A 72,089-nucleotide genomic window follows, 5' to 3' on the forward strand; every position below is an offset into this window, starting at 1 on the left:
TCTGTCCTAAGAGAGGAATCGTCGTCTTGGTCCTAACTCACAAACTCACACTATTCTTCATAGCCCAGGGGCCTTCACACCACCCACTTTTTGAGAGAATGGAAAGGCTGCATAGAACTTTTTATGCTTTGCATGCTAGAACACTGGCATACAAGGCATAGTAAATCTAGACCATAAGATCTATGTATGCATATGCCACCATGTATGTTTATGACAACTATCAATGGCGTATCTATAGCAGCTGTGGTATCCAAATTCTGCAGAAAAAGAATAGATAATAATAAGTATGAGCGCATAATTGGTTTACTAAAGTTTATGTACAAAACCGCAGAACCCACATTAATCACATGCCTTTAATGTGCTGCCACTTAAACATATAATTGTATTCCCTCTATGTATCCCAGAAACTTAGCACAAGCATTAGAGCTGTCATTGTCAGTGTGTGCAGCTTATGAGCATGTACTATACTCCCAGGTTTTTCCTGCATTCCTATGTAATGTAGCAAGTAGTGCCTGTGTTCTACTTAGCTTTCTGGGTGTGTTTCCAGCTTCTTATCTAGATTTCAGATTGTTCTCATTTCAGGGTGGAGAGTTGTTGTTGGGCACCTCCTGATAAAACAATGATGCCAGAGATATGCTCTAAGGAGTGGTCCTGTTGATGAGTCTTGTAGATTTACCCGTTGCTGAGAACTACTTTGCGTCATTTGTTTCTGGGTTCACCTTGGCCGAAGGTAAAAACTAAAAGAAAACAATTAAGATATCTTATATGTTATGTTCCAAAAGAGGTATATAGGCAGGAAACTTTAGTAGTGACTATAATGCTGTACACACATGAAGATCTGTAGCAAAGTTCATAGAGAGATGTTTTTGACAAACATCAAAGAATGTGTTATATCAAAAGATCTTTAACCCCCTAGGGACAAAACCTATTATGTTTTTTTAGGATGTAGCACTTTTTTTTAACAAATAACATTTTGTAATTTTATTGTGCTTTCCCTTGGCACAGTGGCGTGTGGGTTTGTTTCCTGCAGTACCCGTTATACTTTTTCTTGGTACCATTTTCAATTGTCATCAAAGAATTGATACAAAGTAGCATAATGTCCTCTCCTCCCCCCCATCCCCAACTCTCCTTGCTACTGGTAACCCTTTTATCTGTGATTGACAGCTGGCTGTTATGATGGCTTATTTTTTTGTGGGACACGTCATCATTTTCAATGGCTCCATTTGAGATGTATGTAATTCATTAATCAGCTTTTATTAAATATGTTAAAGAAGACATTTCACCACCTCCATGTTCTATAAAGACAGAAAGTTGGAACCTCAGAATCATTTCTACTGGTTGGTCAAGAGAACCCCAGCCTGTTAATGAAAAAGTTGGTGCTAGAAAGTTTTCAGTAAATTGTTTTAAGGGTAGTGGCACTACATGGTGTATTCCTAGCAGCATTAAGGGTTAAAGACAAATGACAGACAGGGCTCTTCTTCACATTCTTCTCAAATATTCAGGGGCGGATCCAGGGCCGGGCAAGCCGGGCAACCGCCCGGGGCCCCGCATTTAGCGGGGCCCCGCGGCCCGGCCCTAACAAAATGGTCCCGGTCAGCTCGGCAGTCGGGCAAGTGCCGGGGCCCACAGAGCCTCTGGGGGGCCCCCGGCACTTGCCTGTCACGATTTCAGCTCATCGGCGTCCGTCCGCCGATGAGCTGAATACATACGCGATTAAAGCAGGAACCGTGACCTCAGCTCCTGCTTTAAAGCTCCGGCCCGGCTTGCGTGTGTAGGCGCGATGACGTCATCACATCGCGCCTACACACGCAAGCCGGGCCGTAGCTAAGCAGGAGCTGAGGTCACAGCTCCTGCTTTAATCACGTATATGACTGGAGTAGGAGAGAGGAGCGTCGGGGGAACGATGGAAGGTGAGTGATAGAAGGTGAGTGTAAGTGTTTGTTTTGTATTAAATATTAAGGTGGAACATAATGAAGGGGGCCCATGAAAGTGGGGGGCAAATGAAGGGGAGGGGGGGAACGGCATGGCACTGGGGAAGATGAAGGGGGTGGGGAGAGAACGGCATGAACCTGGGGACAGAGATGGAGGGGGCCCAATGAAACTGGGGGGCAAATGAAGAGGAGGGGGGGAACGGCATGACACTGGGGAAGATGAAGGGGGTGGGGAGAGAATGGCATGAAACTGGGGACAGAGATGGAGGGGGCCCAATGAAACTGGGGGGCAAATATAGGGGAGGGGGGAACGGCATGACACTGGGGCAGAGACGGGGGACATTAAACTGTGGGCAGATGAAGGGGGAGAATGTGATGAAACTGGGGACAGAGATGGAGGGGGGACATGAAACTGGGGACAGAGGAAGGGTGTATATGAAACTGGGGGAGAGATGGAGGGGGGGCATATAATTTACGGGTGACTGTAGGAGCATTATACTGTGTGGGAGCACATGATAAATGAATGAGAATGGGTGGAATCAACATAAAAGTGGGTGGAGCCAAATTTGCCGCGGCACGCAGAGCGCGCCGCACATTTTACCCCTCTTTCTACTCATTAAAAATTAGGAGGTATGGCGTTGGTGACGCCACACTCCTGCATGACGTCACTCGCTTCATCTGCGACGCACAGTGTCTCGACTCCCCCGCCTCCTTTACAAGGGGGCCCACTGAGGCTCTGTCGCCCAAGGGCCCATAAAAATCTGGAGCCGGCACTGGGTCAGCATGTCCCGATTTCAACTCATCGGCGTCCTACGGACGCCGATGAGCTGAATACATAGGCGTTTAAAGCAGGAGGTGTCACAGCTCAGCTCCTGCTTTAACGCTGAGCTCCGGCATTTGTAGTCGCGATGTGATGATGTCACATCGCGCCTACAATATGTGTATGAGGGAGAGAGCTGCGGGGGAACGAGGGAAGGTGAGTGTGTGTGAGAACAGTATGACTCTGGGGCAGATGAACGGAGGGAGAACGGCATGACACTGGGGCAGATAGAGGGGGGGAGAACGGCATGACACTGGGGCAGAGACGGGGGGGGGACATGAAACTGTGGGCAGATAAAGGGGGAGAATGGCATGAAACTGGGGACAGAGATAGAGGGGGGGGACATGAAACTAGGGGTAGATAAAGGGTGTATATGAAAATGGGGAGAGATGGAGGGGGGGACATATAATTTACGGGTTACTGTAGGAGGATTATACTGTGTGGAATCACATGAAAAATGAATGAGAATGGGCGGAGTCAACATAAAAGTGGGCGGGGCCTAATTTGCTGCGGCGCGCTGCGCGTAGGGCCCCGCCAAAGTCAATTGCCCAGGGCCCCGCAAACCCTGGATCCGCCACTGCAAATATTTCTCTTTAGCTGGTGTCTGAGAATCTATTTACCCTGTTCTGTTTTTAGAGTTATATTTGGGCTATTAGATTATATTTCACACTACTCAGTAAAAGCTGGTATATACAGTATAATAGATACATTTTGATTGGATAGTCGATCTGTTTTTCCGGTTTGAGCTCATTTACAGTCACTTACCACAGAAAGATATTATTTCAATAACAGCAGACAGTGCTTTCCTTGTCTTTGACATTATGTACATTGCCCATAATATAGGAAGTGATCTTGCTGGCGACATTCTGCTCTAACTAAACATACCTTTCACAAAAGATCAGTAGTGCATGCATGGTTTGTCATGTAAAGGTTCCATTCATTGCGCTCCAGCCTATTCCAGTTAGAGCAAGTAACTTCTTGATTGATGGGGGTCCCACCACTGGGGCTTCCACCGATCTTGAGAGCCAGGGTGTTTCCAACCTGGTCGTCCAGGGCATGTTTCTCCATTTATTTGAAAGGGGGACCACAGAAGCAGTGAAAGAACTACTGCTACAGCAGCCGTAGTGACTGCTATGGGGTTCACAACCTTAGAGGGGTCAGTGGGGTCCCTGCTGATTTTTTTTTTTTTTTTTTAAGCCATTACCTGCTGGATTACTCCAGCAGGTAATGGCCCCTATTTACTTATTTACTTCAGCCCTCAAGGGGACTCTGTGTGTCTCACATCACATTTCTGGTGATGGTGAGGCGCACGGGCCATCCTGTAGGCTGAAGGGAGAAGCAGCCATGGGAAGGAGCACGAATTGGTAAGTAGGACCATGACATAATATATAAGTATAATAAACAGAGGCCCATGGGAGGTGATTAAACGTGAAAAAAGTGTTACTCACCTCTCCTGGATTCCAGCACGGGTCTTGAGGCCTCTTCAATTATGTTACAGATTACAGTTACAGGCCTCACAACAGCATGAACCCACATGACCACTGATGCCCAATTATAGGCCTCAATGGTCCATGATGTCATTGAAGAGGCCCGAAGACCCACACCAGGCCCAGGAGAGCTGAGTAACACTGTTCCTTTTTTTGTTATCTTTGATCACCTGGGCCAACTCTCATTATGGAGTCTGAAGAGACCCCAGAGTATAATAATAGTTTGTGGGTGTTGAACTCTAAAAATGTCAAAAGTCAGAACACTTTAGGGGCTATTATGGAACATTATACTGTATGGATGCCACTATGGGACATTACCATGTGAAGGGGTCACTTTTGGACATGCCATGTAGGGGCCCCAAGTCAAAAGTTTGCTATGGGCTATGGTCCAGATGTTGCTAGTTGCACTCCTGTGCCAAAGATAGCTGAATGCTTAATTATGTGAGAAGCAAACAAGAGAAGAGCACCTAAGGAGAATTTTTGACGATCAGAAATTAGCTATGGGGAGTTATCAGGAGTGGACAGGTTGTGTACAGTCTTTTATGTGTTTGCTAATGTTCTAACCTGGATTCGCTGGTGATGGGAAGGGCAGTGAAGAGACTATAGGATACAGAGGTGGAGGAGATGAGGAGAGAGATACATTATCCAGGCAGCAGAGTTGAGAGTAAATTGGAGTGTTGTAAGATGGGAGGCCATACAGACAGATAAAGAGGCATCATGTGGTGATATTCCATCGCATTGCACAGCACATGTTGCAGTGTAACCCAAGATAGAAGAATGCGTAACAAAATAGATATAAATATACATAAGTATGTAAACATAACTTGCAATGTAGCATGACCTGTCTATTATGTTTGCATTTTTGTTATTACAAAGAAAATAGAGGAATGTCATACACATTGGACAACTACTGCCAAACGTTTGTTTGTCTGACAGCTATTATTTCATACCTCTCATGTAGCTGCTCCACATTTGAGTGTGCATGTTTTTGCAAGGTTGAAAGGAAATAAGCAATCACCAGAAAACTCAGCTAGAATTGTATCTCAAGTTAGACCTAAGGTTTTGAAATGTTGGACTTTATCATGCCCATCAGTTTTTTTCCTCTGACATTGGCAATTCAGAGAAAGTCAGGACATCGCCATACATGGTCTCAGCACTATACATTGAAGTCCACAGTAAATGCTGTATGATCTTGCTAGTGGGGAAAAAAAGCTAGCAGAACCCATTGAAATCAATGGGAGGCTTTTTTTTTCAGCGTGGAAAATTCCACACCAATTTCCTCAACATTTTCCTCCATGTGAATGGGGGAACGGAGGAAAATTGTGAGGCATTTGGTGTGGAATTTTAGCGCTGAAAAAAAAGCCTCCCATTGACTTCAATGGGTTCCATTAGCAGAAAAAGGAACCCATTGAAATCAATGGGAGGTTGTTTTTTTTCAGTGCTGAAATTCCATACCAGATTCCTCACCATTTTCCTCTGTGTGAATGGACCCAAAGGCAGGAATTCTTTGAGTAAAAGGTAGAAGTATAAATATAGTACTTCCTATATATTTCCCATTCTTTTTATAGCCATTCCTGGCTTTGGCTATATAGGGGGCTTTCCTGACTATAACTAAATTCTTAAAAATTGTCGACCCCCTAAGCCTAAACTTAGAAAACCCCTCTAAGCTAAGGCCCAACATAGTCGACAGCAGCAATAAAGTGATGCAGGGAAAACCTTAGTAGGAACACATCAGAGTTTTTCCCACAGCGCTTTTAACAAAAAATCTACAGAGGAAACCTCTGCATATTTTCTACTTCCATTATACCTATAGGGAAACCACCAGTGTTTTCATAGGTATAATTGACATGCTGGGATTTCCAAAACCGCAACGTGTCCACTGCACATATTTTTTCAGAGTGTGTGGATGGGGTTCGCTAGACTCTGGAAACTCTGATCTGTTTAATAATAGAATGCGTTGTAAATGGTGAACAGAACCAATTGCCTTGTTAGTAGGTTCAGAATATCTCAGTGTTTTATTTTACAGCAATTGGAATACTGCATTCAATAAAACCATTTCCATTCTTAAAAATATGAACAGTATAAGAAATTTAAGATTGGAGAGGTTTATCAATAGGATAAGAAAGTTCACTATACAGCATTAAGTCCAGTCTCTCACTGGGAGGCCATTCATTCTATCACAGATGACTGATGAAGACTCCCATTTACACAGTGAACACCACAATTTAGCCCTTCCTGACAACACAAATTTTTAACACATAGGATCAATTTCAATTATAAACTACCAGACAGGAACACTTAGATAAATGCAAGCTTTTCTTGAAAATGCATCTATAATACATAACGTCCCTGCTAGGTAGTGTTATTTCCAAGTGTCTGCATTGATTGATATTGTGCTTAGGTGTGGTGACAAACCTCACAGTGTCACGTACAAAGAATTCATATCTCTTGATCAAATATCATATTTCACATCAATTGCCTCTGTAAGTATCTGTTTTCTTTTACTTTTAAGCAGTGAAGTCATTGTCACAGCTACACCTTAAATTATAGTGTTCATAAGAATAAGTGAAAAAAGGGAAGTTCAGTGGAAAGATTTCAGGAGCCCAAAGATCTTATTTTGATCCTCCTCTGAGCATCCATCTCTGTTGGAGATAAAATTAAAGTCTAAGAAATTATTTTTTTTCTGTAATGTATATTTTACTATATTGCATAAAAAACTATAAAACAGCAACAGTTTGGTAATCTCAGTTGAGCAGGTTCTCGGGTTGGATTCATCCAGATACTCACACCAGAATGGGAACTTTGGGGGTTTCTGAAATCAGAAACCATGTCTTTCGTAACTTCTATTCTGAAGTGACCCATTCCTGCTTTAAACAGTAAACTTTTCAATAATATATATGAACCAATAGCAATTTATAATGCCAATATCAAGATTGCAATCTGCATTTTTATAGTTTCTGAATGTGACAATCCCGTACTGAGAACATTGTGATTTACCCTAATACATGTAAGCCAATCTCCATCCCTCAGCTACACACAAGCTGTATCAGGATCATACCTAAAAGAAAAACGTCTAACATAAAGAGCATCACAGCCAGACTAGTAGCACTGGAACCCAGAAGCGCAACTAGCAAAGTCTGACCCCCCCCCCCCCCCACGGTATAGTGTCCCCTTTCCTGGCCCCCGTACAGTATAAAGCCCCATTTACATACACCATAATGCCCCACAGTGGCCTCCACACAGTATAAAATCCCATAGTGGCCTTTCCACACAGTATAATGTCCAATAGTGGCCCCTATACACAGTATAATGTCCCAAAGTGGCCCCTCAACACAGTATAATGTCCCATAGGGGTCTCTGCACACATTATAATGTTCCATAACAGCTTCCATACAGTATAATGTCCCACAGCAGCCCCTTCACACAGTGTAATGTCCAGCAGCAGCCCCTTCACACAGTATAATGTTCCATAGCAGCCTCCAGACAGTATGAAATCCCATAGTGGCCCTTCCACACAGTATAATGTCCCATAGTGACCCCTGCACACAGCATTTTGTCTAAATGTGTCCCCTTCACATAGTATTATGGCCCATTGTGGCCCCAACTGTGCGTTGTTGCAGACATTGCAAAAATTTCGGGTGCAGTAGAACTCTTTTGAGTCCCCAGAGGTTCAGGGGATGTGGCAAACATAAAAAACAGTGTTGCTTACCTCTCCTGCACTCCAGTGAGACTCCTTGATGTTTTTCGGCCCTCTTCAATGACGTCACAGATGTCGGCATGCCAGCCTGATCATGTAACGTCACAGACGTTACTACAGAGGCCCAAAAACAGGGGAAATCGCATCAGAGAGGTGAGTAACACTAGTTTTTATGTTCTCTTACCTACTCTGGGCCTCCTATCATTATACTCTTTTACTGAAGAGACCCCAGAGTATAATGATAGTATTTCTTGGGGTTTCTCCAACAAATACTCTTGCCACGGGTCCACTGTATTACTTACAAATTCCTGTTCCTGCTCACAGTCACCTCCGCTTTCCCTTCTTCCTTCCCGGGATCCCAGCACAGTGATATGAGATGTCTGGGCCACCTGGAGGGCAGAAGGGGAAGTGGAGGCGGCCATGAGCGGGGATCAGTAAGTAAATAGGGCTCATTACCTGTTGGGATTACTCCAGCAGTTAATGGCCTATTCAAAAAAGAAAAGCAGGGGCCCATCGGGCCCTGTAGCAGCCACTACAGTTGCAATGGTGGTACTTACATCACTGCTGGAACCTAAAACCGCTCGAGTTGGAGACTGGTACACATGCTGAACTGTATGTAGTTAGAGATCGGGTAGAAACAGTCATGTATCATGTTATACATGATCACTAGAAGAATGAACAGAACAGCAAAGCTTTTCAGAAGACATCAATCAAAAGAACCATGCTGCTCAGACACTATGACAATATACTGGATACATATTTAAAGAATGCTTGATAGATCTTCACACCATGGATTTTTTCAGAATGTATTGCATACATGCCGCAGTGTAGCAACCTTCCTCATTGACCTACAGGGGTATAAACAGGAACTAATGCCTTTGAAAATTCCCTTTATATTCATTAGTGTGAATATTTTTATTCTTGATCAGACTGATACAGAATGAAATGTACTGTGCAATATCATAACAAATTATCTGTATTATCTTCAGCAGTCTCCATATTATTTGCATATAGAAGGCTATACTTCATGATGAGTCATTGTATCTCTCTTGCATACTAGTAAGATATCTGTGATTACAATCTTCATTGGCAATACATATTGAAAATAGGACACATATTCTTTTGATGGGAAACATACTGCTACATGCTACCTGCTCCCTCCCTGCTACCTCTTGTGTCACCCCCTCTACCTCATAGATTGTAAGCTCTTGCGAGCAGGGACCTCAGTCCCATTGTGTGAAATGACGTTCTTTGTTATGTATCTGTCTGTATTTGAACCCTACAAATTGTACAGCGCTGCGGAATATGTTGGCGCTATATAAATAAAATTTATTATTATTATTACATGCTCTTCCCATCATATATGGCAGAATCTACTATGGAGCATCAAACACAGAAGTGCACATAGAATTACTAATTATTTTGTGAAAATTCAATAGTGACAAATAGTAACTAGAGATGGTTGAACAAAGATTCGGTTTGGGCTTGAGTGGTTCAGTCCAAAGATCTGCTTCGGTTGCACAAACTTCACGTGCAATTTATATGCTCTAGGATCTCTTCAGACCCCATAGTAAGGGGAAGTCCAAGGAATAAATATAAATAGTTTTACTCACCTACTCTCACCTATCTTGGGTATCCACGTTGTCCTTCTCTTTCAGTCTCCTGGGTGATATCACATACCCAAGGGTCACCACTGAAGCCTGAGATTAGCCCTGAGCAGTCACATGGGTCACACCGAGGTCATGATGTTTGGGTTAAAAACGGTATGACTTCAGTAGGCCCCATGTGATTGGACCTTAGTGGTGACCCTGGGTCATGTGAGGTTACCCAGATGGCCTGAAGGGGACACTAGTGGTAGCACTAGATGCAACTCGAATATCCCAGAGAGGTAAGGGATATTGAGTATAACTTTTTATTATGTTTCCAGACCTGCATTATTATACCCCAGAGTATAATAATGGACTGTGAGTGATTGAACCTGAAATTTTTGGAAAATTCAGGTTGCATCCAATTTGATCCAAACCAGTTTACACTATTTTTGTAATAATGACCTGGAATACTGATTTGCTAGTTTAGGACATACAGTTACATGGAAAAGAACAAGGTAATCACTTAGGGAGCAAAATGGTGTGAAGGACAAACACAAAAACTAAACCATGGGAAAGTGCAAAAGAAGTAGAGTAAGCTACAGCCATGGTATTAACATACAGAGTATACTTAATTCAGGAATACTAAATAAGCTATGGAGGCCATAATAAACAACCAGTATGACAGCATCTCAATTTGTCTGAAATTCAGATTAAAAGGTAATGGTGATTAAAGTTAGCCAGAAGGAGGACATTCCCATTGGGTCCAAAACGTTGCTGCTAGAAACCTCACATGGGTGTTTGAAAGCTCAACATGTCATGACCTCAGACAATGCTATGGCTTCTACAGTGAAATGAGAATTGGGATGGGTAACTCTTCTAATAAGTCTCTATGGTGTTAGCCACTTTTATCTGTTAAATACACTGTACTGGGAGCATTCTGCAGCATACTATGTACTTGGAGGAGTGACTGAGCTCTTTTTATACGCTCAGCTTTTTCTGTACACTGTACTGAAAGGATTTTGAAGCATTTCATAATCTACTATGTACTTGTATCTACTTCTGGCTGAGAGTTGCAGAAAGTTTTAACCTTTTCTCAATATCTGCCGTAAAAGTACAATAGATGTTGGGTATTTAAATATGGTAGTCGCTCAGTAGCTTAATAGTCACCACAGTCACCGGGTCTCCGCAGTATTATACAGTAGAGACTGATTGCGGGCAGTAACCCCCTGACACCATGGTCAAAACTGACCAAGGCGCCATATATCTAGTGGCACATGCCTCCATTTTGGAGTGTATCACCAACCTGAATCTTGAAACCAGCAATCCATTGTCATGACAGCTGGGAACCTATTTGGAATACAATTATATTATAGGTTGCTTTATGCAGCTTCCAATACAAATGCCATGATTTTACAATGCATTGCAATGCATTAACATTGTATTAGTGACAGACCTCCTGGGGTTCAAAACTCTTAGTCGGTCTAAAAACATACAGTAAAAAGAAAAAAAATCGAACACTATAGTGGGAAAAAAAATCAAATGAGATGAACCACCTTTCGCTGTTTCGCTTTTAGAAGACAGGGAGTCAGAAAGGAAAATCAAAAATCAAAAAATGCCTGCAGTGGGTTTAAAGATTTTCTCTAACCATCTTTATGGTAATAGTTTTTATTGGTTGTTAATGAATACGACTATGAATGTAGGAACTATGTGTTCTGAGCTTTGTCAGGAACCTATCCATGATTTCCTTTAAATTCTTTAAAATTCTGCTAAATTTTGAATTACTTATATTTGCAAAAATGTCTGCATTTATTGTGTACAATGATTATGTTGTTTTACAGTGCAAGATTTCTTGTATTCACCTCCAGCCAAGGGTATTATCGTCATGGAGTTAATACGCTCTTCCCATGATTGTGTGGTTTTCCTCTGAGTATTCCAGTACTCTATAAATTTTGTGGTGATGATCAATTATTTTCCATAGATATGCTTTATCTATACATTTGCACGTGAACACTGCTGAGTAAAATACTTGTATGTATATGTTATGAGAGAATGGAGAGGTATTATTCCTTCCTTTTGGAGCACCCCTAGATGATCTATCGATCTCCAATTTGGGCCTGGAGATTACAAATTATGACCCATATTATGCGACTTGGTGTGTAGCTGACAGAATGGGCTCAAACATGGAAGGTGCTTGGTTTCCTCTACTTAAGGGAACAGAATCTATGATTTGTAATTTAAGATGATTTCATAATTAGACACCATTAGGGTAATTATCCCTAGCGGAGCAGGAATGACTTGTAAGTCTCCGTACTGCCTATGTAGGCAAACACTCTCCCTAATGTGGACGAGTGTCCCCAAACCCTGGTCTATAGTCTCTCACTCTGCTAAATCAGTATTCCTACACTATGCTGAGGATGGCCCAATAGGCCGAAACAGCGCTGTCCATAGCTGGGAATCTGTTCCTTTTGGGACAGAAATACTGATTTAGCAATTAAATCCACATTATGATTAAAAGACTTTATAACTGAGTCGTTCATGATGTTAAGGACACTGCCCTCTATAGGGTGGTGTACAGAGTGCACTCTGTTCTCCTAATTCCATCCAGGAGAATAGATTTGCATATTTTTTACCCATAATCCCTAGCGGAGCAGGAATGACTTGTAAGTCTCCGTACTGCCTATGTAGGCAAACACTCTCCCTAATGTGGACGAGTGCCCCCATACCCTGGTAATTATTTAAGCAGACTGTTTCATAGTCTACCAAAGATGGATTTCCAGTCAATATACCAAATGAAAAATTGCACAAATTATTCTTTTCTATTAACCTAAAATTCTATTTCTTATTCTCTACGTAGAGGCCTGATTTTAAAAGTTATACAGTGAGTGCAAACACAACCCAGAACATTAATAAAAAAAAAATTCCATTACGTTCAATGAGAAAAGTGCCAGCGCACCAGCTTTATCTGGGCATAAATACTGATAAATCTGCCCCAACTGTTCCCGAGCCGCTGACTTAAGAAATATACACTCTTTCTGCACAATAAAAGCGCAGTTGTGTTATGGCCTAAAAGTCATAATTATCTATGTCTGTCAGTTGCTGCATTATACTTCTGGACAGTTTTCCCTGGTGAAAATCACTGAAGGACCCATCCAAAGTGTGAGGTGCTAATTCATACAGACATTTTAATTTTCGCCGCTTCTCTTAATTTGCTTTCCCTTCTATGAGAAAACTTTCTTAGAGATGGAAGACTGTGTACAGACATGGCTGTGAATTTAGAAGAGGCTTGTAAAGTTTGACAGCTCTGCCTATAAAACTGTCATACTACCTATATCAGTCACTACCCTCTCTGAGTCGGTAGGAAAGACTACTGCACATGAATTTATACTGTTTGATTGATCCCGTTGGCACTTTCATGAGTGCATATTAGTGATACATGTTTTAATGTACAACAACATTTGCATAAAATAAAACAGGAGAACACAAAACATTCGTAAAAGTAAGATTCAAGTAAGTCTTGAGACCGTTGTGTGAGGTTGGGAACACAGTAGCACTGAAAGGGTTGAAGAACAAGACAGCAATACTATATTACATGAATTTTACACTAGATTGCATTCTCTAATCCAGTAAGGCCGGACGTAGAGACAGTTGGGTCTATCATGAATTACCATCTAAGGGTGGGTTCGCACTAGCGTTCTTATAGTCCATTGGTTCCATCCATGGACTTTAACGGCAATAGACTAATTGAGGCAGACAAAGCACCATCTGCATTAACTCTAAGGTAAAAAAAAAACATGACAGAAAAAAAGTCCTGCATGCAGAATAATGTTAGTGTGCAAGCCAGGCAAATGACAAGATTATGTGCACAAAAGACAATGAAGTCTGCCGGGTGCATTATGGATGAACATTTTCTTACGAGATGACTAGTAAACAGCGATAACCAGCAAAGACCCCTAACAACATTACTTATCAGATGACCAGCAGAGACCCCTAACAATATTACTTATCAGATGACCAGCAGAGACCCCTAACAATATTACACACAAAATAAATTAAGTGACCACATGCCAAGGCTGCCCCATGCATCCAAATATCAAATGGACCAAGATAATTTCTCCAAATTACTTTCAGGCAACAGATTCCATAAGCAATTAGCTCTCCTTTCACTGAATGAGAAAATACATATATGTTATTTGCATATGGGGAAAATGTCATAGAAAGTGAACTCGCCTATTAGTATGTTAAAGTGTTAATAGAAACTGAGCATCCAGGGAAAACCTGTCCAAATATAAGGGGAACATACAAACCCTATGCCTTTTTTTATGGTTTAAACTCTTGACTGTAACAGAGCTCAGTACCTACTCTTACCTCTACCCACCCAAGGACATTTTAACACATAGGTGGGCCCTGTACAAAGATTTCATAAGTGGGCCTCCGAATCACCACCACCTAGAAATGCCTGACCTGCACAAATTATAATGCTCCCTTAATGTCCTCCGCATAGTATAACACCCCTGAGTGGCTCTCATACAGTATAATGGCTCCCTAGTGGCCCCTACAATATGCCCTTATAATTTCCATCTCCAGGTTGCCCCCACAGATTCAAGTCACCCTCCAGGTTCCCACCACAACTTCATGTCCCTCCTACTCCTTGGCTGCCCCCACCGTATCACCCTCCCAAGTTGCCTCCACTGTGTCATGCCCCCCTCAGGTTGCCCCCACAGTATCATGTCCTCCCACACTGACATGTTCCACTCACGTTGTCCCCAAGGTATCATGTTTCCTCACACTGACATGCCCCACAGGTTGTCCCCACAGTATCATGTCCTCATAACAGGTTGCCCCTACAATATCATATCCCCCCACCCCTCATGTTGTCCCCACAGTATCATGTCATCCTCCCCAGTTGCCCCCATAGTGTCATGCTCCCCCCTCCCCCCAGATTGCCTCCACAGTTTTGTGTTACTTATTACTCACCTTTCCCCATTTCCCTGTTTACTCCTCTCTGGCTCCAGAGTCTTTAAGGAATAACAGGCGCGATGTAAGTGACGTCATTACATCGCACCTTCTGCTTCCAGGACATCAGAATCAAAGAGAGTGGCCGGGTGGTGAAGCAGGATAGCTTGGATCCACTGCCTTGGACAACAGGACAGCAAATGTAGGAGTGTCCCACTGTCCAAAAGGGGCCCCCAATACCATAGGACCCGGTGCAAGTGCACCAAGGGCCCTATGGTCAAAGTGGCCCTGTGGCCATTCAATATTTATTCCCACCAAATTTGACTAAGGGGTAGGCCTTTGACAGCTGTCTTTCTTTCCCTCAACATCAGGAGAAATTCAGGATGTCCCCAATACACAAGATGGTTAACCATACACACCAAAGTCAGCACGTTCAGCTGCCTATATGCTTGTTCTTGTTAAGGCCCGGCCTGTTCTATATAGACGCGGGCAGACACAACGTCCAGTGTCAGTCTTTAAGTAGCGGGGCCAACCACCGTGGTCCCGCGAACTGCGGTTTTTACTGCACAACAGATGCACGATCCAACTATTGATTCCCCCTGATGAACTGAATAGGGAAACGCGTAGGGGACGGCGTTAGGTTAGGAATGGACACAGATAGGATCTGTAGGGGGATCTATCAGTAATCAAGTGGTGGGAGATATATAAGGGGTGGAATGACTGACTGCTATATGCCCACCTATCTCAATAGGATCTCTCACCTACTAACCCCCAGTACTGTTATACCTATATACATCAGTGTCTTTCTAACATTGTATCAGATATGCATCTATTAGGCACTAGTAACTGTGCATATAGGGTGGTGACACCTCCAAAAAAGATGGTTGTGGAGGCTATGTAAAACAGATTGGGGTGGTGTGTACTGAGGGGTTGATTAGCTAGTTGATTAGTCAGCCACCAACACTCACCTAGTAAGACTTACCTCCTGATCAGGGTGTCTACCTAGAATTTTTGTTATACCCGATTTGTTATCAGGAAGAGGGTAGTGTTTTTTTATTGAAAAGGACTGAGGAAGGACGAGTTTTATCAGTGTACTTAGTAAAAGTTATGTTTTATTATTCTTTTTGACAAGTGGGGACCCTTCAAGTATTGGTGTTCTTGTTAAGATCCTTTGAACTGCCCTCTTAAAATGTGATGCTTTATAGATGAGTATTTGCATTTACATATAAATGTAGTCATAGCTATATATAGCACATGAGGCTTGAGGGATCAAATGTAGCCTTGTTTCAGGTAACCTGAAGTCATTGCATACCCAAACAATAGAAACGTATAGAGGACATATTAAGCAGCAATGCTAGCATATTTAGAACTGCAAAATAACCTAGAGAGTTGGAAAAAGTGTATCTTCAGTTATAAAACAAGTTTTCATAAATGAATAGCACAGGTGAGTATAAGAAACTTTGTAAAATATCTTATTAAGTTTCTTCTTTTTTTGTAATATATCTTATTAAGAAATCTGTTTCCTCCTCCTTATGTTCAATGAGATGGTTTGTCTACATAAGATTCTGTCTTCATACAAACCTCACAAGCAGAGCTCTGTAGAGAGGGGAAGGGGAGCAGAAGGTTGCTGGCTAATTGATTTATTGCCTCATATTGTGAGTGATAAAAGTCAGTAAAATTCAGAAAAATTCCCTGACATGCAGTGTAGCAGAGAGAAGCATTAGCAGTCATTTATACAGTCCTATGAAAAAGTTTGGGCACCCCTATTAATCTTAATCATTTTTAGTTCTAAATATTTTGGTGTTTGCAACAGCCATTTCAGTTTGATATATCTAATAACTGATGGACACAGTAATATTTCAGGATTGAAATGAGGTTTATTGTACTAACAGAAAATGCGCAAAATATGCATTAAACCAAAATTTGACCGGTGCAAAAATATGGGCACCTCAACAGAAAAGTGACATTAATATTTAGTAGATCCTCCTTTTGCAAAGATAACAGCCTCTAGTCGCTTCCTGTAGCTTTTAATCAGTTCCTGGATCCTGAATGAAGGGATTTTGGACCATTTCTTTCTACAAAACAATTCAAGTTCAGTTAAGTTTGATGGTCGCCGAACATGGACAGCCCGCTCTAAAATGATCTGAAAACAAAGATTGTTCAACATAGTTGTTCAGGGGAAGGATACAAAACGTTGTCTCAGAGATTTAACCTGTCAGTTTCCACTGTGAGGAACATAGTAAGGAAATGGAAGACCACAGGGACAGTTCTTGTTAAGCCCAGAAGTGGCAGGCCAAGAAAAATATCAGAAAGGCAGAGAAGAAGAATGGTGAGAACAGTCAAGGACAATCCACAGACCACCTCCAAAGAGCTGCAGCATCATCTTGCTGCAGATGGTGTCACTGTGCATTGGTCAACTATACAGCGCACTTTGCACAAATAGAAGCTGTATGGGAGAGTGATGAGAAAGAAGCCGTTTCTGCACGTACGCCACAAATAGAGTTGCCTGAGGTATGAAAAAGCACATTTGGACAAGGCAGCTTCATTTTGGAAACAAAAATTGAGTTGTTTGGTTATAAAAAAAGGCGTTATGCATGGCGTCCAAAAAGAAACAGCATTCCAAGAAAAACACATGCTACCCACTGTAAAATTTGGTGGAGGTTCCATCATGCTTTGGGGCTGTGTGGCCAATGCTGGCACCGGGAATCTTGTTAAAGTTGAGAGTCGCATGGATTCCACTCAGTATCAGCAGATTCTTGAGAATAATGTTCAAGAATCAGTGACGAAGTTGAAGTTACGCCGGGGATGGATATTTCAGCAAGACAATGATCCAAAACACCGCTCCAAATCCTCAGGCATTCATGCAGAGGAACAATTACAATGTTCTGGAATGGCCATCCCAGTCCCCAGACCTGAATATCATTGAACATCTGTGGGATGATTTGAAGCGGGCTGTCCATGCTCGGCGACCATCTAACTTAACTGAACTTGAATTGTTTGTCCAAAATACCTTTATCCAGGATCCAGGAACTGATTAAAAGCTACAGGAAGCGACTAGAGGCTGTTATCTTTGCAAAAGGAGGATCTACTAAATATTAATGTCACTTTTCTGTTGAGGTGCCTATACTTTTGCACCGGTCAAATTTTGGTTTAATGCATATTGCACATTTTCTGTTAGTACAATAAACCTCATTTCAATCCTGAAATATTACTGTGTCCATCAGTTATTAGATATATCAAACTGAAATGGCTGTTGCAAATACCAAAATATTTAGGACTAAAAATGATTAAGATTAATAGGGGTGCCCAAACTTTTTCATAGGACTGTATGTGTTCCAGCAGCCTCCTCCTCCCCTTCCCTCTCCATAGACTAATATGTAAAAAGTAGTTCAATATGATAGAAGGAAAAAGCAGCACATGGCTTCAATAAGATATATTACAATCCCTTTTATTTACCTGTGCTATTTATTTATAAAATGTTGTTTTTTTAACAGGTGATCGGCATTAAGCAAGCTTACAAATTTTCTTAAATTTCCTTTAAAGTAACACTCAGCACAAAATTTTTTATTCTCTGTCTCATTAGAAAGGCACATGATGTAAACTGTAATAAAGGTAATCTTCTTATCAGTGGCTGTATTTTTTATCCAATCCATTCTGGTCCAATCCATTCATGTGTCATGTGACTAACTTTCCAACAGGCACACGCACACACACACACACACACACGCACACACCATCATATGTGCAATCGGGTCAATTTTCTCTATTCATTCATATGAGAGCATCAGTGTAACTGGGGAAAACAACCTCCTGTGCAAAAGCAGCGATGGGATATGAAACAACAGCAGCTTACACTGGCATTGGCAGACACCCTTATATCTTGTGACTGCTGGATCCAATAGAAGCTGCAGCTTTGCCACTTCCTATATTCACTACATAGCACTGATTCAGCGCTATGGAAAGTGTAACACATTTCTATCTTCTTCCCTGGGTCTCTGGCTGTCTGCCAGAAACTCGACCCGATCCTGCCGAATTGTAGGAGATTGCTGCAAAATCAGGAGCTGCACTAGCTGATGTCTAGTCAGCAGATGGTCTTCTATCAGGTTAATGTTGAATAGAACTCTCACTTCACATGTACTATGTACTAGTGCAGTGATCTCCAAACTTTTTGATAGATGGACTCCTTTTAGGTAAAACTTTTGTTCAGGACCCCCCAATAATGCACTTAGTCCCAATAAAAAAAAATCACCTATTTCGATTTTTCTATTATGCTTTTCACCTTCCTCCCCCACACTCAGCACAGCTACTTCCACTTTTCCTCTAACGCACTCAGAGCAACTACTTCCTTCCTTCTACATTTAGCACACCAACCTCCATGTTTTTCCTCTATAGGCATTCGTAAACAGCTTCCAGTTTCTAGAAACATGGCTGCATTTCTGTGTGTGATATCATCAAAGGACTGCAAAAAAACAGTAATTAGTATTAACAGCAGTTTGCAGTCTTTCAGTGTGGAAGAAAATGCTCAGCTTGGCTTGCGACCCCCTGGAGGAGCATACACCGCCCCCTCCATCCAAGGGGTTGCCACCTACAGTTTAGGAAACAGTGTACTAGGGGAGCAACAGATAGCAGTTACCAGTATCTATAATAGATGTTCATAGCCCAGTAATAGAAAAATGAGGCGTTCTCCTAATGCCTGTAAAACTGAGTAATGTGAGCGACAACATTTCTTTGCTTGGCATAGTAGCATAATCTACATTGGTCCTTCAAGTTATAATACGAGTATTAAAAACATACAGTGGTATTTCCTGAGTCAGAATAACTCGAAATCACATTCATCTTAGGGTGCATTCACACTGATTAAACGCTAGCTTATTCTGAACGTAAAACACGTTCAGAATAAGCGGCGTATAAAGCAGCTCCATTCATTTCTATGGGAGGGGGGATACAAGCGCTCCGCATAGAAATGAATGGGCTGCTTCTTTCACTCCGTGCAGTCCCATTGAAGTGAATGGGGAGTGCCGGCGTGTACGCTCCGGCATGAGCAGAGCTTGCCGTATACGCCGGCACTCCCCATTCACTTCAATGGGACTGCACGGAGTGAAAGAAGCAGCCCATTCATTTCTATGCGGAGCGCTCGTATCCCCGCTCCCATAGAAAAGAATGGAGCTGCTTTAGACGCTGCTTATTCTGAACGTGTTTTACGTTCAGAATGAGCTAGCGTTTACTCAGTGTGAATTCACCCTTACAATGTCATTCACTGCCAATCTGTGGTGATTTAGTATTAGTGACGTGCATGCACTGGATTGGCTGTTGAGTAGCGCCATTCTACTGAAGAATGCGGTTCTATACGGGAGCCTAGTTGTACTTCTTTGTACACAAGGCAGGGCGGCTGCATTAGTACACGTGTTCCTGTTTTCAACACAGAGAGTAATTTACAACTTCCAGGCGCTGCTTATAAAGTTTAGCTGTAACACCATGCTTTGACTTTATTAGTTATTTGCTTACTTTTGTTTCATCTTTATTTTTCCTTATTTAGGGTTGACATTTATAGGACTTTGGACCCAGTTACTACCGGTAGTTTTTCACAGAGTTACCATCTCAAGTTACAATGTTTTCAAAAATGGTAGTTCCTGAACTTATTGTTCCCGTAACTTGAGGCAGCAATAAAGCTTACGCCCATTACCTAGAGAAGCATATCACTTCTTACCTAAAGATTACAGGATGTAATACGTAATAGTAACCTCTAGAAATTGTTTTTGCCTATTAAAAAAGTACAGTAAAAAATTAGCTATGGCCATCTTGTTTTTTTAAATGTCCACAGTTTTATAGTTCTGACGTGCACATTATTGTAGGAAAGTTTACCTTTTGTTAAAAGTTGATATATTTCCTTGTTTGCTAAGTGCAAAAACATACAAAACATGCAACCCAACCTATCGTACCAGTATGACCTGCTATAATATTACTCAGGTTTGTTCTCATACGCAGCAATGCTTGGCTAGCCAGACCATTCCCTGGCAATAACAGCTGATCTGTTTTAGGAAGCTTGTCTTGTGGCGATCAACTGATCATCGGATCAGCATTAGTATAAAATTATGAAATTAATAAAAACATATAAACTTTATCTCTTTTATGCCACCCTCACTGGTTTCCTATAAAGGGGACAGGGCATGGGCAGGTCCACCAGCCTCCCATCAGATTTATGATAATTGGCATAAATGATGGCTGAAATCTAGTGTATCTGTATCATAGAGCAAACTTGTCCCACTCATCCGTTTCAAGCCAACCACCCTGTAGTGACAAGAACAGAATAAGTAACAAAATAAGACTGCGCTCACACTGCTATCAGAGCTTCTGTTTGGAGCCTCCATAGGTAGTTTGTTCAGATATCAAAGGACAAGTAGTGAAGCATGCAGTGCCATTTTCTTGTTCATATGGCCATTGGTGTCAATCCAGCACTTTATTCCACTCTGAAGAGGGGGAAAAGAAGTGACCTGCTATATGCATTGTAGATATGTTCCTTATACCCTTACCCATTTATCCAGGCCAATATCCATCACTTGAATCATACATGGTACATACAACCTCCTTCAGTAGAACCCAGACTGAATACAGACCTAAGACTAGGCCTGTTTGTAAAAAAAAAACACAGACCAACCATCCTCCTCATATATACAAACCCAATATATATACAAACTAGCTGGTACCCGCGACTTCGTCTACGGTGATTGTAGCAGTGGGTATATACAGGCGTGGGTAAGGTTTTCGTACTGTGTATAAGGTATGGGATATGAAATGTAAGTTTGTATCTTGTTTTTGCTGTAATTCAGAGAATACGTGAGACTTTTGTGTTGAAGTTAATTTGTATTTGAGCTGCTATATATACGGTGTTGTGAGAAACTTTACATAGTGACTTTGGGACAGAGGGATTTGAAGTTAACCCTTTCCTGCCGATGGCATTTTTTGATTTTGGTTTTTCGTTTTTGACTCCCCTCCTTCTAAACCCCATAACTTTTATATTTCTCCGCTCCCAGAGTCATATGAGGTGTTAATTTTTCTGGGACAAATTTTTCTTCATGATGCCACCATTATTTATTCTATATAATGTACTGGGAAGCAGGGAAAAAATTCAGAATGGGGTGGATTTGAAGAAAAAATGCATTTCTGCGACTTTCTTACGGGCTTTGGTTTTACGGCGTTCACTGTGCAATCAAATTGACATGTCCCCTGTATTCTGTGTTTCGTTACGATTCCGGGGATACTAAATTTATATGGTTTTATTTACATTTTGACCCCTTTAAAAAATCCAAAACTATGTTAAAAAATTATTTTTTGAAAAGTCGCCATATTCCGACAGCCGTAACTTTTTTATATGTCCGTGTACAGGGATGCGTAAGGCGTCTTTTTTTGCGGGACTGGGTGTACTTTGTATTTCTACCATTTTCGGGAAATGTTATTGCTTTGATCACTTTTTATTCAAATTTTTATCAGAATCAAAACAGTGAAAAAGCGGCGGTTAGGCACTTTTAACCATGTTTCCCGCTACGGCGTTTACCGAACAGGAAAAATATTTGTATAGCTTTGTAGAGCGGGCGATTTCGGACGCAGGGATACCTAACATGTATGTGTTTCACAGTTTTTAACTACTTTTATATGTGTTCTAGGGAAAGGGGGGTGATTTGAATTTTTAATCCTTTTTATTTGTTTTTATTTTTTTTTTTTGCTTTTTTTTTTAACCTTTTTTTTTTGCATTTATTAGACCGCCTAGGGGTATTGACATGGGTGGGCGGTGTCGCGGATTGTCAGAGCGGTGGGGGTCGGCAAACATGGCTGCTCCGGAGCGTTATAGAGCGCCTCCTGGAGTATTGTTAAGGTGAGGGGCAAAGTGGTAAAGTATATGTATATGTGATTGTGTGGGGTTAGGGGCTAGGCTGTAGAGGTTAATATGAATTTTGGGGCTTGCTATGGTCCAAAGTGTGTGAGATTGCAGAGATGGTGGTGTGAGTTTGGGTTTTGTGGGGTTCCTGGCACAAACGTATGTGCGCTATTGTGACGAAAAGTAGCCTATTGCGCAATCGGGTGTATTAACTATGTTTGTGGAAAATTTCAGCCAAATCGGTCGAGCGGGTTTTGCGTGATGGAACAAACATCCGAACATCCAAACACACACAAACTCACAAACCCACAAACTTTCACATTTATAATATTAATAGGATAACAGACTCCAAATTAGACATCCTCCCCTGGATTTACAGAAAACAGACTCCATGCAGAAGGACAGTGATGATGATACAGGCGTACAGACCCTCACAAACTATAAGTTATTGCTTGTAGAACCACTTGTTACATCAATAATTTGAAGAAATGTTTTTTTTTATTCTATGACTGTATCAGTCTCTAGAATCCTCTGGTCCACTCGCCTTTACTGCTTTACATTGAGGTTTGTGGAGGTGGCCGTCTTGTCTTGATTGGTTGCCAATGACCATAAATGCAGAGACTTTTTAAGGTCTGGGACTTGTCAGAAACTCAGCCATGACTTCCTTATTGTTGCCAGGTTATCAGGCAGGGACAGTAGATATACAAGAAAATAATGTGGTCACAATAAGGAAATCATGGTCAGGTTTTAGAGTATAGGAGGTTCCTTTATTCATGGTAATAACTACTAGAAGCCGATTAAGACAACAGGGTGCCACCAATGAACATGTTTAGAAAAAATGTTTAAATCTCTGCAAATTTATTAATTTGTTATATTTTCAAAAATCTTTTAATTGACTACAAAGTAAATATGGCTATGTTTGTGGGAATACCCCTTTAGGCTAAGGCCCCATTTAGCGAGACGCAGACGAAAAGCGCTGTGAGAAAACAACGTATCAAAGTTTTTCTCACACTTTTCGTGTAATGTCCACAGAGTTTTCCTCTATATATACATACATGGAAAAAATCAGCATTTCCATAGGTATAATTGACAAGCTGTGATTTACAAAAACACAAAAAAAAATTTAATTGCAGCATGTCCGCTGTGGATATTTTTCTGCAATGTGTGGATGGGATTAGCCAGAATCTCATCCATTTTGCAGGTTTTGTAAACCACCCAGGGTTCATGGTACCTTAAGCTGTGCTGCCCTGTACTTTTTATAAGTAAGAGGTTCACATCCGAAAATGGGCATAGAGAAAAGTCCAGCACGGAGGATTTTTCTCTCCGCTGCTTTCAGTTTTGAAATGAAAACCCGTTTTGTTTTTTATTAGTATGCGCTTATACATAAAACCAGAAAATTCTAAGTGGGTGCACTTTGGTTTTCTCGTGACTGTATAATAAACTCTAATATTTCAATGGATGATAGAAAATAAAGGAAAGACAAAATTCTTGCCACAAACCATAACCCTAAATTTTTGTGAAAAGTTTTTTTTTTTTTTTTTTTTTTTTTTTTAATGCAAACTGATCCCTTTGTGGTTTAACCACATTGAGGTTATCTGATCACGTCTTGTACACAGGTTTTGTGTTTTCATGTATTGACAGGCCATAATCATATGTTTTCAGACATGTCATTTCCTTCATTTGGAATTCAGTAGTGAGAGCCAAGTGACTTTTCCCACTGATTACATGTACGCTCATGGCAGACATGTGATTTTCCAAGTAGCCTGTGACATTTTGTTTTTCTCTGCCTTTATAACATAGGATTAAACTGATTACAAACACACTGAGATCTTAGGTTATTGCTATGGAGAATGTTAGGTTATCCTACAACATGAAATTACCCTGATTACAGATCTAGATCAGTTTCTTGACCACCAAGAAAACCCTTACATTGAGGATTTCAGAAAACTGTGCAAAATATGGTCGCCCTCATAGATTTTAGCTGTGCTTAGGAGGTCCTATTGGTGACTGGTGATTTTGGTAGTGTAATTGCTTGGCTGATGATCACTAGTATAACCTAGCCGTCACATAGCAATGTTAGTTGATATACACTATATGGACCTGGATGACAAACATACCACTCATTGGTACAGTTCTTACCACTTATTACCAAGTACAATGCACATTTGTACAGCGTACATGCTTGGTATTGCATTTCAGCACATTCACCTGAATGGGACTGAGCTGTGATTAGGTCATGTGAGCGATGAACGTGATGTCACAATGCCTGTGAAGGTGGAAGTGGCATCAGGGAGGACCGTTGTCACGTCTAACAGCTGATTTGCCCCATCCCAGAAAACCCCTTTAAGGCCCTCTTTAAAGTAATGGACTGCCATACTGATGAAGATAAAAATCAAGTATGGACAATGATCACAACCCATTACTGTACACATTTCTGTGATTTCAGAATCTATGGTGTATGTACACACATACATTTTTTTCACACAAAAGAGCTGATTTACATAATCTAATAGGTAGACCGTGTAAGCTTAGACTAGACAGTGTAAAATTGGAGCTGATTCATCCTAGGGGTTGATACTGTATCTTTCATTAATATAAGTTTATTAATACACTGCACATACAGAACATGAGAGATCACAGACAATCATATGTAACCAACTACTCGTAAGACGTCGTGCCCCACCTCGAACACCAGCACAGCCGAACTCAAGCCCCCATTATAATATGTCCATCTCAACCTTATACACTAATATTCCAGGTATACTTAAGTGTGTGTCCTCTCCATATCACAGACCACAGAGCATATCAGGTACATGGCCATGTTAAATAATCTACTCCTAAGAAGCTCGGGTGATGCTAGGCCTGGGTATTCCAGCCATATTCCCCATTGTTTATTGAATTTTGCTATTGCCCCTCTCTTAAAATACTATTTGTGCCTCTAATAAGTTTCTTCCCTTTCTGGAAGCCATGACTTTTTTTCCACTAAACCAGACAAGGCAAAACAAGTATACAAAACACCTGATAAATATGCAAGGCATGTTGAGCCAATTTTTTGTTGCAAATTGTACCCGACACCTCTGGCAGCAGCTTATCTCAGGGAGAACAAAATGATCCTTATCTTTGCCCTTGGAGGAGAGTCTGGAGGTATGGGCAGGTTTGGCTGACATTTATCTGATGTGGATGCCAACATGCCATTTAGTCATTCCTTTATATTCCCTATCACTTAAAATAGCATGTAAAATGGCACAGAAGCTGCTGTTTTTCCTAAAGGCGTAGTGCGAACTAAGGATGTTTATACCTATCTGCAGGCACATCATTAGTTCAGTATGTGAAACTGAAAATTCTCTTACTTCCTATATGTGAGATTCACCTGACCTCTCTGTATCCCAACTGCATATAAGACACACAGAAGAGACGTCATTTAACCCTGCACTGAAAACCAGATTCACAACCGTGAGGATTAACATCAGTTATACAGTGTAGGATGGACAGTGAGTATATATTGTCCTGCAGAAAATAACATCAGTATTGCAGAATATTATCCCGCTGGAGGGATTGGCATCAGACTAAATAACGTGACATCACACGGACAGGGACAATTACTTTTAAAGGCAAGTCTTACATATGGTGTTGGCGCCATCTACTGAAATCAGCCAACCCCAACACGTTCTGTTGTCATATCGCAAGTCAAACCATATTTTGGATAGTGTAATGGATTGTGAATTGCAATTTAGCTGCATAGAGCAGACCTTTCCCATTTACAGTAAGTAATTATAGGTTGCTGACACAAACAACATATAACCCAACAGTTCACATGCAGCTGATGGAGCCCAGTGGGATTGGAGGAAACATTTACTGACAGTTAAAATTACATCCCGGATCTTGAAGTCTCCACTTATTAACTGTCCACTGCCAAATATCACCGATTTCCCATAATGCCGTCATTTTTGCTGCCAGATAAGATGACATGATTTGTGCGGGAGCCAGGTGTAATTTTTCATAGTTTACCTTACTTGACGGCCCAACAGCTTATGTTCTAATTAGGTTCCCTTTTATCCCTGAGCAATTTTCCTCCTAATGTGAAGGCAGGAAGTCCTGTGCAAAAGAAATATGTAGCAACTAAGTAAATAAGCAATCATGACATTTATTATCACTCACAAAGGGAAGCATTGGGGACTCTTAGCTGATAGCGGCAGAAGAGAAGACGGGTTATGATTAAAAAGGGATGCAAACGAATGGAGTGTGAAGAAGTAAGGAAATCCTGACAATTGCTGCCATCTAGTGGCTGTATGGCATTATAGGCACTGCATTTTCATGCTCCTGAGCACACTGACTGTCAGGGAGAGATAATCAGTGATGTGGGTCATGAAACCCCAAGTTCATCATCGATTGATAGATCCATAACCTTTAATCACATCGGCCATTTGCAAACTAGGTTGAACTGTCAGTTTTTTCAAGCTGAACCAGCACCTTCCGTATAACCAGCCAAGGAGTAAATAGATCTCCTTGAAAAATGAAAGGAAAATTGCTTTAGAGAAAGTCAGATCTAGGTGACACAGCAAACTATAAACCTAGTTTCATGGAGAGTAAGGCAGATATGAGCCCGTTACAAAAGAAATAACTTCTGCAAATGTGTGTGTTTCATGTCATATAAAACATGGTTCTATTCCCCGGTCACAGTGATGGATAGAATAAATCAGCACATAACATCGTGGCTGCTTAAGAAGTTTATAAGATATTCAATGTTTAAAACATAACTTTTTTTTCTTTAAATCAAATCATAAATCCCTACAAGTATATCAACACCGACTACAAAAAGGGATTAGAACAGCAATATAACCAAAAATACCGTAACCAGTCAGACTTAGCTAATGCTCTAGATGGCCTTGTATCTCTATTTTCTCCTCCTCCTCCCTCTATAGCCTCAATTATAAAGTCGTGTGCAGAGCATAGACTGAAGTCACTCCGGCACTTTTCTGTAGTGAAGTATATTTCACAGTTTTTACAACTCTACTATTGATTTATGAAAAAAGAAATTACTTACACTTTAAGGCTGGAGATAGACATTGGGCAAAATTACTAATCCGCTAGAGCTAAAGGTAGTAATAATTCATCTGCTGTTACCTAATATATTATTTCAACAGATAATAGCTGTTTAAAATTTAAAAAAAAAACAACTGCTGACAAGTATGTAGAAAGCAAGGGCCCTCCTCAACCCTGGGTCCCCACGTATTTGCTTGAGTTGTTTGGTGGGTACCACCACCGCCATTAGAGAGAGCAGACGAAGATGCTGCCGGACACCTAACCTTTGGTTAGCCTTCCAAACAAAAGGACCGGCCATGTCGCAATCCACCAGTCCAATTCTACTTTCCATCTGATGTCTGCTGTCAGGGAAGAATACGGGTGTCCATGTTCACAGTAGTTGGTTGACAGGTTCCAGTGATGTTGGGTCGTTCACCCATTTAAATGTGGCCATCTTAAAGCATACTCCAAGTCTCAGAAGAAAAGTGATTAATTCTATAATAAGTTTTTCTGCCAATTCTACCATTAAGCTGCAGCACAGAGCGTTCAGAGCCTTGCTGCCTTCAGCACTACATTGGAAAGCATCCTGCTTTTCTTCATTTTCATTGCAAGAGCCAGAACTAGAGAGATTGTGTGGCACTGGCTGCAATGGTGGACACGATAACCATGAGGATACTTGCTACTTCAGTGCTCCAGACAGCACAAACTATGGCTATACAATGGTACAGCTTAATGGCAGAATTGCCTAATACAGCAATAAAACAAAACAATTACAAATCAATATAGTTTATCCTTATTAAAGCACAAAAAGTGAATCCTCATGACCCATTATAATAATGGCTTTGTCTGCCCACGTTCAATTCTGATCCCACCTCAGTCCTTATGTCTCCACACCTTAGTACTTTCCTGATGAATATTGGAGCTACGAAATACAATTAAAATACAGGGAAGACAAGACCAACATAGACTACTTCACAGACCTGCTGGCAACATCTCAGATTGTGCTCAATATCTATCCATTAAATAGGCAGTCGTTACAACAAACTGCATAAATGGATAACACAGGCAATTGTAGGAAACTTTGTAAGATATCCTATAAGAGAAATGCATCTTTCTGCTCTTATCAAGCAATATGCCTTCTCCCCATCCTTCTGCTTTCACTGTAAAAATCACTGCTCTATCCATCTCAAGACAGACTTCAAGTCATAAGACTCAAGTCTATGGAAAGAGGAGTGAGAAGGGAGCAGGAACAGAAAAATATATTACAAGCAAATTTTTTCCGGCCTTCCATAAGCCATAACTTTTATACTTCTCCGTTCATATAGCCATACAGGGGCTTGTTTTCTGAAGGGCAAATTGTAGTTCCTATTAGCACTGTTTAATATTATATAAGATGCAATGTAAAGAAAGAAAAAAAAAATCTGAAGTGTTGGAATTGGGGAGAAAAAAAAACCCACCTTTTTTATTGGCTTTATTTTTATCACATGATTCTATGGATCAGTATTGTCACAGATATACTTATCTATACAGTATTATTGCTTTCATACCTTTTAAGAAATGAAAATTTTTTTTTAAATAGAGTTTTCATTACATCTCTATATTTTGACTTGTATAACTTTTTTATATTTTCACCCACAAAGCTGTATAAGGGCATATGAGGTACATACAACCTTTTGATAACTTTTTAATCAAATATTATGGGAGGGAGAAGACATCACTGAAAAATAGAAAATTGCACATTTTTATTTATTGTTATGGCGGTCACTGTAGGAAATAAACACTTAGATTTTGATAGTTTGGAAATTTTTGGATGTGGTGGCGCCCAACAGTTACATTTTATTGCTAATATAATATATTGCAATCAGTTTGTGTTACAGTTTATTGTATATATAGCACACTTCTATTATATACTGCCTGTGTGAGGGTGTAATAGAAGATCTATCATAAAAAAAATGTTGAGTCTTTATTAAATTTCCAGCTGTCCAAGCAACCAACCACTGCTCCCCTGCTGACATTACAGGGTGCACCAATAGAATTCAATATGGCAGCGTCCCTGTGTCACAATAGCTTAGATCACAATTGACCATATATATTGACCAATTGTATATAATACAGAATGTCCCCACTTGTATACAGAGAGGGCTAAAATTCTGAGCCCTCTTCATATCCCCTGCCTGACATTATGGTGTACATGTATGTCAAATATCAGGAAGGGGTTAATAGTTTCAATACACTAAGAAGGGAGACGGATATAGAATTCTCCTTTTCCAATGTCATGAATTTCCTCTATTTCAACAAATCTGACAAAAAATGTCAGCCGTCTTCTGTGAAGCTCTAGATTTCATGTGATGTTTTTTCACAATATATTGCAGTAATCTGTCCTGCAAACACCTGGAATATGTGTTGTACTCATCAGCTCTTTATACAATGTCAGCGCAGAAAAAAAATCCAAACAGCTTAAACATTTGTTATTTTAATATTTGGCAGTGTAGGGGAAAACACACCAGAGCTTAGTGTACGGTAATCCAAGTTCAGAGAGAAATATGTATGAGCGCACGTTTTGCAGAGTTCTAAATTAAATTGGACACATTTTAAATCCTCTTCTATGAAACGCACCAGCGGGATGCTTTGAAGCAAGTCTATTCTGTCAGCATTTCTGCCCCTTCCCCACCGGTGGCATCGTGAGAAATGTGAAGATCTTCTAACATCTCTGCCAGGCTGATTCTGGGAGCTCCTTCCTCATCAGTGTCACTCTCTACTGGAATGTTAGCATCTGAAAGAAGGAAAGTCAGCGTGAGGTCTAAATCGGAGCAGACCAAAAAGTGCCAGAGAAAGCACATAATGCAGAAAGTTATAACCTCGCTACAGCAAAATGTATTATGTCTCATCCCTATAGTATGGGGCATACTAATATAAAGCAAGTGATACCCTCACTCATCGATTCCCCCATCAAAATGCAGATGTTGCTGGTCATGTGATCGACAGACTGACCTGGTGATTCACACATCAGTCACTTTTTATTTTACTATGTAGGTCTGTGTCTTACACTTTCATACACTACCATGGAAATCAGGGACTTCCGACTTGTGTGTGAATCGACACATCAGTCTACTGCTCGCATGCCCAGACGGATCACCATTCGGAGGCTGAATAAAGTGCGCAATGCACCCAGTGAGTGAATCCATTGTTCACATTCCATTCCACTACAATACAGGGCTAAGACATAAAACAATTTTGCAAGAGTGGTGCTTTAAAGGGGTTTTCTGACCCCAAATTAATTTTTCATACTGATAACCTATTCACAGGACTGGTCAGCAGTATGTGATCGGTGGGGGTCAGTCACTTTAGCCCAGTATAGATCAGCTATTCCAGCAGCCTCCAGGTACCAGAAGCTGGTGCAATGGACAGGCAGTATGCAGACTCTCCTAGGAGAAGCACAGCAGCCCCGTCCCCTGCATAGTGGTGGTGCTGGGGAAGTGCAGCACTGTTCCTAATACTTGAATAGGAGCAGCCCTGCACATACTTGTCATTCCACTATCAACTTCTGGGACACGAAAGATGCTATGACAGCAGATCTGAACAGGATCTGGGTATCAGAACCCAAAGGGCCACAGACTGACAACCTATCCTGTGGATAGCTCATCATACTAAAAAAAAAAAAAAAAAAAAAAAAAAAAAAAAAAAAATCAATCAACTTGAGGCCTGAAAACCCCTTTAAGTACCTTTAAGGTTCCCTGTAATTCATAGATAAAAGTACAAGTATATCAAAAAATTACACATTTTTGATTTGCTATTCTTAGTATAGTCCATTACTATAACATTGGTGGAGATTTGACACCCGGCACCCGCACCTACCAGCTGTTCCTAGCAGCCCAGTTTGGAGGAACTAACATTGAGAACAGAGGCAGAAGCAGAACGCCGTTCTCTGCGTAGTAACCAGGCTGGGTTTGTAACTCAGCTCCCATTCAAAGCTCCAACTGATCCAATATGGATGACCTGTCCCAAGGGTAGCAAATTAACATCTGTAACCTGGAAAACCCCTTTAATCTATGGGGTCCACGGGTTACCCAGGTAACCGCTTTTTAATACGTATAGGTTTCCGTTCTGGGGGTCCCCAAGCAGATTCCCCGAACGCAGATGTGAATGGAGCCTTACTGACATATCCTTTAGCCTTTGGCACTATGAGACAGGAAAAAAGGGCAGCATGGATGAAAAATCATTGAAATAATTGAGATGAAACTGCTCACATGGATTAAATGAATTGACCTCAGATTTTGATTATTTTTCTATTAATGCCCCAGCCTTAATGACTATGTAAAGGCTTCTTTAGGCGGTGCTAAACTTACCCACTAAATAGCACAGTTCAGCGCCTCAAAACAGCAAAGTGTGGAGTTGCATAAAATAAGAAATAAGTGTCTGGTGTTCGACGGAATCCCGATTGATCCTAAGAATGGGGCGTCCTAAACTTCAGGCAGAGATAGCCGAGTGCTGTACAGTTTATTTTTGTGCCATTAAAACAGGGAAAGTGGAGATTTCTGTTGTCTTGGCCTAGAGGGACCCCAGCTGGTGAGATACTTATCCACTATCCCGTTGATAAAAGTGTTCTTATGGTATGTCAGTTTCTTTCGTGCACAACTATCATTTTTTCATCCAACTAAAGTTACTATTATTGTCTGAAAGCAGGAATTCTGGTCCTTGGAGAGGATGACTGACAGAAAGACCAGAAAAAACATCTGACCTATGATCACTGCTTTACTGCTCATATTTCTAGCTCTCACGACCCTCAATAAAAAATGATATTAACAGGTCAATCTGTGGTAAAAATTCACAATATTAAATGCCTTGTTATGGATTCATAATCTGTACCACAGATCAATTTCTGTGCAGATCCCATACATTCTCTGCATTGTATGGATCAGATTTAGAAAACTCTCAGCTTCTATAAATACTGCAGATTTTCCAACCTCAATGGAAAAAGGCAGCATACCCACCTCATCAAATGATATTTTCTGCCCATAAGGGACACAAATAAGCAATAATAATGTAACACTGAAATGAATACAGCTCTGTAGATAGCCTTACTTTTGTAAATGTTAACATTTTTCCGCAAAACCTCATCTTCTTCCAGATCTTCAAGGAAATCTTGGTATTGCCTGTTGCAGAAAAACACACAGTAAGACATATAACTTTACTTGTACATGTAAATGTTCAACTACAGAATCCTTACATTTAATGTTACCCAGGTTCAGAGAATGAAACATAAGTCACAAAAATAATGGAATCATCAAAATATATCGAGAAGGGATAGGCTGTAACTAAAGGTATATATACTATTAGGTTCTGTCAATTCCACTAGGCTAACCTAACCCAACCATCAGGTAAAACTGTAAAATGGGAGGTTGGGGTAGTCCAGCACTTCAACTTTGGTTACCCGTTTTTGTAAAACAAGAAGATGACCAGCCTGCACTAAACTGCATAGCCCTTTCCATAAAAAAGCTATCCTGTTTGGGAGATATTTACTATCTCGGCAAAACCTTGTTTGGTTCCATTAACTCTAACCTATCTATCTGTGTTGTTGGGTTGATGTGCTTGGTTTCGGTAACAGACACCCTTTAAAGTCAATCTTTATTTTATTTTATTTTTTTTAAATGTAGATTGTGAGCCCCACATAGAGATCACAATGTACATTTTTTTCCCCTATCAGCATGTCTTTTTGGAATATGGGATGGAAATCCATGCAAACACGGGGAGAACATACAAACTCCTTGCAGATGGTTTTTTGCCCTTGGCGGGATTTGAACAACAGGATCCAGCGCTGCAAGGCTGCAGTGCTAACCACTGAGCCACAGTGTGGCCCCTCCCCTTTAAAGTCAATCTTGACAATCCTTTGAATAAATGTCCCATACACTACAGGGAGATATATTTCCTACAGATTATCTAAGGTTACTTGCTACAAGGTGGCTTTTCTTTTTTTTACTTTTGAAGGTGACTGCTCAGAGATAAAAAGAGAATATGTACAGTAACATCCAAACTACTACCATTAATATTCAGTGAGTATCCTAAAGCTGGTAAGGAATCTTTTGGGTTAACCAATTTGTGCCTCTCAGCGAGCCATTTTATTATGTTATGTATCTTGTAGTATAATAAGGGTTTTCTGGGAAAAAAATATGACCAATCCCAAGAGGAGTTCATCAATGTCAGAGTCACAGACTCACTCACAAAACATACACTCACCGGCCACTTTATTAGGTACACCATGCTAGTAACGGGTTGGACCCCCTTTTGCCTTCAGAACTGCCTCAATTCTTCGTGGCATAGATACAACAAGGTGCTGGAAGCATTCCTCAGAGATTTTGGTCCATATTGACATGATGGCATCACACAGTTGCCGCAGATTTGTCGGCTGCACATCCATGATGCGAATCTCCCGTTCCACCACATCCCAAAGATGCTCCTCTATTGGATTGAGATCTGGTGACTGTGGAGGCCATTGGAGTACAGTGAACTCATTGTCATGTTCAAGAAACCAGTCTGAGATGATTCCAGCTTTATGACATGGCATTGCATTATCCTGCTGAAAGTAGCCATCAGATGTTGGGTACATTGTGGTCATAAAGGGATGGACATGGTCAGCAACAATACTCAGGTAGGCTTTGGCGTTGCAACGATGCTCAATTGGTACCAAGGGGCCCAAAGAGTGCCAAGAAAATATTCCCCACACCATGACACCACCACCACCAGCCTGAACCGTTGATACAAGGCAGGATGGATCCATGCTTTCATGTTGTTGACGCCAAATTCTGACCCTACCATCCGAATGTCGCAGCAGAAATCGAGACTCATCAGACCAGGCAACGTTTTTCCAGTCTTCAATTGTCCAATTTCGATGAGCTTGTGCAAATTGTAGCCTCAGTTTCCTGTTCTTAGCTGAAAGGAGTGGCACCCGGTGTGGTCTTCTGCTGCTGTAGCCCATCTGCCTCAAAGTTCGACGTACTGTGCGTTCAGAGATGCTCTTCTGGCTACCTTGGTTGTAACGGGTGGCTATTTGAGTCACTGTTGCCTTTCTATCAGCTCGAACCAGTCTGGCCATTCTCCTCTGACCTCTGGCATCAACAACGCATTTCCGCCCACAGAACTGCCGCTCACTGGATGTTTTTTCTTTTTCGGACCATTCTCTGTAAACCCTAGAGATGGTTGTGCGTGAAAATCCCAGTAGATCAGCAGTTTCTGAAATACTCAGACCAGCCCTTCTGGCACCAACAACCATGCCACGTTCAAAGGCACTCAAATCACCTTTCTTCCCCATACTGATGCTCGGTTTGAACTGCAGGAGATTGTCTTGACCATGTCTACATGCCTAAATGCACTGAGTTGCCGCCATGTGATTGGCTAATTAGAAATTAAATGTTAACGAGCAGTTGGACAGGTGTACCTAATAAAGTGGCCGGTGAGTGTATTTGTGATGTTGTAGCATATATCTCACGCACACAGTATGTGTTCCACAATATGATATACACACAGGAGAATATCAGAGCACTTCTGTAGAAACTAGTTAGTAATGTCTAAGTAAAAGCCTTTTTATGATGCAAACGTAACAAATTTAGAAACAGAGTGCCATCACGTAACATTAATCTGCCAAATGCACACAAAATAGACCCATTGACCTACAACTGTGCAGCTAGAATGGGTTCTTAAGACTCACAGACCTTTCATCATCTGTGTCCATGCCTTCCTTCTCTCTTTCTAGCTCTTTCAGCTTCCAGTTTCTCCGCCGCTGACGTCTGGTACGATCATAACTCTTCTTTATTAGAACCTGAATGAATAAACCAGAAGAAAAACGTCAAAGGCAATCTGTAACCACTCGTTTTTTCCACATTACAACTTAAAGAGGTTTCGGGGATAATTTATTTGGATTTAATTCTTTGGACTGTGCAGGGTGCAAGTGTGTGGGTTCAGGTGTCCGCTGTCGCCAATCCCTGGCCTCAGTGTTCACGTTGGGCACCAGTGACATATAAAGTATGAGGTCACCTGTATCCAACATGTGATCACAGAGGCCCTGCTCTCTTAGCCCAAGTAATTCAAAGACTAGAGGGAACAGGGGTTGTGCCACTCGAACTGAGGACCAGGGGAAGGTGATTATCTTTTCCCACCCACAGCTCCCAGTTTTAAAGCTATCCTGAAAAACCCCTTTAAGGGCACTTTAAAATTGATAGCCTATCCTTAAACAGTAGCTTCATCCCATTTAAGTCATCAATATTTGATTAGTCGAGGTCAGATGTCCGGGACCCCTCGCAGATCAGCTGTTGGAATGTCGTATTCATCAGTCACATGATCAGTCTGATTTGAAAGAACAATGCTGAGCTTCAACCCCGAGCACAGCAAATACCCAAAGAACAATGGTGCGTTGTTTTTTTTTGTGTTTTTTTTATAATGTAGATTGTACATGTACATTTTTTCCCTATCAGTATGTCTTTAGAGTATGGGAGGAAATCCACGCAAACATGGGGAGAACATACAAACTCCTTGCAGATGTTTTCCTTGGCAGGATTCGAACCCGGGACTACAGCGCTGCAAGGCTGCAGTGCTAACCACTGAGCCACTGTGTTGCCCGAATACTGCGTTTTTCCACAGCACTCACTCAAATTCTTCCACCTCTTCAAATGACTGATCAGTGGGGGTTGTGGGTGTCGTAACCCCACTGGTTAGATATTGATGACCTAAGGATAGGTAATCAATAGTTCATTCCCAGAAAACCCCATTTCACAAAAAGCAACCAAAATCCAGGTACAAGATATACTACATTACACTGTAACATGCTTTAAAGAATTTTGTACATTTTACAGCATCTCATAAGCAAGTAGAGACATTGGAAGTGACAGGCCAGTCCAAAATACATCTATAATAGCTATAATCCTGCCAGAAAGAGACTTATCATTTACACCGCAGCTGACCAACACACATATCAGCTTTGGTTTGTACCGCAAGAGTGCCATCTAGAGGAAAACATTAGACTTACCACGTCAGGTACATGATGAGGGTTCATCTTGTTAATAAATTCATCATTTAAATTGCAGTTTGCCAAATCAAACCTGAAGCGGAAACAAAAGAGATCTAAGCAATGACTGCTTAAAAACACTAAGAACCAGTTTCAGTGTCTTTTTTTTTCCTTCAGCTCAGCAATATTCACGAGTAGCGGAACAAAGCAGATCATTAGGGAGAAGCAGTGCTGGGATGCCTGGGAGGTGTGTGTAATTTAGCAGTACGCCCACACACTCTCCAAAGGGAACAGAATCTCCCAGCACTCCAAATAACAAACTGCTCAGGAGCGCTAGTGACAGGCTGCACTACGGGGCACACAAACTGTTCTAAAATAAAATACAGGATAGGCCCTTTGGAGCCTACTGTAGGTAAACAGTAATTTAACATGGCAGATCAGGAAACACCGTTTTTTTTTCTATACGTACAAGAATACAGCTCAGCAAGAACTTGGAAAATTCAGCAGGTCTCCAGTTACTGCACTACAATCAATAGGTCAGATCTATTTCCATGGGGGCTAATGCAGCGTCCGTCACATCCTTGCTCTCTCAGTGTGTTGTTAGGGCTCCATTAGACAAGAAGATTTTTTAGATCATCTATAAGATGTGTTGCTCAGCGCTCGCTCTGTACTGGCCTATTACACAGGCAGATGCAGAGCACATGCGGGAGGAACGATTACAAAAATACGTACTTTCATTGTATGCTGGCAAGGAATGATTTTTTTGATCCATTGAAAGCAAACGCTCATACACTGGGTGGCTGTGGGAACGGTTAGGGGGGGTGATACACTATAACCTGACCACAGTTTTAACTGTAGTCAATTCTGGGGCCACATTTCTCACTACTGACGGTGAAGCCTTGCTGCTGATGAAGCCAGTAATGAAAAATATACTGGAATGAATTGTGTTTTTAACTTGTTTATAAGGGAAAAAGCACCTGTGGCCTCAAAACTGACTGCAGTTATAGCCGCATTCAGGTACACAGGGTGTCACCACCATAAAAGACAACACTGATTAAGTGAATTTGTTCCTGATAATACCCTGTAATATCGCTTGGCCTTGTAGAGCCATTATAGTGAGCTAACTAAAGATCCTTCTGTACTCACCCCTGTACTAGGTCTCCTGGATTCAGCAGATTTCCCAGATGAGTACGGCAGTGGTATTGCTGGGTTGTGTTCATCTCTGATGTTTTCTGTACCCAAACTTCAGCAAGGGTGTGCTGGAAAATAAAAATGGAGAAAAAAATTCAAGCAGGCTGAAACATAAAGGGAGCACTAGACTTAAGCTACACAGGAATTGTAATGTCATCGCTGAATGCACAAACAATAGAAACTTATAGTGGTGTGGATTATCAGCCCCCAACACTACTTTGGTGACATAAAATTTTTTTTTTATTAATTCCTCATTTTTGTCCACTTGACAAAGTGCTGGCCTTTCAAAGAGGGGCATGTAGATGATCTGCTGTGGGAGGGCCATTGGCCATGCCAGATTAACAGTCAATTGTGTTCTGTCATAAATGATGACTAAAATCTATGCCAGCTACAAATTGGCATGCATTTCATTGACGCACACGGACCACCACAGGGTGGCGTCCAGGAGTCACTTCATTGTGCCTCATGGTCAGTACATTCATTTCACTGACCAGCTGTGCAATGTAGTGAGGTCTACTGAACTCATCTCGATCATTAACAAATCTAACAAAAGATAAAGGTAAATGTGCAATATTGAAATAGAAAAAAAGGGGTAAATTTGTGGGATTTTGTGCACACTATAAAGTAACTTTTATTGATACGTGATAAGTGATTTTGGAGGGGGCCTGGCTGTCCACGAGTAATGACCACACACACTCATAGGAACGTTTGAATATTTATTTGTTATATTGAAACTTTTAACTATTATCAATAAAAGTTACTTTTTAGTCTGCACAAAATCCCACAAATTTAACCCTTTTTTTGCTACTGAACTCATCTCCACAGAGCAAAATATACATGTGCTGAGGCAATCTCCCAGGCTCATCTGCTGGTAAATTATAATTTTCTGTCCAGATGAAAAGAGGCTTGAGGGAATATTATTAATGCAATGCCATTAATAAAGTAATAGATCTCTTAATATGACTTATCCAGCCGTCCCTGGAGGAGGCGCCTTGTCATAAATTAGGCACATCCTTTGGTGAGGTTGTGATCCTGTGCAGAAATCTACGATAACCCAAAGCTAATATAAATTTCAAGCATCATGGCATACATGTTCATAGATGTGATGGGGCCCCATCCACACCATCTCACCAATTCCCTCCACCTCTTATTTAAGAAAGTAGCCATGACAGCGTAAAAGAGAAAAAAAGTGATATTTTTGCATAAAAACCTGCAAAAAGAAAATTCTACCTTTTCACGTTTCCTATGCCAGAAATTTTTATAATAAAATATGCTATCCTCTGAAAGGGGATAGTCATATTTTTGAGGTAGAAGATGAAGCATGTCATAATCACTGCCAAAACTGGACATGTAATAGATTTTGCAAACTTAGTCTAAGAAAAAAAAAATCTATTTACTTTTCAAAGTGACTGATGCGAGTGGATATCAGATGGATTTCCAGCAGATTTTGTAGGACTTCATTATTTTATGTACTAAATTCACTAGTGAAAAACTGAATGTGGCAATAGTGAGGGAAATATAGACCATACCTTATTTGATCTTACTCCAGCTCCTGCTCCTTGTTTCCGGTCTCTCACAATGTCCACGTCCATCACAATGAACTCCTCCAGCTGTTTAGGATGAAACAAGCTGTGAAAGGGATGTCGCCAATATGTGTTCCCATCAACCTCAGCAACTAGTGGGGGTTGGGAAGAATGAAAAAGAAAAAAAAAAAACTCACTATCTTTCATCATAAATAAGCCACAGATCCTAATGCAGTGATATTATATAGAGGTTATGGAATGTGAACCGTAAAGTGGTCCCAGGTGCCCTGCTGACAGTGGAAAAAGATCTGCTACTAAGTGAAACCCCCACATGTACATATATAAAGTACAGTACATAATCCTAAGGCGAACAGGTGAATCTAGAGGGTTAGCAAGTAATGGTGATAGTAGAACCAATGTGTTTTAAAGTATAAGAGTCATTTCAGAAAACTTCTCACATGTAATAGTGACATATCAGACATTTTATTTGGTGGGAGGGCGAGTGCTAAGATTTGCACCAATAGCTGGAAGAGATCAGAAGAAGAGCTGAGTTGAGATCTCTCTACATAGCTTTTGGAGAAAGTGCGAGTGGCTATGCCAAGCGAATTCAGAGGCCGCAGAAGCTACACCACCGACCACTTCTGCCATGTCACTATTCTATGAAACGATACCTAAGAAGCACAGGAGCTGAAAGGGATGAATGACAGGAGAATTTAGATCAGTAGACTGGTTTACTGGCATAGCTGAAACATGCTTCTGAGATGTAAAGCAACTAGAGATGAGCGAATATGCTCGATGAAATACCTCGGCCACATTGCTCCCGTTGCAAAAACACTTCCGGGGGATTGAACTTTTACTGCCCCTCCCACCTTCCCTGGCACCGGGAGCTATGCAGCCAAGGTATTCGATCGAGCATATTCGCTCATGTCTAATAGCAACATTAAAAAACAAGACGTTTTGAAAAAAAAGTGTGATAACCAAAGTCCCCAGCAAACATCCACAAGTTATCACTCTTCAGTACTCTGCAAGCAGCATCCATTGCATGTACAGAGGAAGGAGCCACCATTGCTCCACCGGGCAACCCACTATAAATGCCGTTCTGTGGGGTTAGCATTCACTTTACCAATATACTGTGTGTACATGGACTTCTCTTTTAAAAAAAAAATATATATATATTATTATATATATATGAAATGATACAGTTCAGACTTACTCTGCAGAGTATTGGGGTCGATAAGATGGATTGCACTTGTTACCCGAATACACACGCAGATCTGACTCATGTTGCCCAGGCTTTGGGCTAGCTTTGGAGACAGACAAACCACATTGTCCTGTGCAAAAATATAAGGTGAAAAATAAGATGAAATATCATTGTAATGTCCAGAGAAGCACATACTTGGCACCAATTAAATACATGACATATGATATAAGGGCTAAATCTCACCATGTATTTATCAAGGTAGGTTCAAAGGATCAGAGCAACAGACTTAAGTGGGTTGTCCAGGAAAAAATTAACAACCTGTTTAAACTTTAAATCAAATGGAGGCAGGAAAAAAAAAAAAAAAGTATATATATCATACTCACCTTTCCACAGTGCTCCGGTGCCTCCCAGCGTGATCCGGTCTTCTCAGTCTCATGCTGACGGGTGGTGGAGGACCCAGCCGAACTTGACTGCTGAGGCGGACCTGTGGCATCATGGGTCTCTTCCTGAGGCTGCTGATCACGTGACTGGTGAGTCCAATCAGCAGCTTCAGCAGAACTCAGGAAGAGACCTGTGAGAAACTACCAGGGCAGAAGGACCAGAATGCCCCAGGAGGACACCGGCGCATCGGGGAACAGGGAAAAATGTTTTATTTTGTCCTTCACCATGCTCGGTTGTCCAGGCCCAAAAAAAATAAAAAATGCCTGGACAACCTCTTCATTCAAATACTAAAAGAATGACTATTGCAGACAAAGCCTCACCTGTCTGCATTCACTGAAATGCAAAATATATGACAGAAGCTTCTATCACGTTTTTACATTACAATGAATGCTGATGGTTCGTGCTCCTTTTACATCAGTAGTCAGTCATTCTGTTGGTGTTTAAGATTGCTGCTCTGGTCCTATGACCGATTAGAGTAATGGGCTTCAATCTCAGTAGTGTGACTTTGACCTTGCCATATTACACTCTCTCATGAGTGAACACTACAGTGGTGTACATTATTTTGGCAATCCTGTAATGCTTTCTGGCTTTTTAATACATTTAAGATTATCTGTTTGATGTATTGCATTTTTTTTTTATTTTGCGTTCCTCTAGGTCATGTGTGCATTATCCAGTTTCTATGAGGGCCTATCCTTAGAATAGGTCATCAATATCAGATCACTGTAGGATTTGCCGCAGCAGGTTTTGCTACTGCAGCGTTGCCTCATTAAGGTCAATGGGACAGCACTGCAGTACCTAAACAGTTTTTGTTTGATTTCACTCCAAGTCTTCCAAAGGCCATAACTTAGTCATGTGAGGGCTTATTTTTTGTGGGGCACCATTTCATATTCTGTACAATGTTCTGGTAAACCGGGGGAAAAATTATGAATGTGGTGGAACTGGAAAAAAAAAACTGCTTTATAATCGGACGTACTCTTGAAATCAGGAGTTTGGGGAAAAAAAACAAAAACCTAAATTTATGACCATCAGAACTGCTTGACATGAATAAACTAAACACCACCAATGGCTCAGTGCAGAAGGGACAAAGAAAGTTCTTCACACTAACCTTGCATATTGGAACAATTTCCACAGAGAAGGTGCTCTTGTAGTTGTAGGAGTTCGAATGGATATCATGAGAAATGAGTCGCTGGGAAGTTTTTGACCTACATGCAAAGACAATACTTTTCAGTTTTATATGTAGAGGCAAAACCTTAACTGCATTGTATTGTTACATAGTGAATACTGCTGAGCCCTGAAGTGTTTGGCCAGCGGTACATTTGTCTCTGTAGTTCTTTTATTAATAAAAACATAAAACATTACTATAATAACAACAATACAACAGTAACAACATTAATAGACAAAGAACACAACAGAGGTAACAGACAACACTCAAGACAGTAAGCTTAGTCTCTAAACCACTGCAATGCGTGTGAAACAAAACTATCAACATCTCACTAAATTGTAGACCTGCTTTAATTCAAGTTTTCACAAAAATAACCCATTACTTGGAGGTGTTAAGTATAGAATTCCAACATTTTTTCAGGCTCAATAGGAATTGGATAAAGTAACCATTTTTAAGGAGCTATCCACCTTATAATAATGAATGCCTATGCTTAATCAATTTTATATCAGTGGGGAGTCTCAGTGACAGGATTCCCGCAGACCAGATTTCATACACATGCAAAGGCACTCTCCTTAAAGAGCTTTCTTAGTCCCTGAACTCACTTCTTTCTCTGAGCCTTGGCCTCCACTGAATTTAAGGGAAGTGTATTTCAGCCGTATCATTCTTAGCACACATGGCAAATAGTCTCCTTTCTCTGGTCGACCTACACTCCCCCTTAATTCTTTACAGGCTTAGGTCCAGAGATAGTAGACTGTTTGTAGTGGATGATAAGCATAAATAGGGATAATACACACTTGCCTGAATCCAAAGGAGGCCAAACAGGTGCAAAGGAAGAAAAAACTCCCCTAAATGGGGACTCTACCAGACTGTTGAGAGCATATGTAAAACTTAACTCTGCACACATGGACCCCATTTTGAATATGTCATATGGCATGATGCAAGACAAACCTCGTAGGACTGAAGTATTACATCAATTTATAGTGGATCCTTAAATAATATCACTTTGATGTTTAATATACACAGGGCACACAGCAGATATACAACAGACATAGAATGTGGCCTAACTTATAGCCATGTGCTTTAATCTAACACTAAGCCATGATCAAAAAGCACAAAAAAGCTCCAGGACATTTACATTAAAATAAATATAATTAGAAATTTTCCATTACATTATATTATATTTTTTATACAGACATATTCTACACGACCTGCTTAGCATACAGCTTGTGTGTGCTCACTCATATTAATAAGATATATATTCCTAAACATATAAACATACAACTACCAACGATTTGCAATATTCAAGGACTCCGCAACAAACAAATTTAAGAATTTTTTTCTATATCGGTTATGACCACAGGGCTGAAATAGATCGATTTAAAAAAAATAAAAAAATAAAAAAAACAAATTGATATACAGATTATTAAAGGGGTTGTCTAAGACTACCAAGAGATGACTTATCCAGTCTGCTTCCAGCCCCGTACGCTAAATGACAGCCCAATCAATCTATTATTAATATCTAGCCTTGGGCAATGCTTCTAACAATTATCATTATGCCTATGGCCAGCTTTAGAATAAGAAAAAAAAAAAGTCTATGCAACAAAAGAATAAACAGTCCATTAGGCACACTCAGGGCTCGTTCACATCTGCACCCAGGTCTCCGTTTCCTGCACAAAACAGGACATATATGTGTGTGTAAAAGGCACTCAGGGTGGGTTCACATCTGCGCCCTGTCTCCGTTATGCAGGTTTCCGTTTTCTGCCTGAAACTGGACAGGAGATGGAAACCTGCAGTCATTTTTCAAACCCATTCAAATAAAGTGTCTGGCCATGAGCATTTTGTCCTCTCCGCGACGTAACAGTTTTCTTTTTTAATTGGACATGCAGGACTTTGTGTCCAATTTTTAAAAAAAATGGTTTCACCATGGAGAGCGCAAAACGCTCACGGTCGGGCACGGTCTGCCAGGTTTCCGTCTTCTGCCAGCAGAAAACGGAAACCTGGATAACGGAGATCGGGCGCTGGTGTGAACCCGCCCTCAGATAATGTGCCCAAAAACTACAGGCCTGGAAGTCTACCATTAGTAGTGCTGGGTGATTAATTGTGACCTACATCAAAAATCCCAATTAATTGGCCATGTTACCGCAATTACAATTAAAGGGGTTGTCCCATAACAAGGATCCTATCTATACTGCTTGTAAATGTGGATGTAAGACTTTTCCTAAATACATTGCTTCAGCAAAACTGCTTTGTTTGTCCACTATCTTACTTTATTCAATTCTTTGTGGCCACAGCCCTGACTTAGCTGCTCATGAGTCAAGTGATGTATCTGCTGCTCTCAGGGGGGAGGGAGGAGGGGCTAAGTGCACGGGAGCGAGCCTGTGTATCTAGCTATTCCTGTGTCTACACCATGTGACCTAGGTCCTGCACTCAGATAGAGGAGCTGCTTTCATTTCTTCTGTTCTCCCAGTTATCAGGCTAGTTAATTCAATTGTGTTCATTATGGCAGAGACAGGCAGTCTCTGTATGTAACACAGAATGGAGTTGCTCCTGCCTGTACTTCATAGTCCAATGTGGGTGGGCGGAGCTACACGCTAATTTGGGGGCGGAGCTAAACGGCAGGTTGCCTGTGAAACCCCGCCCACCAAATGATGCAAGAAACCAGGAAGAAAGACGATTTTACAAGAGTGAAGACTGCTGAGTATGTGAGGTGGGAATACCCCTTTAATGATGATTATTTTAGACCATGCCCTATTTAAAACCCATGCCCCAGAGCCGGATTATAATAAGGTTGAAATGGGTGGTAGCCCGAGTAATTGCCCTTTTGCCCCCACCAATTATAATGTAACTTCGTAATCAACTACATCCTGTAATTGGGCCTCAGCAGACACATGGGTCATGTGACATTATGACGCTTGCAAATTTGCGTCACAACACAATGTGATCGCTAAGGCCCAATCACAGGTCTCATTCATGGCATTCAAGAGGCCGAATGTTTGCTCACCTCATATGAGCCTCCATTAGTTAGACTCTGGGGGCTGAAGAGACCCCAGAGTATAATAGCAGTTTAGGTTCAACAGTGCAGTCCTTACAGAACTGCAGGTAAAAACTATCGAATATTGTAATACCTGAACCAAAATAACCTATGTGCACAAAATCATATTGGTTATCCATACTGATGGTCGGTTATTTTTCTATTACTTGCTGAGCGCCAACTTTGAGTAAATATGGATTTCTATGAGATGCTATCCTGGATCACATTAATGAAAATAACACGTTAATAGCAGTTTATGAGGACTCCAAACTGGTTAGCATCTATGAGGAGGTAAGCTGTAAACTAGTCCAGGGTAAGTTGATGGATGGCATAGCTGCTTTTTTTTTCTGAAACATTTGATCATATACCGTACATCTTTTCTGAGAGCTTTTTAAAGAAATATGCCAGACAAAATGAATACAGTGTTACACTGTGCTCTGCCTAGTACCAGGGGACAGATCATGGCAAAGGGATCAAATACCAAAGAAAAAATACCGTATCAATCACTGCACAGTGCATCCGTTTTATGTCGTGTTCTTTTAAGGCTTTCAAGTCAGAACGCTTTAATAGCGAAGCCTGTTTTCATAAGTCACACATATTTTGGACTAAATATATTACTCTACTGGGGTTCTATTAAAAATCATGCACATTTTGGCTTCTACGGTTTGCATATGTTACACACAATAGCAGATTGCAGCAATGCTATTCACAGTGGAAACCATCAGAGAGTTTGTCTAATGTCTTGGATCTCCAGACCCCTCTGATCTCTGTTGAACAGCTTTTACCCTTATTAATCGAAGCGGAATGGTGAAAATGTAATAAAAACCTATTCACATTATTTAAAACATATATATATATATATATATATATATATATATATATATACATAAACATAAACAGTGATGAAGATGTATTTTACTACTTATAGTAGTAAATACTTGATGCTAAGAAAACATTAACAGTGAATATGTAAACCAATCCATATGTCACGCCACATGGCAGGCAGCCAGCAAAGACTACAAATACATGACGAAACATACCTGCAGGGCACTGTGCACTGGAGAAACTCAACCATCTTCTGTGCATGCTGCTTAGATGCATAGTAAAAGTCCAACCCATCTGTAAAAGGTTGTAAATAATGTATTAATAATAAGCTTCCCATTATGGTGTGAATTAAATGGTCAAATTTTATTACTGAAGTGAACATAAAGGAAACCGCAGGACAGCAAAAAAAAAATAAAAAATTAAAGTTTATATATATTCACACTAATTATGTGTATTGCACTTGAGAAAGGTTCCGCTGAGGACCGATATGTGGTGTACTGCTTTTTCCAATAAAAGGACATTTTTCCATCCATACAAGTTGCTGGCAGACCAGATTGTTTTTTCTATTTTTTAATATACAAAAACTCCAGAAGGGATGTTTGTTCTCAGTAGACAACTTTCGTCTGCTGAGCATTTTGGTAAATGCTCAGTATCGGGCTGGATTTTTAGGAATGATAGGTAGGTTGGTAGTGGGACCTGTCATTCCACCTCCTCCAGTCCACACTTTGGGGATGTTCCGGCAGTGACTCAGCTGCAAAGAGTCTCCTCGTCAAGGAGGCTTAAGAAGCCAGCTCCAGCAGCAACACTTGGGCAGAGTTTGGCTGGAGAGCAAACAGAGAGGTAATATTTTTTTGTTTATGTGAATTACACATTTCAGGACTCGGATAGCCATCCTTATATGAGTCCAGAAGGGTTAAAGGTATGTTAACCACAAGTGACAACAGTGGGTTGTGAACCAGCAATATAAACCACCAGCTGAACACAAAAAGCTAAAGAGCTGCCTAAATACACAGTACAGTCCAATAAATTGCAAAGGGAAAAGTTGAAGAATTTACTGTCTCTCCCCAGCACATCATCACTGAAAATACTTCAGCAAATCCGATTTCATATCTAAGATGTAGCAGAAAATGTCATCCCCCTACTTGCTAGAAAGAGCAGCTTTAGCCCACAAGTGCCTTTTATCATTCCCTCTTCAGAGTACAGCTGGCCCTCTGGCGGAGAGGTTGACACTTTGATAATATAAGTATCCCTTACCATGGATTTCTTTAACACGTAGAGTGTTTTGGTGAAGTCTGTGTTTCAGAATAATCTGTTCCAAGTAGTAGAATGTCTTCTTATGAAGGACCTGAGGAAAAACATAATTTTCAGATACAGCTGTAGTAGATAAAAAGAGTTATTCAGCTTTCATATTCCCCAGTATATCAGCAATTGTGAAGGCCCTCATTTTGACACAATGCGATGATAACAAGACTGTACTCCCTAGAACTCTTGGATTTTACATCTGACTTTACAATATAGAATACAACCATAATGACTTAAGTTTAGCTGGAACTTGTGACACATGAGGAGGATAAAAAACAATACCAATGTGAAAAGTTGTAGAAACATATTTATGGTGGATGTGTCACCACTTCACACACGTCTGTTTTAGTTGGTTGAAGGGCCAAAGCAGAACCAGAAATAGCACATCCCCGTCTACTGTGCAATCACATAAAATAGTACTGCAACACTCTCCGATTAAAGGGGTTGTACTGATGAAGAAGCCGTGAACAAAAAACGTTGCTCATCCCTGCAGGGTCCTCAGTTTCCAGCGGTGACAGATGTGGTCTTCCTTTCACAGGCCACTGGCTGTTTGTGACAGGTGAGTGCTACAGCCAAAATACGTTGGGCAATATCTTTAAAGCGAATGGGAGAGAGCTGCATTACCACATGCCAGGCCACCGCAAGGTAAACACAGCTCTGCTATTTCATATACTGAATGTAGACTCAATTAGCTGATCGCTGGGGGTTCTAGGGGACAGAACACCTCCAATTAGATATGGTCAACCTATCCTAAACATAGGTAGACAATATAAAAGATCTGAAAATCCTCATTTACTTGAATGCAAGAGATATTAGTTAAAATATACAACTTTTATAACTGACTCCTTTAACATAAATCTTATAAGATGTGGTAGACAGTTGTAAAATGGGCTCGCACAACCACAGTAAAGCTGCATTTACAGCACAGGTACAAGTCACATCCCAATGAGCATAAAGCTGTATGTGCAAACATTACGGTGAATATATTAAAGCTTTTGCGAACAAAGAGTGGAAAAGTTGCCCTTTAGCAAACAACTGGAATCTGCCTCTCATGTTCCAGAAGTCATTTGTAAAATGAAAGCTGCCTTACAAGTTAATACTCCACTTTTTGGTTACACCAGCTCTGATACATGTATACATGTGTTGCTGTGTTTTTAGAATAGGTGAGGTTGTTACCTTCTGGCGGACCTGGACCACAGCTTTCCAGAAATCTTTTGCTTCGACTCTATGACAATCATCGCACATCTGTGACATCACCACATAGTCCACTACAAAGACTTGCTGAAGGATTGCGCCATTCATCACCTGTTGGAAAATAAATAGAGTGAGTTGTCTATTAAACAGCATGCAGATATGCGACACTTCTCTTATTACAGATGCCATACTGAAGAATACTTGGAACGGCTGCCGCCACTTCCAAGAATCTGGAGCTATACTGACAACAGAGACATCACATGTTCCACTCCAGGCTCACATTCGCACTACAACAATGTTACCTACCTCTTTCTGTATTGTTAATTTCACTTTTAGCCTCTTTGAATGAGGTTCTGTCCAAATGAAGCCCGCATCAATAAGACGCACCTAGATAAGGGTCATAACAACAAAAATCAGTATTGTAAGGCAAAAACACCATTATCTGGGATGCAGCATAAAAAAAGTTTCACTTTCTGGTTCTGTTATTGTAAGGGAAGGAGAAGATACAAGTGACATCAAAAATATCGTAGATGGTCTGTCATCTCTCACCCTGAACAACCTCCAGTGACCTCAGGTGAGGAGCAAATATAGAAACTTTTTTCCATATTTCAGCCCTCTAACCAGTAACAGATAATATACCACCTCTGTTTACAATACCTGGAATGCATATTTTTTTTTCATTCCTTTAGTTCGGGTGAATACATGGAGATATGTGCATGTAGACATTGACACAAGTGACATGTCTGATCTTTGACATCTTTTAGGAGAAGACCTATTTCAGACAGTAGGATAGGACTTAGCAATAAACATGATTTTTTTATATTTTACATTTCTTTACAATATGTTTTGACACAAAGTTGCCTGTAGGTGCCTGTGGATGGCCTTTTAATAATGTGTACAGAACTATAGATGGATGAAGGAAGATTTTTTTTTTAAATAATTCAGGTTTTATTTGTGCAAGTCACAAGTGAATATTTTTCAAACAGAGTTAGGCCAGGTTCACATCTGCGCCGGGTTCTCTATTGCTCACTGTTGATTATAATGGGATCCATCGGGTGTTCTCTGTTTTCATACTCAGAAAAGCTGGAGAGAAAAAGCCGTCCATGTCAATTTCTGGTCATTTTCCAACAGTGACTCCAGCACAGATGTGAGCCAAATTGTTGAATTATCTTTACAAATATCCACATACCGTATATACTCGAGTATAAGCCGCCCGAATATAAGCCGAGGCCCCTAATTTTACCACAATAAACTGGGAAAACTTATTGATTCGAGTATAAGCCGAAGGGGGAAATGTAGCAGCTACTGGAAAATTTCAAAAATTAAAATGGTCGGAGTTTTTGGCTGAATATAGGGTATCTGCAGTGCTTCTATTAACTCCTTCCTGACGGAACAGGAGTACTGCAGAAACCCTATATTCAGTAGACCGGGCACTTTCAGACACAGGGATACCTAATGTGTATGTGTTTTACAGTCATTTTCTACTTCTGTATGTATTCTAGGGAAAGAAGTGATTTAGAACTTTTATTTTTTTAAATCTAATTTTTTTTTAAAAAAAAAATCTTTTTTTTTTTTTGCACTATTTTATGGGAGATTCTATACATTAATATTGTGGCTGGTCATAAACTCCCCTCCTAAAAAAAAAAAAAAAAATATTATTGTTTTTTTTTTTTTTGCTGACTCGAGTATAAGCCGAGGGGGGATATTTCAGCACAAAAACTGGGCTGAAAATTTCGGCTTCTGCTCGAGAATATACGGTATTAATGATTATATATCCTTCTAACAAAACCAGATGCCCAAGATACAAGAGAAAGGCCATCACTCCACCAAAAGACCAAATTTCCATTCTACATTTGTGGAATACATAATGACAAGTTAGATATATGGAGAATGTTCTACCCTGAAATCTGGACAAGATACAAGAATGATTACACTTGGTCTCAGTCTGTTTGTATGTTTACTGGGGGGAAGTGATATGCCCAACAGAAATACTCCACCTCCACCAACATAAACATTAAAGGTTGCTAACTGGATTTAGTTCCATGCCGTGCAAAAATAGAAGCCACTGCTAAGACGGTTAGGCTTATCACCAGGATGATGCTAGTAGTATGACGGCTGCACTTTCTAGGTCTGCTCTCCCTCCCCCCACATTTCAGGCCTCTACAACCAATCTACAATTTCCATGTTTTAACTAGTTCTAGACTGATCAGAGCTCATTGTTGATGAAGTTGCTGTGGACTATCCCAAGGACACAATAATATATTTTTTTTTTCTAACACATTCATAAAAGTACTTGGGGGAGATCTTATAAGCTACAGGGGCCAGAATACTGGCACAATTTGTGCATAAATCTTTTACCAAATCTATTATGTTTTAGACATTTGCTGTGTCCAGCTAGACATCTCACTAAAAGTTTGCTACAAAACATTAGCTTTAGGTAAGTCAACTAAAAGATCATTTATAGCTAGACAAACATGTCATAATTCTAGAAAGACATGCCAAATGTATCACCCTAAATGAATCACTGTTAGGCGACGTTCACATCTGCGGCTGAGTCACTGTTGGAGACTTTGTTGCAGTGTTCATCAAAAGTCATGGAGGACTATTTCCCCGGCCGGTATCAGTTTTATAACAACGAACATCCAACAGATCCCATTATAGTCAATGGGGTCTGTCGACTCTGTGTCCTCCGACGAACCCAAACAAAAGGGAAGCAACGATAGTGTGAACCTAGTGTAATACATTTGGCGCATCTTCTGCCTGCCTAAATTTTTTTTATAAGTATTAGTAAATCTCCCCCTTGAGGTTGTAAACTGTTTTGGACTTGAGACAATTGTCTCTTGTTACATATATGAAATAATCTGAGGCCTATTGTGGATTATTACAAGAGCGTAGAATAATGGCTCAGTGGTTAGCACTTTTACTCTACTGTACCGAGGTCTTCAGTTCAGTTCTGCCAAAGATAAAATCTGTATGGAGTTTGTATTTTCTCCCCTTTTATGTGGTTTTTCTCCCATGCCCATGTTCCTATGAAAATGGCCCCATTGTTTGTATCTGGGAAATTAAATCAAGCCTTATTGGAGCAAAGGATATTATTCCATTTTGTGGTATAGAGATTATGATGAGAAAGAAAATCTGTCATCTCTCCTGACATCTCTGTTGCAAGACCATTTCACATGGACATATTCAGGTCAAGAAATACAATCTGTGAGTCAGCAATATTTCACGACCCAACCATGGTTTTTGCAAACCAAATTTACAGCAAACTGATTTCTGCCAGGGTTCTACTGTCCTGCACTCACATTATCATGTGAGTGCAAGACAAGTGAAGCCAAAGTCACTCTGAAGATAACAGTATCATAACTCACTGTTGCTATAAGATCAGTTCACAAGTGTCACAGCGGGACAAAAATTAAGAGGGTCACAGAGACCGTATTTCTTGGCACTCACCATGAAATAAATCTAGGCCTTTGTCATTCCTGTTACACTGCAGAGCAGGACAAGTGCTTTACTACAGTGTAAAATAGGCTTCGCAACTTGTCACAATACAACGAGAATCAACACAACCACATCTGTTAGTTGACATGTGACCAGCGTTATTTCCCAGTGTAACATTTCAGCATATGGATCACCAGAGGGTACATAGATGCAGTGCATCCAGAATTCCCAACCAGGGTGGCCCCAGAACATCAGACGTATGTGACCATACCCTGACAAACCAATAGCCAGCACCAGAGCAATGAACATAAATCCATAAAGGAAAATTTTCTGACAAATATTAAACACCAAATCCAGAACGCATGAAACTTTTTCACTACTAGAGATTTCCTTTAGTGGTTGTGGCCAGTAAAAACTGCTACAGAATTGCACATCAGAAACATACTCATGCTCCTCCAGTCTCACCTTGCTCAACGAAGCCTTCAGTTTTTTCAGACACAAAGTGAGCAGCTCTCTTGACTCCAAAGCACATTGGATCCATGTTCCTGGAGGTTGTAGATAGCTAATAAAAGAGAACAGGATTGTAGCATACCAGTCAGTGACATTCTCCTTATTACAAGTGAATACAACCAACTAAATAAATATTGCTTCATGCTGATTGGGCCGGGGTAAATCTTAAAGGGGTTTTCAGCCCCAAACTGATTTTTCATACTTACAATCTATTCACAGAAGCTGCCAAAGGATGGGAAGCGTGTGCAGCACCACTACTATTCAAGTAATAGGAGCGGCGCTGCAATTCCCCACAAATACCCTATTTACCGCTATACCCAGAGGCTACTACAACAGCTGATCTGTACGGGCACCATACAGACCTCTAAAGATCACATACTGATGACCTATCCAGTATGAAAAATTATTTGGGGGTTGAAAAACCCCTTTAAGTTTGAACTTTAATTTTCTGGGGTTTGTATGTTTCTTCATTAGTAAACTATATTGATGGGTGAAAAGACTTCCTTTTAGACTGATATCACGCATAATAATAACAATATAACACTATTTCCCATTGTTTTATGCAATTTTTTTTTAAATTCAAAAACATTGCTACATGTTACTTTAAACTGCATAAGAAATTACTGATAAGATTAGGCACACAGAGGTTTTGTGTATACACAGGAGGTTTTTTTTGCTCTTTAGGGGTCAGTAGAATTTTTCTCAAACACAGCATGCGCTAGGTATAGCATTTTTAACATGGCTTGTAAAACATCAATAAGATGCTTGAAATGCATGGGAATTCTTAACATAAGATGTATGTGTTAAAGGAGTTTGTAGACACTTACTCCCCTAACCATCAGAAGATTAAGGACCACAAGTTCCCTTTAGTGTTCCTTGTGAATGAAGCAGTTATGTAGTTGCACCTACTGCTTCACTCATATCTTTCCACTGAAGTGAATGGAATGGTGGCCATGTATGAACACAACTAATCCACTCTCATACATGGGACCTTGTGCACTCCCCCTGTTGTAATCACGGTCACAGAGTAATAGTAAATTAGTTTGCTAGAAGATGCCGTGTATGAGACCTACCGTTCACACTGTTTGCAGAAATGTACGGAAACCTGTTTGGGTATCCCCTCACTGATGTCAACTTGTGTGCGTAAACAGGCCACACACATATTTGCAGGGTTTGGGGGGATCGGAACACCACATTGGCAACAAAGGCTGTAGAGAAAAAAAAAAACACATGAATTTGATGAAAGAGCAAGAAGAAAGAGGAATCAAAGGTAAATGCACCACACATTTTTGCTATTTTGTAATGCTGTGAAAATAGCCCAGGGACACTGTGTGAATAAGGCCTTAAAGAGGTATTCCTATCTCAAGGAACCTATCTATACTGCTAGCTTATGTAAATCAAGAGTTTTCCTAAATACATTGCTTTAGCACAGCGTTTGTGATAAGGATGGATGATGTCAGTCACTGCTCTCTGAGGAGGCTGAGTGCTCTCACTGTTATCTACAGCTCTGTGTCAGAACAATCAGTTCAGCTAATTGCAATTTGCTGATAAAGCTGAGTGTTATCTCTCTATGTAAACTCATAGATAACACTGAGTCCATTCTCTGTAGAAGTATGATAAGTGATCATGTAACGTAATATATATTTACTGTGCATGTTTTTTTTATCTGAATTTATATTAGATAACCATAATATATAATCTCTCACGGTAAAGGCAAAGTCTATATTATGATACTTCATAGTGTCCTGTTCATCAAACAAACAGGAAGTGAGAAGAAGAGATGGCAGGCAAAGCTGCTGAGAGAGGGAGAGATGGGAAAACCATTTCAATGGGGACCTGACACCTCTGCTGAAATGTCAGCTCTAGTTATTAATTGTACTTCTCCTCCAGTCCCCCCTAAACTGTGCCACTCGCTTAATACACCTGTACCAATCCCTTCACTGGTTACCCGTTGTCCAGCGAAAAGAGTTCAAAATATCAACGCAGACATACAAAGGCATCCACAACCTGTCCCCTCCATATATCTTCATCTAATCTTCAGCTACCTGCCAACACATAACCTCTAATCCTTCCAAGACCTCCTACTCCACTCTTAACACAACTGTCTCCAAGACTTCTCCCGTAAGTCCTCCATACTATAGAACTCACTATCACGACACAAAAGACTGACCCTCACAATCTCAAGAAAACCCTGAAGACTCACCCATCCAAGTGCTACAGCCTCCAATAACACTATTGTCACCATACCATTATTTGAACAGCCTCCAGCCTCACCTACTGTCTCTATCTCTCTTCCCTTATAGATTGTAAGCCCTTATGGGCAGGGCCCTCTATCCCACTGTGCTATATTTTGTGTACCCTGAAACGTACAGCACCATAGGATTAATATAATAATGTACAGCACAAAGGAATTAATGGTGCTATATAAATAAATAATTATAATTTCCTGTGTTATAACTATTATGGAGCATCTTTTATAGCACGTCTGTGTTGTACTGTACTAGACCTGCTGCCTCTCCTGTCATGTCTGTTCTTGTAAATATGTGTATTTACTGTGACATAACAATTCTGGAACATATTTTCTTGCACATCTATGTTGTACTGTCCCTCTTTTATTTCTCCTAGAGATTTACAAGTAAATTGACAGCTGAGTGTTGCCAGTTTCTGGGGTGTGTTTCTTTGTAGTCCAAAAGGTGCCAACAGTATCACACTGCGTAGTCACACACGTCTGTGACAACAGGATTGATATTACCCAGTTCTCAAGCCAGTTTAAAAAAAAAAAAAGATGAGATGCAGGCAAGAAAACAAACACAAAAAAGAAATACAAGAAAACAAGAATCAAGTCATCTGAAAAAATTGACTAATATTGAAATAGATGGCAGCAACTCATCTCAAAGATAATCAGAGGTTCGCCAATAGGTGAAAAATTGCATCTAAAAATTGTAGGACAATTTCAGAAAAACGTGCCTCAATGTAAAATTGCAAAGATTTCGAAAATCCCGCCATCTACAGTACATAGTATCATTAAGAGATTCAGAGAATGTGGAGAAATTCATGTGCCAACATTGGATGCTTATGATCTACGTGCCCTCAGACAGCACTGCAACAGGCATGAATCGGTAACACTGCAGGAGCTCAGGAATCATCGCGAACACAATCCAGAAACACCGGGGCCAAAGCCCATTTAAGATGGACTCTGGCAAAATGGAAAACTGTTGTGTGGTCAGATAAATCAAATGTGAAACTGTTTATGGAAACCACAGACGTCATGTCCCGCGGACTCAAGAAGAGAGCAATCATCCAACTTGTTTTCAGTGCACAGTCCAAAGGCCTGCATCTCTGATGGTATAGGGCTGCACTACTGCCTATGGCTTGGAGAGCTTACACATCTTGAAAGGCATTATCAATGCTGACCACATAGCATATATAGACATTTTAGAACAACATCCAGACGTCTCTTTTAGGGAAGGCCTTACACATTTCAGCATGACAACGCTAAACCACATAATACATCATCATAACAGCATCACTTTAGAGCAGAAGAGTGCAGGTGCTGAACTGGCCTGCTGAAATGGCCTGCCTGCGGTCCACAGCTTTCAAAATAGAATCAGTTGGTGCATTATGACGCATAAAATCCAGCAAAGAAATCCCAAGACTACTGAGCTGCTAGAATCCTACATCAGACACGAATGAGACAATATTCCTCTGCCAAGGGGCAACACGGTGGCTCAGTGGTTAGCACTGCTGCCTTGCAGCACTGGAGTCCTGAGTTCAAATCCCACTAGGAACCACATCTGCAAGGAGTTTGTATGTTCTCCCTCTGTTTGCATGGATTTCCTCCCATTCTACAAAGACATACTGATAGGGAAAAAAATGTACGTTGTGATCCCTATATGGGGCTCACAATCTACATTAGAAAAAATATATATATATTCCTCTGCCAAAACTCCAGTAATTGGTTTCTCACTTCTCAGATGTTCAGACTGTTGTAAAAAGAAGAGGGGATGGTAGACATTAGAGATGAGCAAGTACTATTCGAAACTGCAGTTTCGAATAGCACGCAACCACAGGAATGAATGGACACAGCCGGCACGCAGGGGGTTAAGCAGCAGGATGCTGGCACCATCTGCGTGCCGGCTGGCTCCATTCATTGCTATGGGTGCATGCTATTCAAAACTGCCGTTTCAAATACTACTCGCTCATCTCTAGTAGACATGACCCTGCCCCAACTATTTCCAAGTGTGTCGCTGCGATCAATTTCTAAATGTGTCACAGGATCAGAACCAGCAACCAGCCGCTGGGTCACTCCACCTCCTCTCCTGTATTCAGCACTAGTTATCTGTGATATGGTGGCAGACTTTACTATAGTCAGCCAGCCCCGATCGCACAGATAACTACCTGTGAACAAAAGCGAGGAGACTGAATGATCCTGGGGTCATTTAACACGGTACATGTTCACAATGGCTTCAACCATCTTCCCAATATCAAGTATTATCGAAGAGGGAGAAGTAGAATTGCACACTGGTTCTGGGTGTAGTATTTCAGTACATGTTCTGCTTAATCTACATATTCAAGTGCAATTGCCAAATTTCAAAGCAACGTTTAAAACACCTTTCGCCAGGCAAAAGTTGTAGATTCAAAGTGAGTGATCAGTGTTGGAGTATTAAAGGATTATCTCCACAGTACCCCTGTGCATTGGCACTATTCATAGCAGGATCTTCACTCAAACACTGATCTCCCACTATAGATAACTTCCGCCTAACTAAGGGTGTTAATTTGAGATGTTGTATTTGGCATTTACGTCTGAATATGTACACTAATCAGAATATGTACTAAAATACGACATACCTGCAGGCTCTTCTTAGTGTCTTTTTCAACTCTATGGTAGCATTAGCCATCCTCTTCGGAGTGGTGGATTAGATGGCTGGGGAGTCTCTTTCTCACAGTCTGTCAGGAACGGCCTTCTTCACAGCAGCGCCAATAGCGCTGTACTGTGAGAGCAGGGAGGAAAGCCCCCTCCCCTCCTGATAATACTCGTCTATGGACAAGCACTGTGATCAGAGGGAGGGGGTGTTCCTCCCCACTCACACTGTACAGTGCGATAGGCGCTGCTTGTACAGAAGGACGTTCCTGACAGAGTGTCAGAAACGCCCTTCTGACTGTAAAGAGCTACCGTACCGGGACCGCTAGCTCTTCACCCGGGGCAAAGATCAGGAAAGCCGACAGTGTGCTGAATTCAGTGCACTATCGGCTTTCCAGCAGTATATGGAACTGCCTGTGCCCAAACCAGGAAAGGACCTCTTTAAAGAATTATCTTTCTTATCTTAATGAGTTTACAATAAAAACTAAATTTAGAAGCAGACCAAGAACCGGAGCACTGTTCTACTTCTTCTTGTACTATACAAGGCGCAGAGCCAACTGCTTCCGGCTCTGAGCTGTATATAGTACTGGGACTGAGCATACCCCCAAACAAACTATCTGTGAAAGGAGCGGCTGTTGCGCTCACACCCCACCAATCCGGTATTTATGGCCTATTAGGCTTTATATAGCTCATTCATTCCAGAATAACTACTTACATGTTCCCTTGGCTGCTTGTGGCTGGTCCTTTCATGTACTCCATTCTGATCAATCTGGAAGAGAAGAAATGATCATCAATGGGCGATTCTGCAAATATCAAACCGATCAGACACCATTACTTCATACACAGTTCAGCTTTTCTTGGAAGGGTTTCCAACTAGAAGGATAAATTCCTCAAGCAGTTTACCTATTTATTGCACAACAACAGTAACTCAGAAATCACAGAATGTTTCTGTGCTAGGGCTAAACGATTATGACCTAAGTCAAAATCACAATTAAACATTTTGCCTTGATTACAATTATTATACAATTATTTTAGGTCACTCCCCTTTTACATGCCGCACTCCCTGTTTATATACCCTGCCACTGAATTTTGGTTATCCACATTTCAGCAATCCTGACCAGATAGTGTACAGTTAGTAACATAGCATTTAGCCAGAGGCAGTGTGAGACTGGATGGCCCATAATTGATGGCAGATAATTGATCTGAGCTAGATCATATCGATTAATTGAACTGAGTTTTGATTTTGGTTATTTTGCAATTATTTGCCTAGCGCTATTCTGTGCCTTTAATAACTAACCTAAGGGTCACTTATAACAAAAAAGTGCTGATGGCCTCCAAAGGGGTGCACTGATCCACCAAGTGCTATTGCTTAGTGTTGATCACAGCACTCAGCCCTGGTAACCCCTAATATCAGATGGCACCTTTCATAAGCTGTATGACCTGCAGTAAAGATGTGGCGGGCAACCTCTGCCTGCATCCTTCACCATTCACTGTAGAGGCTTTCTGCTATCCTATTGTTTCAAACAAAACGTAATTCCTAAATGCAGAACTTACTCTTCTGCTAAAAGAACAAACATGACAAAGTGAGCTTCCGTATTGTTTTTACTATTATATGGAATGGTTGATGGATGCATCCTCTAGTCTGTCAGCTTTTTAGTCCATTGTTCTGATCCTACGACAGATTAGAACAACAGACACTGCATAATGTCCCGCAAGTTGATCATTGCGTTAAATTGTAATGGGGCAAATATTTGCCCCCTTGAAGCATCAGGCTACCAACCCCTTTCACCCTTATTATAACCCACCCCTAGCTACAGGGCTGAACTTATTTTAAAGTACTCAGTTTATTTTGAGACAATCATAATCTGGAAGATGAGAACTGACAGTATCCTGATGAGATATCTGTGTGTACACGGCCAACTCTAGACAAGGTAAAATCAGTCAGAATTCTGTGTAAATCATAAGACACTGTTCACACTGATATCATTAGGCCATGTTCACACTTGTTTGTGAAACACCAGTTAAAAGACTAAAGGGAACCAGAATGAATCTCAACCGATCACATTGATATTAAAGGGGTAGAGCAGAGGTAGCTGGTGCAGGAAGCCTCCCCTATGTGCCCATGTGCTGTACCAGTAGGCCATAATATTCCCCGGACACCTGTACTCAGTGTGAGCTCACAGCGCCCGACCTGCCTAGGACATGTATATACTGACCCCGGCCGCTGCTCTCACCTTCCTTCCTCATAAACTGCACACGAGCCGCCTTCACTCACAGCGCACGGACCCTCGTCTCGGGGCTCAGCACCATGTGGCAGGAGAGGGACTTCCGCATGACGTCACCAGCCAAGGGGCCTTCTCCGGGATGGCTGTGCAGCTGCCTGTTCGCAGAACGTGTGTACTCTGGGAGTTGTAGTGTTGGTAATTGTCATAGAGATGTGTACTGTCTGTGAACGGACTACATTGTGTAATGGCACACTCATAGTCAGTAGTGTAGGTAACAGCGGCCATACAAGTAGCAGCCACTCCCACAGTAGTAGTTGTAGCGTCCATAAGTAGTAAACTAACAGCGGCTATACATTTACTACTATCAGTAGTAGTCACAGTCCTACAGCCGGGGCCCCGCGGGACGTAAACCGAGACGCTGCGGGAAAAATCGTGGTGTTGTACAGTGCAAGCAAGGGGGATGGGGTTCATACAGACACGCTGCGATGTGCAAAGCAGTTGCGGCTATGCAAATCGCATCATGTCAATTATATCTACGGAAACGCCGGCGGCTTTCCCATAGATATAATGTTAAGAGAAAGTATGCAGAGGAAAACTCTGTGAACTTTCTCTTAAAAGCGCTGCGGAAAGAACCGCAATGCGTAATTAGGAAGCGTTTTTTGAAAAAAAGGCTTCAAAAACCGCCAGGCGGTTTTCCCCTCCCGTAAAGTAAATAGGCTGGGAAAAAAATGCGCGTTTTTTCGCCTCCCATTCAGTTCTATTGCTTTCTTCAGGCGGAAAACGCCTGAAGAAAGGTCATGGCGCTTCTTTTTTCTGCTAGTGGCAAAAAACTGCTAGCAGAAAAAAAAACTAGCGGTCTACATAGACCACTTTTGTAATGAGGCAGATTTTGAGGTGAATTCCGCCATCAAAATCTGCTTCTTTGCCCCCATGTGAACTAGCCCTAAGGGTATATTCACACAGCTTTCCACATGATTCTAACGCGCTTTCTATGTCAGAGTCTACATAGAAAACAGGGTATATTGACATGGAGGACTCTGAAGGTTGTAAACATCCTCTCCAAAACCAGCCCTATTATACCCCATTGTTTTTAATGAGAACCGGTGTCTGATGCTTCTTTTCCCACCTTGCTTGATCACATTGTGGTCTTTGTGGCAGAGTCACTGCTAAAACTGTGGAGCAAGGCCACATGCATGATTAGCCTAATTGTATAGAAGTCTGTTCACATATGAAAACCAGCGCCAGAAACCTGAAGCTGGTTCTACGTGAAATTCTTGAGTAGGTCACCTCAGATTTCTCCATATGAACCTACCCTTAAAGGGAACATGTCTAAATGATCTGGGACACTAAACATCTCACAGGTCCTTCTAGTCCTGGGGTTTAGCGTCTCAAAAAGCCATGTTGTAACGCTGTTCATTCTGCGGCTGTACTCGGAGCTCCTGCACAGTTCTTCAGTGAAGCTAGTGGAGTACATCACAACTTCAGTGCGCATGTGCCAGACCTTGGATACATGCGCAGTGAAGCTGAGGTGTCTGTCCCTGGCTTTGCTTAAAAAACTGCAAGCATCACACATTACCTCATGACCACAGAGACCTCATCAGGCTTAGGCCCAGTTCACATCTACGTTCAGGCCATTCCGTTCGTCTATCTGCATGAAATATGCAAGCAGCACTTTTCTCTCCACATTTTTGCAGAGAACTGAGCAGAAACCACACGGACCCTATTATGGCCTATAGGGTCCGAGGGTTTCCTTAGGTAACCACTTTTTTATGCGGATATGTTTCCATTCGGGGGTCCCCAAGTAGACTCCCCAAACAGAAACCTGAAGGCAGATGTGAATCGGGTCTTATCTCTAGCATCTAGGTAAGTATAAATAATTAAATTCCATGTGAGATCAGGGGAGAAGGGGGCTGAATGTTGGCTCAGCTCACAAGATCCAAGGGTTGTGATGTCACTAGACGCATCATCAGCATCTCCAAGACTTTGTAATTAAAGGGATTCTAGCATTAGAATTCCATTTTTTAAGACTAAGGGTGCATGCACACTGAGTAACGCCGGGCGTGTATGAGAGCCGTACACGCCGGCATTACAGCAGACTGCCGAACACTTCCCATTCACTTCAATGGGAGCGCTCGTAACAGCGGCGTTTACGAGCGCTCCCATTGAAGTGAATGGGAAGTGTTCGGCAGCCCTGCTGTAACGCCGGCGTGTACGGCGCTCATACACGCCCGGCGTTACGTAGTGTGCATGCACCCTAAGGCCTCATTCATATCTGCGCTGGTATTCTGTCCGGGGAAGTCCGCATGAGGACCCCCCGAACGGAATACCGAACGCAACTGCAAGCGGTGTGCTAGTGAATACACACGGACCCCATAGACTATAATGGTGTCTGTGTGCTTGTCATCAGATCTCCGCAGGGATCATGTGGACAGGAAAGTAGTTCACAATCTACTTTCCTGTCCGCATGATTTGCGTGGCAGGTACACGGACCTCATTGTAATCTATGGGGTCTGTGTGCTTTTACTGCACACCACTTGCAGTTGCGTTCGGTATTCCGTTCGGGGGGTCCTCATGCGGACTCCCCGAACGGAATACCGAACACAGATGTGAACCAAGGGTAACACGTAGGAAAAGCCTTAAAGGGGTTATCCCATCACAAGGATCCTATCTATACTGCTTGTTAATGTGAATGTAAGACTTTTCCTAAATACATTGCTTCAGCAAAACTGCTTTGTTTGTCCACTATCTTACTTTATTCATTTCTTTGTTGACACATCCCTTGACTTATCTGGTCAAAAGTCAAGTGAGGTATCTGCCTGCTCTCAGGGGGGAGGGAGGAGGGGGCTAAGTGCACGGGAGCGAGCCTGGAGGGGGGGTAGTTTACACTTTGGGGGGGGGGAGGGGCCGCCAATACAGACCTGACATCCGCTGTAATAGAGAGGCGGATGTCGGGGAGTGTTAGACACCGGCACAGGTGCCTGCGACATCGCTGCGCTCCTGCCCTGCATGAAGCCAGCAGCGGCAGGAGCGATGCTGCTATTCTGCTCCTCCGCCCCCCCTCCGGGATAGCAGCATCGCTCCTGCCGCTGCTGGCTTCATGCTGGGCAGGAGCGTAGCGATGTTGCAGGCTCCTGTGCCGGTGTCTAACACTCCCCGGCATCCACCTCTCTATTACAGCGGATGCCGGGTCTGTATTGCATTGTGAAGGCTGTGCGTCCGATGCCTAGCTGCATCGGGAGCGCACACGCAGGGCCAGCGGCATAGAAGCGACGTCTTCTCGCCACTGGCTTTGCATATATAACCCCGCCCACCAATGACGCAACAAAGCAGGAAGAAAGAAGATTTTACAGCAGCGCAGACTGCTGAGTATGCGACTTGGAAATACCCCTTTAAGAAAGGCTATTCTTCCTCTACCTTTAGATGTCTTCTCCGCGCTGCTATTCCGTAGATATCCCAGTTTTCTTCGGTATGTAAATGAGTTTTCTCGCAAAACTGGGGGAGGTCCCCTGCATTCAAACAGCACTGGGGGCATCCCCTGTGCTGCGAGAAAATTCTCCAGCAACGGTCTCTGTCTTCTTCTGGCATGCCTCTCTGCGATGTCTTCTTCTGATGGTTTCTTCTAAATTTAAAAGTCACATATGTGGGGCAGCACAGTGGCTCAGTGGTTAGCACTTCAGCGCTGGAGTCCTGGGTTCGAATCCCGCCAGGAACAACATCTGCAAGTAGTTTGTATGTTCTTCCCTGTGTTTGTGTGGATTTTTTCCCATTTTAAAAAGACATACTGATAGGAAAAATAAAAAGTACAATGTGATCCCTGTATGGGGCTCATGATCTACATTAAAAAAATAAATAAAATGTTACATAAGCGCAGAGTCGACTTCGCATGTCTGCAGCATTTCTTGTGGCCGCTTACACGAAACCGGAATATCTACCAAACAGCGGCACAGAGAAGACCTCTAAAGGTAGGAGAAGAATAGCCTTAGGATCCATTCACATGGACAAAAATGGTGTGGAATTTCAGCGCTGGAAAAAAAAGCCAGCAGAAAAAGGTACCCATTGAAGTCAATGGGAGGCTTTTTTTCAATTTACAGTACCAGCAAAGTAAATGATATTTTGACAAATCACATGCACACATTGTGGAGAAAAAAACACTGCGGAACAGCTGCGTTTTTTTAAAAACACAGCATATCAATTTTACCTGCAGAAATACTCACTTTTTTCCTATAGATTTACTAAGGAAAGTGAAACCGCACATAAAAATGCAATGAAAAATGCTGCGGAAAAAAAAACGTGATGCGTTTATGTTGGATTTTTTTGCACAGCGTTGTTTAGCATGGTGTTCTGCAATGTGGAGACTTAGCCTTAGGGTATGTTCATAAAGTTATTTAAGGCCAGAAACTACATGGGAAAAATCGCGGCAGTTTACAGTAATGCAAAGTGGATGGGAGTCATGCGTTCCGGCCGCAGTCTTTCCCACAGCGCTTTAGCGCTGCATATCATCCCGTGCGGCCGTAGCCTAAGGGTTCATTCACACGGAGGAAAATGGTGAGGAACTTGGTGTGGAATTTTCCACGTTGAAAAAAAAGCCTCCGATTGATAACACACCACATATTCAGAAATTATACAAACAATAAAATTAATTACTGTACAGCCGGTAAGCGTATTGTATGTGGCAGGATTGTATACCTCACCTTAAATGCCTGAGGTATCATCAAACAGAGAGAAGTAGGTCACACAAATACCTGGTAAGATATACACCTGAGGTTAAAGAAGGGTGCTGCCGCAGCAATATCAGTCTTCATGATCATCAAATTTCAATTAATTATTAGGCATATAAACAGATGGAATGAAGCCCGAAGGGAAATATGTCCCAAGTCTTAAATCTCCCTAGAACAGTAATTGACAGTAGCAATTTGTGTAGCTTGGAAAAAATATTTCAGAGTATTATCGCTTACTGTAGTCTTAAGGACGCTGCTGCAGGCATGGGTTATCTTAAGACACATCTCTTTGACTCATCCCAAAGAGGTATTTTCTCTGTTCTGGAGTCTGTCAAAGAAGAATGATTTCTATTTATAGGGATATCTGTTCTCTCCAGATTTTCTAAAATAAATAAATAAAAAAAAATATATATATATATATATATATATATATATATATATATATATATATATATATATATATATATTAGTCGAGAGTAATATCACAGTGCTGCCTCAGCAATTGTACTGCTATATCTACAGTATCCACAATAACCTCATAGGCACAGAACTTCTATAACAGAAGTAGAGTGTGCCCAACTATGAATAGGTAAGCTTGAGTTATGGCTGACAGCTAACCTGTGTGTATGGCCAGTCTAATTCAAGGCTCAGTACAACATCTCCGTCGCAAACAGGACCACATGTATGATCATACTTTGTTCTGTATTTACTTATACAGCCATACAGAGGTGGAACTTGAAGCAACATACATAATGGGGCACTTAAGGACCTAATGTAATTTATAATACAAAAATATTTTATGTGACAGAGGGACCTTTGGTGCTCCTTCAGGGTCCAGGTATGAGGTGCTACTGCTGTACCCCCTATAGCAGGACTACTCAACTACTTTTAGTAAAGTTCTGTTGACCAGGGTCTGCCATCATGTAAATGTCAGAGATTAACATATCCAGTATTTATGGTATAATGCTCTTTAGTGCGCACAAGATGCACAAAAAAAATTAGGAAGACATACAGTATTTCTAATATGGCATTAAACTGTGGAGGGTACTAAGGAGCATTATACTGTGAGTGGGGACATTAAGGAGCATTGTATGGTGGGTGGGGGCACTAAGGAGTATTATACTGTGGGTGGGGGCACTAAGGATCTATATATGGTTCCTGGGGGTACTAAGGAGCATTATATGGTGGGTAGGGGAACTAAAGAGCTTTATATGGTGGGTGGGGGCATTAAGTAGCATTATACTGTAGGGGGCATTGATGGGATATTAGTGCCCTCTACAGTATAATGCCCATTATTGTGTCTCCTTACAGTATGCTCCTTAGTACCCCCAATAGAATAATTGCCCATTAGTTCCCCCATATATAATTAACATTAACAGCGGGCAGACATCTCCCGTGTATTGTTCCTGCTGCCTGCATAACGTGTGAAGGCAGCAGGGATGATTACTGATCCCTGCTGTAACTAGTGCAAGGGATCGAGGCTTGCTGATAGTGGGCTGGAGATGAAGATTTCTGCAATCATGAAAGCGTCGGGAGGCAGGCATCCGAATAGCTGCACTTTTCGGGAGCCTTCACACGGAGTTACGCTGCGCTTATTCTGATTGTAAAAACACGTTCAGAATGAGCACGTAAAAAGCAGTTCCCATTGACTTGAATGGGAGCAGGCATATGTGCGCTCCCCATTGAAATCAATGGGAGGCTTTTTACCCTATTGCTTTCAATGTACCGTTTATACTCGAGTATAAGCCGAGTTTTTCAGCACAATTTTTGTGCTGAAAAAGTCCCCCTCGGCTTATACTCGAGTCAAGCGCAGGGGGGGATATTGTTATATACACTCCAGACACTGTATTGTTTGCACGGTGTAGGTTGCACTCCAGCCAGTAGGTCCACGGGGAGTGCAGCGGGATTCCCTCACTATCCGGCTCCTGCAGCAGCTCCTCGCTCTCCGCCTTCAGCTGCCGCCGGTCCGGACCCGCGGGGAGCGCCAGCAATGTCACTAACTGTGCAGAGAGTCATCAGTTTCGGCGTCGAGTCCACAGGAAGATGGCGCTCCCCGCGGGTCCGTACCGGTGGCAGCTGAAGGCAGAGAGTGAGGAGCAGCTGCACCTGAACAATCACCAGCCTGTAGCTGCCGCAGGAGCCGGACAGTGAGGGGATCCTGATTCTGCGCAGTGCGGGGTCCACAGGAAGATGGCGCTTCGCGCGGGTCCGTACCATGCCGCCAAAACTGCTGACACTCTGCGCAGTTAAGGGACGAAGATTGTCGGGGTCCACAGGAAGATGGCGCTCCCCGCGGGTCTGGGCCGGCGGGAGTTGAAGGCAGAGAGCAACGAGCAGCTGCACTTGAACCATCACCTGGAGCTGTCGCAGAGGCCGGACAGTGAGAGCATCCTGCTGCACTCCCCCTGGACCTTCTGGCTGGACAACCTTCTTTCCCTGGAACAACTGCAGCAGAATCTGAGTACACCGTGCAAACAATACAGTGTCTGCAGTGTATATAACAATATGGATAACCATAGGATAGGAGATAAATACTAGATTGATGTTGATGGAGGGTCAGGGTTTGGGGTGCAGTAGGTGCTGGGGAAGGGGGGGGGGTTTGGTTGTCTGTCTGCCCCTTCCCTGAGCTTAAAGGGGCAGACCCCCACCACCACCACTTGGAATTCAGTCTGACTACAGCCAGGCTGAATATAGGGTATCTGCAGTGCTCCTATTCCGTCGGGAATGGGTTAATAGGAGCACTACAGATACCCTACATTCAGCCAGGCTGAATTCCAAGTGGGGGAAAAAAAACCCAGTCCTCAAGCTCAGGGAAGGGGCAGACAGACAACCAAAACACCACCTCCCCTTCCGCAGCACCCAGCACCTATTTCACCCAAAAACTCCGACCATTTTAATTTCTGAAATTTTCCAGTAGCTGCCACATTTCCCCCCTAGGCTTATACTCGAGTCAATAAGATTTTCCAGTTTTTTGTAGTAAAATTAGGGGGGTCGGCTTATATTCAGGTCGGCTTATACTCGAGTATATACGGTATTATGCTCGTATCACATTGAAAGCAATAGGGAAAGAAGCTTCCCATTGATTTCTATGGGGAGCGCACATATGCTGGCTCCCATTCAAGTCAATGGGAACTGCTTTTTACGCGCTCATTCTGAACGTGTTTTTACGATCAGAATGAGCGCAGCGTAACTCCGTGTGAAGGCTCCCTTAAGACTGCAATCCTCCAGTTGAGTGCCCTATAACTGCCTTATAACTATGCCCCTGCAGCCATATAATGTTGAACTAGGAAACAAGACTTACAATAGGCAAATATAAACATAGCAGTCATAAGAATCATTAAAATAGCTCTGCCCATATGAGCATATGGTAAAGGAATAGGACTTTGGAGATATACAAGTTATTTTAGGCTAATGTTCAAAATTGTAGAAAAGCAGCAGGAAAAAAAATTGTGTTAAAGTACCAACAAAGTGAATGAGATTTTATTTCATCTCATCCACATATTGTGAAGAAAGTGATATACAGAAAACTGTGCTGTCAAAAATGTGTGTATTTATGAAAATCACAGCATGTTAATTTTAGCTGCAGGGCTGCGTCTTCCCTATAAGTTTAATACTGGGAAAAAAAACATACCGCCTTTTTGCCTTACTTTTTTCTGCAGGTTTTTTTCTCTTTTATGTGTTTCGCTACATGGGGTCTTAACCTTAAAGGGGACCTTTCACCGCCTCCAACTCTACATTCTTCAATAGGTGGCGCTCCACTGATTCCAGCATAGTTGGGATTTTTTAGTCGCCTCTACTATTCCAGAGCAATCTTTGCTGTTAGTTTCAGAACCATTATGCTTTCTATTGTCAGATATCTGAGCAGATGGACAGGGTCCACGCACCTGACACTAGAGGGCATAACTGTGCTGAAACTAACAGCAATGAATGCTCGGAACGATGGAGGCTAGAGAAACAATCCCAATTGTGACAGAATCAAAGGATGCCTATTGTAGGATGCAAAGATTTGGAGATGGAGGAGGTGGTGAAAGGTCTTCTTTAAGAATAGGACTACAAGCCTTGTTTGAATGAAGGGTATGAGTAGGATCATTGTCTTGAGGGACAACTACAGAGGGAAGGCGAGGTGAGGAGTTGGTGTGTCAGTAGGAGATGCAAAATGCACCAATAAAGGTATGGGCCTAGTTTTTGCATTTTGGGTGGGTCTGATTATGAATGCCTACGATCAGAGTGAACTATGATCACAAGCATTAGCTCCGGATCTCCGATGTAGAATACATCTTAAGACCTGTCGGGAAAGGGTTAAATAATTGTTTGGGGCTATGGGATTAGGAAGACATGAGTGTGATAAAGTAGACCTGTTTTGCGGATGTTGAGTAGCACTTGTTTGTAACTCATGAAGTTTTCCTTGGAGCAGTTTTTTCCAGCAGAGTTCTTATGGCTCTTCACATGGACTTCCCTACATTTGTCTCTTTTAAATAGGGCTTGTACTGAACTGTCCAGCTGTGATGACTTTTGATGTGAGAGTGTAAAGCCGAGATCAGAGGTGCAGCAATAATCATTGCCTTCTTGTCAGATGTTCAAAGGTTCTCTTATAGCCAGGGTGTGGGATAAAATCCAGAAAAATAGCTATGCTATAGACAGAAAACCACATGGCCTATAAATCTTACTCTGAAATAATAAGCAAGGTAAGGATCCATCCATGTGCAGTCAGGGTTATAATGAAATTCATATTGCACCATGCTTATGGCTAGTACATTGTCTTACTTTAGGTCCTTGGTGGCAAATATAAAACTGATTTATTTCTTTATGCTGATAGAAGAGATTAAAAAGTGCCATAAAAACATAATAATCAGTCTTATATCTAGGGTTCCTAGGTATGAATGACAATCACACATACAATATACACAGAGTATTCCACAAATTTGCTTCATTAAAGGGGTTGTCCAGGCAAAAATGGACAACCCTTTTAGGGGGCATTCACACGGAGTAATGCGGTACTGATTCCAGCACAACTTCAATGGGTTTTGTTTAACACTCGTAACACATTGAAATCAATGGGTTAAAAAGCCTCCCATTGATGTCAAAGTGTTATGCACGTTAAACAAAATCCATTGAAGTCAATGGAAGTCTTTTGGTCAGCGCTGATTCTGCCGTGAGTTATTGTTGCAGAATCAGCGCCACGTTACTCTGTGTGAATGCCCCCTTAAAATTTAAATAAGCTGGGGCAGTGAAAATTTAAAATAATAAAAAAAACCATACTCATCTGTCCCCGTTGCTCCGGTGTCCTCCTGCGCCTCATGTGACATCTGCTCCCAAGGTGTCTTCTGGTGTTGTGCTGAAGCCTCTGATTGGCCTCAGTGGTCAAGTGACCGCTGAGGCCAATCAGCGGCTTCAACACAATGCCGAAAGAGACTCGGGAGAGCAAATGAACCAGGACAATGGAGCAACTGGGACAGGTGAGTATGTATTTTTTATACTTTTTTCACTGCCCCCAATGTATTTAAAAGTTTAACCTGGACAACCCCTTTAACTAATTTTACAATAGCCTTGCCTAATAGTGCCTTGTCATCAAAAGTAACTAAGACAGCAGAAGATGTCACATCTTTTGTTAAACTAAATTGATTAAAACCGTCACAAGGGCAAACAATATGTAAAAAAATGTCATTAATCTGAGAACTGAATTGAATAATATATGTAAACAATACAGTCACAATATCTACATCAGGTCTACCATCTTAGGGCATGTTCACACAGAGTTTTTGGCAGGCTGAAAAAAATCTGCTTGAGGAATTAGAAAACATTTTTGACATAGTAAACTGTGTTGCAGAAATTTCTGTAACTGAGAAAAGTTTCTATACATCTAATTGGGTTGTTTTGGCAGGATTTCTGCATGTTGTATTGAGATGAATGGGAGAGTTGCAGAAATTTCTGCAACAAATTCTGCAATATGTGAATGCACCTTTATATTTACTACACTTGCTCCTTACACTGATAAATCTGACATCCATCTAGGACAAGGGTCAGCAATCTTTTTTGTATGGTGTGCAGATTTTAAAAAAATCAAAAATCAAAGCCAAAATAGTCAGTGTGCCATGCAATAATTGTAAGGATATCAACCTCTCCATAAGTCATATAACACAAACCATATCGGTATTAGTCGATTAAAGGGGTATTCCCACGTCGCATACTCACCAGTCTTCACTGCTGTAAAATCTTCTTTCTTCCTGGTTTCTTGCGCCATTTGTTGGGTGGGGTTTCATATGCAACCTGCTGAAAGGCCTGTGATGTCATCAAAGGTCCTCAAACAACACTATATGCACAATATTGGACTATGAAGTACAGGCAGGAGCAACTCTATTCTGTGTTACATACAGAGACTGCCGGTCTCTGCCATAATGAACACAATTGAATTAGCTAGCCTGATAACTGGGAGAACAGAAGATGAGTTCAGAAATGAAAGCAGCTCCTCTCCCCTATCTGAGTTCAGGAAGCTCGGTCACATGGTGCAGACGCAGGAATAGCTAGAAACACAGGCTGGCTCCCGTGCACTTAGCCCCTCCTCCCTCCCCCCTGAGAGCAGGCCGCTACATCACTTGACTTTTGAGCAGATAAGTCAAGGGCTGTGTCAACAATTAATTGAATAACGTAAGATAGTGGAGAAACAAAGCAGTTTTGCTGAAGCAGTGTATTTAGGAAAAGTCTTACATCCACATTAACAAGCAGTATAGATAGGATCCTTGTGATGGGACAACCCCTTTAAACTTAGATTTCAGTGTGATCCTTCTCTGGTGATAGGATCAGATTCCATAGGAACAAAGGATTGACACAGCCCGATCTTTATATCGAATAAATTCAAACCTGTCCAGCCTTGTTGAAATGAAAGAACGCCCACTTTGGGGTGTTCCATTACCATATGATACTTTCATACTTGCTTCAAAGTATAAAAACAATTGCAACACTATGAGCAGGTTAGCTCATGCCCAGACAAAATGTCATCCCTCATGCTTACCCCCCTTAGTGCCTCCTGTCCTGAAGCAACACAGCTGAGAGAGCCCTGTTCCTGGTAGATATGACTAAAGTGGCAACTCTGGCCAAGTGACCCATGATGTAGGAGAAAAATTATCACACTCCCATATCCCTAAATCACCATTGTTCTTTTTCTTTAGTTTATTTTAGAGTTCATGGAACTTTTAATAATTTGTTCAAATTCAAAGGGTGACTTCACGCATTTTAGTATTTATGCTACTAATATATCCACCTCAAAATCTGTGTGCCATGAAGATTTGTCATGGAATTGCTGCAAATTTTAATGCAGTGGATGAAATCCACGTAAAGTCCAATGCAAATGTCCATCTTAAATCCCTATGCTAGAGACATAGATTTGTCTGTAGCAGAACATCAGAACATTGCTGTATATGTGAAGCCACTCTTTGAAACAAAGTATCTCCATGCGGTCATATAAAGGGTATGATGTTCTTATGGAACTCTATTTATTGTCTGATTTTATATTTTCTGAATATTATTATTATTATTATTTATTTTTAGAGAACCATTGATTCCATGGTGTTCCTCTGGTTCCTTTCAAATGTGCTATTATTACATTCTGTGGTCTCCTCTGTCCCAAGTATAATGGAACCCCAGAGAAGGTGAGGGAAAATAACACACATTTATATTCACCTTGCCTCACCTCTCCTGGACATCTGGCTGTCTTTTGCCACCCCCTTCAGGCCTTCAGCTGATGCCATGTGCCCTATGTTAACCTCATCAGTCAAGTGGGCAAGTCAATGTCAGAATGGTAAGATCCAGCATCATGAAGTCGACACATCCCACGTGACCACTGAGGCCGAATTACAGGTCTCAACTATGACCCTGGGACATGTGATGTTAGCTGGAGGCCTGAAGAGGTCTTCAAGTGATTCCCGGATGCCCAGGATAGGTAAGGCAAGGTGAGAATAAGTGTTTATTTTCCTTCACCTCCCCTGAGCCACTTATTATACTCAGGGGTCTAAGTGGATCCCAGAGTGTAATAGCGTTTCCTGGGTAACAAAGACCAAAACTTTTGGATATTCCGGGTCAAATGTGGTTCTAAACAAATCGGTT

The 72,089-nt window shown here is 41.5% G+C and overlaps 1 protein-coding gene across 2 annotated transcripts; it reads right to left on the bottom strand.

The window, feature by feature from the left end:
• Nucleotides 1-29,829: 29,829 nt before the first annotated feature.
• Nucleotides 29,830-59,393, bottom strand: NMD3 (NMD3 ribosome export adaptor). Of its 2 annotated transcripts, none has more exons than XM_075268736.1 (16): nt 59,281-59,393; nt 57,762-57,815; nt 53,259-53,393; nt 52,141-52,237; nt 48,544-48,624; nt 48,220-48,348; nt 46,996-47,086; nt 45,957-46,035; nt 41,829-41,925; nt 40,295-40,412; nt 39,088-39,233; nt 37,514-37,626; nt 36,389-36,461; nt 35,079-35,185; nt 32,455-32,525; nt 29,830-30,145 (listed from the first exon to the last, which is right to left on the bottom strand). In XM_075268736.1, the coding sequence occupies exons 2-16, from the start codon at nt 57,803-57,805 to the stop codon at nt 30,012-30,014; spliced, it is 1,515 nt and encodes a 504-aa protein (XP_075124837.1). In that variant the 5' UTR covers nt 57,806-57,815; nt 59,281-59,393; the 3' UTR covers nt 29,830-30,011. The 2 variants fall into 2 exon arrangements, with proteins under 2 accessions (XP_075124837.1, XP_075124838.1); XM_075268737.1 differs by having other exon boundaries at nt 59,263-59,379.
• Nucleotides 59,394-72,089: the final 12,696 nt, after the last annotated feature.

The sequence above is a fragment of the Leptodactylus fuscus genome, chromosome 3 (genome assembly GCF_031893055.1).
Source record: "Leptodactylus fuscus isolate aLepFus1 chromosome 3, aLepFus1.hap2, whole genome shotgun sequence".
Classification (NCBI taxonomy): Eukaryota; Metazoa; Chordata; class Amphibia; order Anura; family Leptodactylidae; genus Leptodactylus; species Leptodactylus fuscus.

What these genes read in the sequence shown, in the direction of transcription:
- NMD3 (XM_075268736.1), bottom strand. Translation starts at nt 57,805, where the DNA reads ATGGAGTACATGAAAGGACCAGCCACAAGCAGCCAAGGGAACAT. An exon ending in AAATTGTTCCAATATGCAAG is followed by an intron (nt 40,413 to 41,828) that starts GTTAGTGTGAAG and finishes ATTTTTGCACAG; the next exon opens with GACAATGTGGTTTGTCTGTC. An exon ending in ATGGACACAGATGATGAAAG is followed by an intron (nt 32,526 to 35,078) that starts GTCTGTGAGTCT and finishes TTTCTGCAACAG; the next exon opens with GCAATACCAAGATTTCCTTG.